The 72,089-nt window shown below is 38.6% G+C and overlaps 4 protein-coding genes across 4 annotated transcripts; 2 read left to right on the top strand and 2 right to left on the bottom strand.

The window, feature by feature from the left end:
- The first annotated feature begins 29,656 nt into the window (after positions 1–29,656).
- On the top strand, positions 29,657–35,524 carry LOC104210077 (glutathione hydrolase 3). Its single transcript, XM_009758880.2, has 7 exons — positions 29,657–29,798; positions 31,562–31,896; positions 32,683–33,201; positions 33,349–33,575; positions 33,928–34,192; positions 34,328–34,465; positions 34,946–35,524. The coding sequence occupies exons 1-7, from the start codon at positions 29,684–29,686 to the stop codon at positions 35,219–35,221; spliced, it is 1,875 nt and encodes a 624-aa protein (XP_009757182.1). The 5' UTR covers positions 29,657–29,683; the 3' UTR covers positions 35,222–35,524.
- A 1,547-nt stretch (positions 35,525–37,071) lies between these two features.
- LOC104210076 (mitochondrial-processing peptidase subunit alpha) lies at positions 37,072–46,295 on the top strand. The gene is made up of 13 exons (XM_009758879.2): positions 37,072–37,256; positions 38,576–38,812; positions 38,915–39,211; positions 39,294–39,461; positions 39,570–39,737; positions 39,906–39,986; positions 41,044–41,110; positions 43,384–43,481; positions 44,453–44,525; positions 44,730–44,800; positions 44,901–44,950; positions 45,644–45,756; positions 46,040–46,295. Exons 1-13 carry the CDS (start codon positions 37,218–37,220, stop codon positions 46,090–46,092), a joined length of 1,515 nt encoding a protein of 504 aa, XP_009757181.1. The 5' UTR covers positions 37,072–37,217; the 3' UTR covers positions 46,093–46,295.
- A 1,604-nt stretch (positions 46,296–47,899) lies between these two features.
- Positions 47,900–51,737, bottom strand: LOC104210075 (phosphatidylglycerophosphate phosphatase PTPMT2). Its single transcript, XM_009758878.2, has 6 exons — positions 51,316–51,737; positions 50,111–50,233; positions 49,249–49,342; positions 49,094–49,176; positions 48,659–48,748; positions 47,900–48,571 (listed from the first exon to the last, which is right to left on the bottom strand). Exons 1-6 carry the CDS (start codon positions 51,520–51,522, stop codon positions 48,317–48,319), a joined length of 852 nt encoding a protein of 283 aa, XP_009757180.1. The 5' UTR covers positions 51,523–51,737; the 3' UTR covers positions 47,900–48,316.
- Positions 51,738–53,705: 1,968 nt separating this feature from the next.
- On the bottom strand, positions 53,706–57,767 carry LOC104210073 (uncharacterized). The gene is made up of 2 exons (XM_009758877.2): positions 57,074–57,767; positions 53,706–55,039 (listed from the first exon to the last, which is right to left on the bottom strand). The coding sequence occupies exons 1-2, from the start codon at positions 57,670–57,672 to the stop codon at positions 54,379–54,381; spliced, it is 1,260 nt and encodes a 419-aa protein (XP_009757179.1). The 5' UTR covers positions 57,673–57,767; the 3' UTR covers positions 53,706–54,378.
- Between the last annotated feature and the right edge of the window lie 14,322 nt (positions 57,768–72,089).

The following is a 72,089-nucleotide window of genomic DNA, read 5'->3' as shown; positions in this document are numbered from 1 at the left end:
TCGTGAGCCAATAATAACCTGCTCGGAGAATCTTCTTTGCTAGGACATACCCACTTATATGCGGTCCACAAACTCCGGAATCCACCTCAGTCATGATAGTTGTGGCCTTCCGTGCATCTATACATCTCAACAACCCGAGATCTGGCGTTCTTTTGTACAGTACCCCTCCACTAAGGAAAAACCCACTTGCCAACCGTCGAATTGTTCTTTTCTGATCACCGGTGGCCTGCGTTAGATATATTCCCGCTTTGATGTACTCTTTGATGTCATGGAACCACGGCTCTCCATCGATTTCCTCTTCTATCACATTACAGTAAGCATGCTGATCGCGGACCTGAATCTGCAACGGGTCGACGTAAGCCTTATCTGGATGGTGCAACATTGATGCCAAAGTAGCCAAAGCGTCAGCAACCTCATTATGAATCCTTGGGATATGCCTGTATTCTATGGCCTAAAAACGCTGGCAAAGCTCATGCAGACACTGCCGATACAGTATAAGCTTCAAGTCCCGTGTTTCCCACTCCCCTTGAATCTGGTGTACTAGTAGGTCCGAGTCGCCCATGACCAAGACTTCCCGTACACCCATATCCACCGCTAACCTCAATCCCAATATACACGCCTCATACTCTGCCATGTTGTTTGTACAGTAGAAACGGAGCCGAGTTGTAACGGGGTAATGCTGACCTGTTTCCGAAATAAGTACTGCTCCTATTCCCACGCCCTTCATATTTGCAGCCCCATCAAAGAAAAGTTTCCATCCCGACTTCTCAGCTTGTTCCAATTCATCAATGTGCATCACCTCTTCATCAGGGAAATAGGTTTTCAAAGGCTCATAATCTTCATCGAAGTGGTTCTCAGCCAAATGATCGGCTAATGCCTGTGCTTTCATGGCAGTCCGTGTTACATATACAATGTCGAATTCTGTAAGTAAGATCTTCCACTTAGCAAGCCTTCCTGTAGGCATGGGTTTTTGAAAAATATACTTCAGCGGGTCCAGGCGAGATATAAGGTAAGTGGTGTAGGATGACAAGTAATGTTTCAATTTCTGTGCTATCCAAGTTATGGCACAACATGTCCTTTCCAGATGAGTATACTTGACCTCGTAAGATGTGAACTTCTTACTGAGGTAGTAGATAGCCTGCTCCTTTCTGCATGTAACATCATGCTGCCCCAGTACGCAGCCGAATGAACTGTCCACAACTGTCAGATATAAAATCAAAGGTCTCCCTGGTTCTGGCGGAACCAACACAGGTGGGTTTGACAAATACCCCTTTATCTTATCAAAAGCCTCCTGACATTCATCAGTCCATTTGACCGCGACATCTTTCTTTAACAATTTGAAAATTGGTTCACACGTTGCCATGAGCTGAGCAATGAACCTGCTGATATAGTTCAGTCTTCCCAACAAACTCATCACCTCAGTTTTGTTTCTTGGAGGTGGCAACTTCTGAATAGCTTTGATCTTTGACGGGTCTAGTTCAATACCCCTCCGGCTGACTATAAATCCCAACAACTTCCCAGATGGCACCCCGAAAGCACATTTCGCAGGATTGAGCTTAAGATTGTACCTGCGAAGCCTTTAAAAGAATTTTCTCAAGTCTTTGACATGGTCGGATTGCTGTCTAGACTTCACGATCACATCATCCACGTATACCTTGATTTCTTTATGTATCATATCATGGAAGATAGTTGTCATGGCCCTCATATAAGTTGCCCCAACATTTTTCAAACCAAACGGCATGACCCGATAACAATACGTTCCCCACGGCGTAATGAATGCCGTTTTTTCTGCATCTTCCTTGTCCATTAGAATCTGATGATAACCCGCATAACAATCCACAAAAGAGCCAATATCATGTTTGGCACAATTGTCGATTAGTATATGGATGTTGGGCAATGGGAAATTATCTTTTGGACTGGCCTTGTTAAGGTCTCGATAATCAACGCACACCCTGGTCTTTCCATCTTTCTTTGGCACAAGCACGACATTAGCTAACCAAGTGGGGTACCGTGTCACCTGAATGACATTTGCCTCAAACTGCTTGGTAATTTCTTCTTTGATTTTCACACTTATGTCTGTTTTGAACTTTCTCAACTTCTGCTTGACAAGGAGGAGTGCTGGATCAGTGGGCAATTTATGAACCATCAAATCGGTGCTTAGACCCGGCATATCATCATAAGACCATGCAAAAACGTCTTTGTACTCCTGCAATACTTCAATTATCTCTTCCTTGAGTTGTGGCTCCAAATGAACACTTACTTTAGTTTCCCGTACATTGTCTTGGTCCCCTAGATTAACCGCTTCTGTGTCATTTAGGTTAGGTTTGGGTTTTTCTTCAAAATGACTTAATTCTTTACTAATTTCCTCATAAGCTTCATCATTGTTACAATCCACCCCATCATCACACTCAATCTCTTGTATTATTACTTCTGAACTAGATTGGCTTTTAAAACTGGGCCGAAGATTCTTCATGCATGTCATGTCATTGATATCAACATAAAAAGAACTGTACAAAGAAAAGAAAAGAAAATGGAAAGAGAATTAGGGACGAAGAAAATTGCATTTCATTAAACGTAAAGACAACAAGGTTTTAACTCATCCAGACGGACGGAACATAGCAACTGGATTACAAACCCTGGAATAATCCAGGTGACAAAAAGGAAAACAAAACCCACTACCACGACTCCCTCCGAACTTGAAGAGGATTAGCTTCCCAATTGTTGATGTTAGCCCGTGGTCCGATGTACTGTATGTCTGCTCTGCTTGACCCTTCCCCGGCCTCAACCACGTTTACTTCAGCAAAGACTTTCTCAAACACCTTATCCAAATTCCCCTCCGCCTCAATTAACGAGCCCGATATCTTTGCCAATGACTGTTTCTTGATACTCGGCCTGACGAAGGACCTGGATAATCGAGGAATTGGTTTAGGGAGCACCCAAGCTTTCTTCTTCAACTTACGAGCCTTTCTGACATCTGCTGCTATTGGTTTGAACCCTAACCCGAAGGTGTCCGGATTTTTGGGCAAAGACATAGGTTGAGTAATGCCCTGCAATTCAACCCTCAAACCCTTCCCGGGCACGAACCCGTTATTCAGCATTTCTGACACTACCATGACGGTCGCAACTGACACCCTGGGACATGGCATGCTTTTACCCTCAGGCACCCTGCTCACCGGAACCGTGTAGAGGATCTGATACACCCATGGACCCTTATCATCTTCAGTTTCTATAAAGGGTACAATGGCATCATTCATGGCGCACGAGGGATCTTCCCCATGTAACACAATTTCTTGTCGGTCCCACTCAAATTTGACCACTTGGTGCAGCGTGGAGGGCACGGCTTTTGCTGCATGAATCCATGGTCGACCCAACAACAGATTATATGATACTGCAGCATCCAGCACCTGAAATTCCATCATGAATTCGACTGGGCCAATAGTCAATTCGAGTACAATATCCCCTACCGTGTTTGTTCCTCCTACGTCGAACCCCCGAACACAAATGCTATTTTTGCGGATTCTATCCTCATCAATCTTTAACTTGTTCAATGTGGATAACGTGCAAATATTAGCACTCGACCCGTTATCGATTAGTACCCGAGTAACCATTGAACCTTCACATTTGACCGTCAAATACAGAGCCTTGTTATGTTCTGTGCCTTCCATAGGCAATTCATCATCAGAAAATGCTACCCTGTTCACTTCAAAGATCTTGTTGGCAATTGTCTCTAAATGGTTCACTGAAATTTTGTCAGGCATATGAGCCTCATTCAATATCTTCATTAACGCTCGGCAGTGCTCCTCAGAGTGAATTAGTAACGACAACAACGAGATTTGGGCTGGTGTTTTTCTCAGTTGTTTAAAAATGGAATAATCTTGTACCTTCATCCTTTTCAGAAACTCTTCTGCCTCTTCTTCCGTTACAGCTTTTTTAACTGGCACTGGATTGTCTTTCGCGCCCTTAGCCTTTCTCAACTCCTCGGGAGCGAAACAACGTCCCGACCGGGTTAGTCCTTGTGCTTCACAACTCTCTCCCTCAATTTTCTTTCCTTTGTATGTCACCACTACCTTGTCATACTTCCATGGTACGGCTTTGCTATCAACCACGGGTAACTGGACTACCGGTTTTATGACAACCGGTTCTACATAAGCTCCCTTCACAACCACCAAGGGCGTCGATACTGACCCTGGTACCACTATCTTGACTGGCTCCTGCTTTTTATCAGATACAAACGGTCCCTTCCCCATTACTAACATTGGCTTGTCTATTATTGCTTTTAACTGAACCCCTGGCCTTGCACTCAACGTCTTTTCTTTGGTTTCCGTAGAACGAATCATCATAACCACCTGCGAAGGTTTCTTAGGCTCTGCCCCTTTATGTATCAGTTCAATCATGTTGGCCTCATAATGTGTTGGTAACGGATTTTGATTGATGTTTGGGGCCTCTGGAGCCTGTACCTCGATACGGTGATTATCAATGAGCTCTTGGATTGCGTTTTTCAATTTCCAACACTTTTCAGTATTGTGCCCCGACATCCCTGAGCAATACTCGCAACTAACAGAGTGGTCCAGGTTTCTGGGAGGAGGGTTTGGTGCTTTGGATTCAACTGGGGTCAGCATCCCCAACTGCTTCAATCTGTGGAAGAGAGAAGTGTAAGATTCTCCCAGCGGAGTAAATGTTTTCCTGTTTGGGGCCTTCTCATTTCTAAAAGCTTGGTTTGGGCGGAAGTTGGTTCCTGGTCTATTAGCCCTGGGAGGTGGATAGGTGTTTTGTGGGGGTGGATGTGTGTTTTGGGGGTTCGGTGCATGCCATTGCGAGTGCACTGGGGGCTGAGTGTAGGTCTGGGCGTGGTGAATAGAAAAGTGTGGTTCTGGTGGTGGATAATAGTGTTGCGGTGGGCCATATGGGGTATATTGATAGTTTGGGTGGTGGGGTCTGGGTTGGTTGTAATAGGGTGGGTGGTTATTGTGCCTGGACCAAACATTTGCTTCAACTGCAACAACTTCCTCTTTCTTCTTTTTCCCTAGCACACCACCAGTGCCGCTTTGGATGGCCTGGGTGGTTGCTTTCAACGCCGAGTAGCTCAAAATTTTGTTAGATTTCAACCCTTCTTCAATCATGGCTCCCATCTTTACCACTTCATTAAACGACTTTCCGACAGATGTCACTAGATGACCAAAATAGGTAGGTTCCAATGTTTGCAAGAAATAATCTACCATCTCACTTTCTCTCATGGGGGGGTCAACCCTTACAGCTTGTTCCCTCCAGCGGAAACCAAACTCTCTAAAACTTTCCCCAGGCTTCTTTTCCAGTTTTAACAATGACAGACGATCGGGTACTATCTCGAGGTTATATTGAAAATGGCCAATGAATGCCTGGGCCAAATCATCCCATGTATACCATCGGCTGGTGTCTTGCCTCGTGTACCATTCTAGTGTTGACCCGCTCAGGCTTTGACCGAAATATGCTATCAACAACTCATCCTTTCCCCCGACACCTCTCATTTTGCTGCAGAAACCACGAAGATGGGCTATTGGGTCACCGTGCCCCTCATACAAGTCAAACTTTGGCATTTTAAATCCCGCAGGCAACTGTACATCAGGAAAAGGGCACAAATCTTTGTATGCGACGCTAACTTGGTTTCCTAAGCCGTGCATGTTCCTGAAGGATTGCTCTAGGCTTTTGACTTTACGAATCACCTCCTCTTGCTCTGCATTCTTAACCGATTTCTCAACTTTTCCTGGGATTTCAAAATGGGGAGAGTAGGTATATGGTTCAGGTGCTTTAAAAGTGGGTTCGGGAGGGTAATATTGGGTGTCATGAGCTTGGAATAGCGGCTCACTGGATGATCTATGTAGTGGAGCTGGGGAGGTGCCACAAAGACGGGAACCATGGGTGGTGGAAGATTCTTTTTAGAGGATGGAGATGGGGGAGCGTATGATGTAGTACCATAACCCTGGGCCTGATAAGGGAAAGCTGAAGATGCGTGGGGAGTGGTAGGCTCCTGAGCTTGAGCCAGGGGTGGGATGTAAGATGGGTTAGCAGGATATAGTGGTGTCGGATGTCCTTGAGACCATGCCCGATGCATTTCAGCCATTTGTGCCTTTAATTTCCTCATCTCTTCTTTCATAACACCCACATCTGTTACCTCAACCTCATTTGAAGGGTCTACGATGCTGATTTCCGAATCTTGTCCTGTCATTTTTACTTGATCTTTCGACCGGGTGTTGTATGGATGAGTTGCCAGAATTGCCAATCAACTAACCACCTGCCTGAGAATCACACATTTAGACAACCACTTTGTTAGCGATTAGGTATTAACAGATTTAATAACCACACGTTGGCATGAATGCACTTATACAGTTAATCCTTTCTATTATGCGTTTGCTTGATTGCATGCATCATCCCGGTCATTTTATTTCTTGTTTCGTTTTTCTTCTCTTCGCCTTATCCCTCTCTTGTGCTTTTTCTTTTCTCTTTCTTGTTTTTCCGCTCTTTCCTTTCTTCCCCTTTTGTTTTTCCGCTCTTTCCTTTCCTCCTCTTTTGTTTTTCCACTCTTTCTTTCTTTCTCTCTTTTTCGGTTTTCCTTCTATTTTCCTTTCATTCTTTTGTTTTCCTTTTGGTTATGGTCGAATCCTATGGAGATTGCCTACGTATCGTGACCCCGCACAAATCAGACCAAACGTAGTTCGTGAAGATAAATGTAAAAACAAGTGTGGAAATAAAAATGCTCAACTTTCATTAATAAACAGCCTCTTACAAACTTGACATCTTTTGTTTTGGAAAGAAACTAACAAACGCAATCTGTCATCAAACTAAAAACTCTGATCCTGCAAACATACTCAACTCAGAGAGGTAACGGACGTACAAAAGACTGACTCGAAATGGTAAACACTTACAGACACGGACTATGCATATTCTAGTGCTTCAAACTTAGGTATCCGCGGGGCGTCGTTCGGCCTCACCGCGGGTCTAGGATCCAAATCCCTTTCAAGCTGCTCTAACTCATTCATGGTTCGCTTCACATAGATCATCACTGCTGAGATAAAAGTGGTACGGGTCATGTCTTCACAAACCCGGCATCTCCTGACAATAGCATGAGCAATGGCTCTAATCCTGTCTTTTGTTTGCTTCTTTTCTATGAGCAAGCGTCTTATTTGATCGCTGCATATCTTTAAAGCTCGGGAGTCTTGTAAGTGCTGGTCTTGCAGCTGTTGCACTTCTGCCTCCATTTGGGCTAACAAGTTGTAACAATGTCCGCTTTCAGTTTCGAAGTCTCTAGCCTGCCTAACCGCTTTACCCTCAAGGGCAACCACTTTTCTCTTTAAATTGGCAACAATTTTCTCATGGTCCCTTTTCAACTGATTCAAGTATTGGCGGCGCTCCTCGGTTCTTGTCGCCCATTGGGCCTTAAGTTCTGCCATGGCCTTTTCAGATTTCCCTAACTCATCTCGCCGTTCTCTGACTTCGCTTTCCAATCTTTTTACCAATTGTTCATCGGACCGGCTCCTGGGTTGCTTATCAATGGTTATCTTCAACTGTCGGATCTGGGCCCTAAGCGCTTCACTTTCTTTGGCTAGTCTATTCTTTTCCGCTTGATCAGCGGCGACCTGTACACTGTTCTCCTATTTCAGACTCTCGACTTGTTGCTTTAATTTACCAATCTCAACTCGATAGCTTTCTTCCTTTGCTAACCAATCTCACTGCTCTTGGGATGACTTGGCGAAATCTTCGAGATGAGGTCTTTTAGTCGGTCTCCCATATGCCACGTCACCTCTGAACCATTTGTGATACCCTGGAGCAATTTCCCCTTTGACCCTATCAGACACACAAGTGTTTGCCATCAGATACTGACACTCACTCCAAATTTGACGAACCTCTTCCTCGGGGAATCGACCGTCAGGACTAATTTCGACCACTTGGGTACTCAAATCTTCATCTCTCGGTATTACTTGATATCTACCGAGTTGCCTCAAAACCCGATATGGTGCATAAGGTTGTATGCTTTTGAGTCCCATTAACAAAAAATGCGGTCGGGCTGCTGGCATATATATGACTTCCTCGACAGACAACCATCCAAGCACCCAATGTATCTGGCTAGCCTTGAGGTTCCGAAATAATGATGCCCAAGCCGTGACTCCTTCCGGTAGACTAGTCCCTTTGATTCTCGTACAAAATTCCCGTATACAAGTTTTCTCAGCCGAACCATGACTCAATAACTGAGAGCGCGGACACAAATGCTCAATCATCCACATCTGTAACAATAAGTTACAGCCCTAAAAAAAATTGCCCCCAGCTTTGCACGCAGTGAGGGCTCTGAAGATGTCAGCCACAATCATAGGTGCTAAAGTGCTTTTCCCCATGGTTTGCAAGGTACTGACGATGCCTGCTATTCTCAAATCAATATTGCCATCTTTCCTTGGGAATATTACGAGACCCAAAAAAGCTATCATAAATGCCACTCGTCTGTGGTCCTCCCATTTTTGTCGACTATTTCTGCTGCACAGCTTAAAGTCCGGATCATTGAACCCGCCCACATGGCCATATCTATCATACATGAAGCGGAAGCTGCAGAAACCCTTTGCAAAATCTAGATGATGAACTGTTCGGGGTATTTTCAAGGAATCCAGGAATCGGTGTATGGTAATGGCCCTAGGAGCAATCAAGTATTTGAACCTCAATGGAGCTTGGTCACTTCCAATGTACCCCACTATTTCTTCCAACGTTGGGGTGAGTTCGAAGTCCGAAAAATGAAACACATTATGTGCCGCATCCCGATGGGCGACCAGTGCCCTGATGATATCCCCCCGAGGCTGAATGTTTAATAAATCCGGAAGGTCTTTTAAATATTTTCTCACTTCGTCTTGCCCTTCGTTACCCAAATCATTCCACCACAATTGCAGCTCGAAAGAGATTTTGTTCATTATTGAAAAAGGCTCATTTATCATCGTGCTCATCCTGCACATTTATTAAAGCGTTTAAGCAAAAGAAAACTTTTATTTAACTCAAAAAAGAAGAAAGCTATCTATATTATTGACTCAAAATTACCCCTCATATTTCCAAATGAAGAACTCAATTCTCAATTCTAAAAATTTTAAGATAAAAGACCCGATATTGCGACACGGCCTTCCTGCGCCTCCGGGGTGAAGATTTTAAGGCTGTGAGGGTCAAAAATCGAAATACGACCAAAGGTGGTTGTTTATGCAAAGTCAGCCTTTCGACGCCCCGTTTGGCTATTGTTGACAAAAACGGCATCACCTGGTTTATTTATGACAAAATTAAAATTTTGATATTTTTGGTTATTTTTGCAAAGGGGAGGTTGGACCCGATGAGGGTTGCCTACGTATCTCACGCCCTGTGAGAATCAAACCATGCGTAGTTTGGGCAAATTAACCAAACTATTTTAAAACAATACTCTTTTTTATTTTCATTTTTTCTTTTTCAACAAACAATAAACATCTTATTTTTCCAAACTAAGAATAAAAGATTTTTTTTTTCTATTTCAACAAACACTTTCCAAAAATAAAAGACTCTTTTTTTTCTATTTTTCTTTTGCTTTTAGTAAAACAAACTATTAGAAATAAAGCATTTTCCTTTTTCATTTTCTCAAAATTTCGGCAGAGTTTCGACAGTGTTTGGGCATTGGGTTTTTCTAGGATAATCAATTAACTCCCTAACTGTTATTTTTTTTTCTTCTTTTTTTCCTCAAATTTCCAACATTTTCGAGATTCAGAAACCGGTCAACATGCAAGTTCGGAACAAATAAATGCACAGCACAAAAGAATGCATCAGGATGGTCTTTTCATTTCAGGTTGCTAGTCCTAGACGGACCCAACCCCTGTGTTGAGTCCCCTAAGTCAAATGCAACGTGATGCAAATAAGCGTTCCTATTAGGGATCCGGCATGAAGTCACGTTATTCTATGTTCAAAACCTGGGTCGGTGTTCTAGACTGTGTACCCGAGCGGACAACTCGAGTCGAGGAGGGGGCAACTTACCGGGAACCAAAAGGCCATCCGGCTTCGTAACTTGTCCGACCTCTTTCTTATTTCAAGGTATGACACTAACAGAATAGGGATTCTCAACCAGTAAGCACATCCCCGGAGGTGAAGAGAGAAAGGTGTCGACACAATTTATATACAGTTCAGATAATATCGAAGCGGTAACATTCAGCACATTCAGCATAAATCATGTAGGAAAATCAGATACAATTAAATACAACAATTTATCTAAGCTCGAATTCTGAACCCTGAACCAGAGATTCTGGGTTCGATCCCCAGCAGAGTCGCCAGAGCTGTCACACCTCCTTTTTCACTTACCTCCCCCGGAAGGGCGTAAAGGAGTTTTTCCATTTAAAGGACAATCGGAACGGGATTTAATTATTAATTATTCAGAGTCGCCACTTGGGAGATTAATGGTGTCCCAAGTCACCAGTTGGATCCCGAACCAAGGAAATTTAAGACTCTGTTAACAGTCCGCGAACCAGAAATCCGAGTAAGGAATTCTGTTAACCCAGGAGAAGGTGTTAGGCATTCCCGAGCTCTATGGTTCTAGCACGGTCGCTTAACTGTTGTATTTGATTTTATCTGATTTTAATACATGTTAACTTATGTGCTTTTTATTTATTACCACTTTTATTATAATTATTTTTAAAGAATTACGACGTCATGAAAACGCGTTTCGAACTACGTCGCAATCAATGCATCCGTAGTTATCAACACATTTTGATTTCGTCGAGATTTGGATTTGAGTCGCATCAATGCGCACCCGATTTTTAAGAAAATTACTTAATTAAATCGTGCCTAAAGATACTGACGTAGTGTTATTTTGGGGGAAAACCCGTGAAGTTCGCTAAACGGCCATCCCAATTCTAATTATGTCAATACTTACTTGCTAAGGGCCCCACATTTATTATTTTTTGGTATGGTGAGGCTCGTCTTAATTTGTAAAGCTCTTTTCTATCATTAATTATTTTTTATAAGAATTACGATGTCGCGAAAACATGTTTCGAACCACGTCGCAATCAATGCACCCACGGTTGTCGACACATCTTGGCTTCATCGGATTTGGATTTGGGTCGCATCAATGCGCACCCGAGTTTAAGAAGGTAACTTTATTAAGAGCGTGCTTAAAGATTCTAACGTATTGTTATTTTGGGAAATGCGATGAAATTCGCTAAACACCATTTCCTAGCCTACGCAATAGAATAATTGTGTCATTAACTACTTGAGGATTCTAATTGATTACGCCTACAATTTGTTGAATTTGAAGTTGAAAATCTGGACAAAAATACCAAACGAATGGGCCTGAGCTCACAAAGCCCCACCAGGCCAAGGCTGCGGACACAGCCCCTTAGAGCGCCTAGGCGTCAGGCACAAAGCAGGCCCAAAACTGGGCTTGCATTCGTACAGCCCAGGGATTGAATCCTTGGGCCCTGTTTCAATCTCTTGTCTACCCACAATCTGGGCTGACTGCGAATTCGCCAGGCCCAAAACTGGCCCAGCATGAAGCTGTGCCCAATTCATCTTAGACCCAAAGTTAAGGCAACCAAGCGTGCTGAACTCTAAATTAATTGCAACTTTTGCAGATTTGGTTTCAGCATGCCATGAAACTTAAGCAAACAGAAAATGGTAATGGTATAAACATGAAATGTTTAATTAAAATAACCCCCACCTGAACTATATACATGAACTGAATACCCAAATGTCCACTTGTTAATTAAAACAATCAAAATCATGCGGGACAATTCATTAGTCTAAATTATACAGATCAGTTACTGGCTCGAATCCACACTAACTAAGTCAATTAGTAATAGCGAGACAATTTAAACAAACTACATTATGAAATGGTAATCAGCAAACAATGTTTCCTAAGGCCATGGAATTCAGTAGCATTCTTCACTGTTCTCCACTTCAAACTTGAACTTACATGGACGAGAATCAAAGAAATGTACCTGAGATTTGTAATGAAAATAGAGGAAAAGGAGAGGAATCAGCTACTTTCAACAGCAACAAACAGCAAACCCAGCAATGAGACACCACAGAACACAGGCAGATTGCTTTGAAACCAAAATACAAACAAATTCCCAAAGACCAGCTTAACAGACTTTTAACACTTCCCTGGACCTCACAGCTGAAATCCAGAATTAGTGATAAACTGTGAAGCTGTTTCAGATTTCCACATTTGGGTGTTTTTATTTTTGAATACTCTCAGAATTGAAATGCTCACCAAAGAAATGAAAGCTTCAGTTGAAACTTTTAAGGCTCAAAGCAGAGTATCTGAGAGCAGCCCCCTTTTCCAAGGCATCTAATGCCCTTTTATAGGCAAAACCCCAAAGAATAAACTAAGTTCTAATTTCTCTAATTAGTCCCTCTCTATTTTCACTTTGGTCCCTCTATTCTTATCTTGCTAAACAAGCAACTGCAGTGTACTTATTAAAATTTACACTTGAAACCCATTCTAGAAGGTCCTAAAGCATTCCTCTACCCATACAATACCCATACTGCCCTTCTTTATACCTTGATATTACTATTCCTATCAGAACTACCCTTTTCCCTACCCAGATTACCCCTGAAAGCCTCTCAGAATCACTAACCCTACCCTTATCCTTAACAACTAAACCCAACACCCTAACCCAGTCTGAAACTAACTAAATCAATTAACTAACAATCAGAAACCGGCTAAGATTAATCAACTAACAAACAGAAACCAAACTAAACAGACTGATTGCCCCAATCTCGTTCAATTAACCAACTCAATCAAACTAAACTAAAACAAACTGTGCTTATGCTACATTAAAAGAACTTAAACTAATTACGAAATTATAAACCAGAAATTATAGTCATTCAACCAACTATCGAACTCAACATCAACAATAATTAACAGAACCTAAACTAACACAGTTAAACCAAAAATTAACAGGACAATAATGAAACAACGACTGCAAGTAATATTTTAATCATGCGAGTAAAAGAAGCAGTAAAAGAAAGAACAGAAAAACTCACAAAGGCAAAAAGAGCTTCGGCCAGTCAAGAACATACGAACCCTTTCAGATTTTTGACGCGTAACATCCCTAACCATGTGTTCTTACACGAGAACACATGGTTAAGGGTGCTACGGTTCGAAATCAGAAGGGTTTGATTTTAGGGTTTGGGCCGTGATTCTTAGATCTAATATTTGGGACGTTTCAGGGTGATTCGAAAGGAAACAACCACAGATTGGGGTTGAGGAAGGGCTGGGGGTTGTAGGGTGTGAATTTGGGCCGAGTTGGACAAACTATCAACTGGCCGGAAAACTTCAAATCAAGATTCGAAGGGTTTCGGCCCTATTCGAGGCAAACCACCGAGTGTAGTATCAAGAGGAAGGTGAGGGGAACCCATGATGTTATTTTCAGGGTGAACGGTGTAGTTCACGTTCACCGCCGGCAAGGGTTTTTAGGGCGGCGCGAATTAGGGTTAGGGGAGAAGGGGTAGGGTGAAGAAGACGATGGAAATGGGGGTGGGGGGTCTGGTTTGGACACTTAAATACTCGAAACCTCGTTAGTTCCGGACCGTTGGATTGATGAGATCCAACGGTCCTGATCCAAGGTTTCTGAAACAACATCGTTTCATTTTAAAAGGGACGGACCGGGTATGGACTTGGGCTGGACTTACTTCTCAAAGAAAATGCGTTTGGGCCGGGAGGATTTTGTGTATTTGGCCCACATTTCCGGATTTCACACAAGTTCAACTCCATTATGTATTTTTATTTCCTTTTTGTTTTCTTTTTCCCATTTTTTACAATTTTTCTAATTTTCTAATTTTTATAAAGATGTAAAACTAACATGAAATACTAATTATTTCAAAACAAAGATTAATAAATTCCTAAAAATTGTTTTAAATAAATAAAAAAACTATTTCATGACAACTGAGAAAGTGAACTAATTTTGTGATTTTCATGTTTTGTTCTAAACAACTTAAACCCTAATGGATACTAAAAATATAACACTAAAGCCTAAATGCCCAAAATGCGTATTTTTGTATTTTATAAAAATTAACATGCGCAAATAAAATGCAACAATTATCAGAAAATGACACCAAAATGCACAAAAATTGTAAAAATAAAGAAAATTATTTTTGTTTGGGGATTTTGGAAATTATTCATATACAGGGCAAAAATCACGTGCTCACAACGGTTCAAGTGCCAATATTTGTCCATTATCTACACTGAACCAGTTGAAGATTGACCATGATAGAATCCACAAGAACAACATTTACGTCCGAGGGTTTGACGGAAGTGGAACAGACACAGTGGGGGATATTATACCCGAGTTGACCATCGGCCCGGTCGAGTTTACTATGGAGTTCCAAGTATTGGATACCGCGGTATCTTATAACCTTTTGTTGGGACGACCGTGGATCCACGCGGCCAAAGCAGTTCCATCCACATTGCATCAAATGGTCAAGTTTGAATGGGACAGACAAGATGTCGTGCTGCATGGGGAAGACACTGCGTGCACCATGGGAGGTGCCATTGTGCCATTCATAGAAACCAACGATGACAAAGGTCCCTGGGTTTATCAGATTTTTGATGCAGTGTCAACAAACAAGATTCCTGAGGGTAAAAGCATTCCACACCCCAGGATAGCTTCCGCAACCGTTATGATAGTTTCGGAGATGCTAAGTAATGGGTTCGTGCCAGGAAAGGTCTGGGGGCTGAGCTCCAGGGAATTGTTCGACCTGTCTCTTTGACCAAGAATTTAGAGACTTTCAGATTGGGATTCAAACTAACTGCAGCAGATATAAAGCGAGCTTGGAAAATGAAGAAGAAAGTTTGAGTTCTTCCCAAGCCAGTTCCGCGTCTCTCTAGATCTTTTGTTAGAGCAGGTGTCACAAGGTCGTCAGTCCCGAAAATTCGTCGACCGTTGATTGGGCCAGGTGGAGATTTGGATGAGGGCTTAGAAAGAATGTTCGCAGATGTCAACACAATAGAAGCTGGAGAGGGTTCCAGTAAGGCAAACATACAGTTTGTGGGGCCTAGGGCCAATGTCAACAATTGGACAACTACTCTTCTTCCTACTCGGAGGGAGTCCTGGTAGTTGGATCTGATTTTCCTTTTTTGTTTCTGGATTATTCCAGGGTTGTAATCCAGATTCCTTTTTATTTTTATTACTGCTCAACAAAGTGTGAAACCTTGTTATCCCATAATTCAATAAAACGAAAAATTTCTTCTTTATTCCTTATTTTATATGTTATTTTTAATTTTGTTTCCTTCGTTTCTTTTTCTGAACAGTTCTTTTCATACTGGTTCTAATGACATGGCATGCACAACGGATCTTCAACCTAGCCTAAAAGATCAATCTGATTCCGAACTAACTATACAAGAGGTCGATTATGATAATGAATCGGAATATGATGAGGATGAAGCCTTCGAGGAGATAAACAGGGAGTTAAGTCAGTTTGAAGAAAAAGCCAAGTCCAACTTAAATGACACAGAAGCCATCAATTTAGGGGATGCCGACGATATCAGAGAAACTAAAATAAGCATCCACATTGCATCAAATATCAGGGAGGAATTGATCAAAACACTTATTGAGTTCAAAGATGTTTTTGCCTGGTCATATGATGACATGCCGGAGTTAAGCACAGATTTAGTGGTTCATAAATTGCCCACTGACCCGGCATGCCCTCCCGTCAAACAGAAATTGAGGAAGTTCAAAACGGATATGAGTGTGAAGATTAAAGAAGAAGTAACCAAGCAGCTGCAAGCAAAGGTTATTCGTGTCACCCGATATCCTGATTGGTTGGCTAATGTGGTGCCGGTGCCAAAGAAAGATGGGAAGATCAGGGTGTGTCGATTACCGCAATCTGAACAGGGCAAGCCCAAAGGACAACTTTCCTTTACCCAACATTCATATCTTGATTGACAATTGTGCCGGACGTGAGATTGGATCTTTTGTAGATTGCTATACTGGGTATCATCAGATTTTGATGGATGAGGAAGATGCGGAAAAGACAGCCTTCATTACGCCGTGGGGAACTTATTGCTACCGGGTAATGCCATTTGGTTTGAAGAATGCTGGGGCAACGTACATGAGAGTAATGACTACCGTGTTTCATGACATGATCCATAAAGAAATCGAGGTGTACGTGGACGATGTGATCATAAAGTCTAAGCATCAGGAATACCATGTAGCAGACCTAAGGAAGTTCTTTCAAAGACTTAGAAGGTATGATATTAAGCTTAACCCGGCTAAATGTGCCTTTGGTGTTCCATCTGGAAAGATGTTGGGATTCATCGTCAGTCGGCGAGGTATTGAACTGGACCCATCAAAGATCAAATCTATCCAAGATTTGCCACCACCGAAGAACAAGATAGAAGTGATGAGTCTGTTGGGAAGGTTGAACTACATTAGCAGATTTATTGCTCAACTCACAGCAACCTGTGAACCCATCTTTCGATTGCTGAGGAAAGATGCCGCGATAGAATGGACGGCAGAATGTCAGGAGGCATTTGACCAGATCAAAGGTTATTTATCCAATCCACCTGTATTGGTTCCACCTGAGTCGGGGAGGCCATTAATCCTTTATCTAACGGTCCTGGATCATTCGTTTGGTTGCGTGTTGGGTCAACACGACATCACAGGAAGAAAAGAGCAAGCCATCTATTATCTCAGCAAGAAGTTTACAGTCTATGAGAATAAGTACACTCAACTTGAGAAGACATGTTGTGCTCTAACTTGGGTAGCACAGAAGTTTAAGCATTATCTGTCGTCACATACTACTTACCTTATTTCACGTCTGGATCCATTAAAGTATATTTTCCAGAAGCCTATGCCCACAGGAAGATTGGCAAAATGGCAGATATTACTCACAGAGTTCGACATTGTCTATGTGACGAGGACGGCCATGAAAGCCCAAGCATTGGCCGATCACTTGGCTGAGAATCCTATTGATGAAGAATACGAGCCTTTGAGGACGTATTTTCCAGATGAAGAAGTGATGCATATAGAGGAGTTAGAACTGACTGAGGAATCAGGGTGGAAGCTTTTCTTCGATGGGGCTGCGAATGCAAAAGGAGTTGGAATAAAAGCGGTACTTATTTCGGAAACAGGACATCACTATCCTGTTACAGCTCAGCTACGTTTCTATTGTACCAATAACATGGCTGAATATGAGGCATGCATTTTGGGCTTACGTTTAGCTGCAGACATGGATGTCCAGGACGTCTTGGTCTTGGGAGACTCGGACCTTCTGGTACATCAGATCCAGGGTGAATGGGAAACTCGGGATTTAAAGCTTATACCATATCGACAATGTTTGCACGATCTGAGCAAGCGATTTCGATTAGTGGAGTTCAGACACATCCCGAGACTTCACAATGAGGTTGCCGATGCCTTGGCCACTTTAGCATCGATGTTGCACCATCTAGACAAGATCCATGTTGACCCGTTGCATATTCAGGTTCGTGATCAACATGCTTATTGCAACATGATAGAGGAAGAAGTGGATGGCGAGCCATGGTTTTATGACGTCAACGAATACCTCAGGATAGGGATATACCCGGAGCAGGCCACTGGAGATCAAAAAAAAGCCATTCGGTGATTGTCAAATGGATTCTTCCTCAGTGGAGGAGTGCTGTACAAAAGAACCCCAGATTTGGGATTGCTGAGATGTATAGATGCTAGTCAAGCCACGACAGTGATGACAGAGGTACATGCTGGAGTCTATGGGCCCCATATGAGCGGGTATGTATTGGCAAAGAAGATTCTGCGTGCGGGATATTATTGGCTCACCATGGAGCATGATTGTATCAGTTTCGTGCGAAAATGTCATCAGTGTCAGATACACTGAGATCTGATTCATTCTCCGCCGACAGAATTACATACAATGTCAGCGCCATGGCCATTTGTGGCGTAGGGCATGGATGTCATTGGACCCATTGAGCCGGTAGCTTCAAACGGTCACAGGTTCATTCTGGTAACCATCGATTATTTCACCAAATGGGTGGAGGCCAAGATTTTCAAGTCAGTGACCAAAAAGGCGGTGGTGGATTTTGTCCATTCCCATATCATCTGTAGATTTGGGATCCCGAAGGTGATCATTACAGACAACGGTGCTAATCTTAACAGCAATTTGATGAAAGAAGTATGTCAACAGTTCAAGATTACACATCGTAATTCCATCCCGTATCGTCCCAAGGCGAATGGTGCAGTTGAGGCAGCCAAATAAAATATAAAAAAGATTTTGAGGAAGATGGTATAAGGGTCCAGACAGTGGCATGAAAAGTTACCGTTTGCATTGTTGGGTTATCGCACTACTATTCGTACATCAGTAGGTGCAACTCCTTATTCGTTGGTATACGGAACTGAAGCAGTGATACCAGCAGAAGTTGAGATTCCATCCCTTCGGATTGTCGTTGAGGCCGGGATTGATGATGATGAATGGGTCAAATCCCGACTGGAGCAGTTGAGTTTAATTGATGAAAAAAGATTGGCAGCAGTATGCCATGGCCAGTTATATCAGAAGAGAATGGCAAGAGCATACAATAAGAAGGTGTGCCCTAGGAAATTTGAAGAAGGGCAGCAAGTATTGAAACGGATCCTCCCACATCAGATCAAGGCAAAAGGCAAGTTTGCCCCGAATTGGCAAGGGCCGTATATTGTGACCAGAGTATTATCCAATGGCGCTTTATGTCTGACAGATGTCGAAGGAAGGTGCATCGACATGGCTATCAATTCTGATGTAGTCAAGATATATTATGTGTCATTTCTTTTGTTGGTTATTTATTTGTTTGTACTTGGTGCTTATCGGATAATGAAATGATGGAGGCAATTCTCTCTTCTATCCAAACATTTTTAACCTTTGCTTTACCCCTTTGAGCCTTACTTATCCTTTTATACCCCTCTCTTGGAATCATTAGTGAAAAAGAAAAAAATGAAAAGGAGAAAATAATAATAATAATAATAATAAAAAAAAAAGGAAGGTCACAAGAAAAACAAAGGAATCAAGTGAACTACGTTCGACCTGATTCCTCAAAGAGGATACGTAGGCGCCTCACGGCTCGGTCATAATGCAACAAAAAATAAAAAATAAAATCCCCAAACAAGAAAACTGGGGCAGAGGTTATGTTTTTAAATTTTGAAAAAGAAAAAAGAGTTTGATTCCAAGAGTTGTAATGTTTTATTCATAAAAGTTATTTTGAATTTTATATCCTTTTATTCTAAAACCCATATTGATGTCCAAAAAAAAATCTCCCGATCAGTATCCGAGGGGTGCCAAGACAGGCAAATAAAAGCCGAGAATAACACGCCGGTCCCCGACTGAATGAGGATCATGAGCTGAAAGAATTGATAGCCATAAGAATTCCCAGCAGAGAAGATCTTACCGGCAACACTCCAATCCCCAGCTGAGAGAAGCAAAATAAGAGAGTCTTATCGGTGAAAACCTTCACAGGCACCATAAGGCGACGTAAGCTGAGAGAAGCAAAATGAGAGAGTCTTATCGGTGAAAACCTTCACAGGCACCATAAGGCGACGTAAGCTGAGAGAAGCAAAATGAGAGAGTCTTATCGGTGAAAACCTTCACAGGCACCATAAGGCGACGGGAGCTGAGAGAAGCAAAATGAGAGAGTCTTATCGGTGAAAACCTTCACAGGCACCATAAGGCGATGAGAGCTGAGAGAAATAAGAGAGTCTTGTTAGTGAAAACTCCGCAAAGGGCACTATGAGGCGACAAGATAGATTGGCAAAAAGGATCCGCATTTTTGCGAAGAGGTGGGCACCTATTTATCCCCAGCAAGTGAAGACATCAGAAAGATTGATCGACACAAATAGACTGGTTGATTAATCCGGAATGCACAATATGATCGTTGGAATCGGTTATACCACCCAGATAAGTTCATTTCTTTTCTTTCCCCCATCATTTGTTCAGAAAGATTTTCTCTTTTTCTATCTTTTCATTTCTTTGTTTAAAAGACTTTTTCCAGAAATTTATTTTTGAGAAGGGTCTTTCAGAGCTTACTACCAGTTGCCAAAATGGTACAACGTAAAATGTGAAGAAGGCAGGCCAGAGATAAGGCAATAAGACAAAAGATGTTGGTTGTCAGGCCGAATAATATTGGTCTAAAATGGCAAGGAAAGTACGGGGAAGAACCAAAAAAAACATGTTGAGGAAATTGTGGGCCAAGTTCCAAGAGGATCCCCAGCAGGACTCCGACCGAATATCGACCAAGTTTCGAGGTGGTCGAACAACAACGAGTGGGAAAGGAAGAAAGGAAAATCCATCTTCAGTAAAATAACCCCCAACAAGTTTTGAGACACAGAACGGGGAAGGGATAAATGGAAAAACCATCCCCAGCAGAATGTTATCCCCAGCAAATAACGTCATCCCCAACAAGTTTTGGGAACGCCAAACAGGAATAAGGGGAGGGAACAATCATCCCCCATCAGGAGTGACATGACCACTCGCCATATTTTAAAAAACTAACTAAATTTTCTTTGATTTGAACAGGAAAATAAAGTGTTGATGATGGCCGAAAGACACGCCATAAGAAAGATCGCCAGAACTGGGGCAGAAAATTTTCTGCCACAAGTGAAAATTTTCTCGGAGAATCGAGGAAACAAATTCAAGTTATTCTTTACCATTAGGCGCCCACCTATATAACAAGGGAATACATTTCATGTTTTTACCAATTAGGCGCCCACCTGTATAACAAGGGAATACATTTCATGTTTTTACCAATTAGGCGCCCACTTGTATAACAAGGGAATACATTTAATGTTTTTACCAATTAGGCGCCCACCTGTATAACAAGGGAATATATTTCATGTCTTTACCAATTAGGCGCCCACATGTATAACAAGGGAATACATGTCATGTCTTTACCAATTAGGCGCCCACCTGTATAACAAGGGAATACATTTATGTCTTTACCATTAGGCGCCCACCTGTATAACAAGAGAATATATTTCATGTCTTTACCATTAGGCGCCCACCTGTATAACAAGGGAATACATTTTATGTCTTTACCATTAGGCGCCCACCTGTATAACAAGGGAATACATTTCATGTCTTTACCATTAGGCGCCCACCTGTATAACAAGGGAATACATTTCATGTCTTTACCATTAGGCGCCCACCTGTATAACAAGGGAATACATTTCATGTCTTTACCATTAGGCGCCCACCTGTATAACAAGGGAATACATTTCATGTCTTTACCATTAGGCGCCCACCTGTATAACAAGGGAATACATTTCATGTCTTTACCATTAGGCGCCCACCTGTATAACAAGGGAATACATTTCATGTCTTTACCATTAGGCGCCCACCTGTATAACAAGGGAATACATTTCATGTCTTTACCATTAGGCGCCCACCTGTATAACAAGGGAATACATTTCATGTCTTTACCATTAGGCGCCCACCTGTATAACAAGGGAATACATTTCATGTCTTTACCATTAGGCGCCCACCTGTATAACAAGGGAATACATTTCATGTCTTTACCATTAGGCGCCCACCTGTATAACAAGGGAATACATTTCATGTCTTTACCATTAGGCGCCCACCTGTATAACAAGGGAATACATTTCATGTCTTTACCATTAGGCGCCCACCTGTATAACAAGGGAATACATTTCATGTCTTTACCATTAGGCGCCCACCTGTATAACAAGGGAATACATTTCATGTCTTTACCATTAGGCGCCCACCTGTATAACAAGGGAATACATTTCATGTCTTTACCATTAGGCAGCCATATCCCCAGCGGATCGAAAAAAATGATGAAAACTGGTATTCAGAAAAGCAAAAGGCCAGTGTCATCCCCAAGTTCTCGGAAGAAAAAGCACCGGAAGAAACACAAGCCGACAAGAAAGCAAGGCAACAAGAACAAGTTGAAGATAGATGAGATCTTATGATCCGCAGTCTATCCTAGCTTCTTGTTTTCTTTTAAGCACGGTGTAACAAGAAGATCGGTAAGCAATGATAATAGCATGCAACAACAGTAACATTGCAGTCCCATGGTAGTCCCAACTACCAAAACTTCCCGAACTACATTGACCTGATTCCTGTTTAGCCCAGGATATGTAGGAAACCTCTGAAGCAAAGGTTCGGTCAAATCTTTCAAAAAATGCTTCACATGGAGTACTCGAACGGGCAAAAACCGCTCGTATCCGCTCACTTTATCTTTGCAAGAAAAGCCTTCGTGTTTTTGGACAAAGAGGGGCAGCTGTGAGCACGTGATTTTCGCCCTATATGAGAATCACTCCCAAAAATTCAAAATAAAACAATTTTCCTTTGTGTGCAATGTTTGTATTTTTGTGGTTTTCGTATAATTATTTGTATTTTTGTCTGTACATGTTTATTTGTTTAAATTAATAAAAATATAAAATATATCGCATTTTCATTTAGTATTTATTTAAGTTTGTTTTACAAAAATGAGAAAATCATAAAAAAATAATGTACGTTGCATTTTTAGCATTTAACGTCTAAATTGTGCGATTTTATCGTTAATTGCTATTTAAATGTGCGATAATAGTTATTTGGAATTAATTAGTATTTTTTATAAGTTAATTTAGTTTATAAGTTAATTTAGAAATTTAGTTTTATTAATTAGGAAGTAAAAGAAAAGAGAGCAAGAATATAAAGAAAATCGGAATTAGACTTCTTCTTCAATTTTGAACCACAGGCCCAAATATACCCAACCTTCCTCTACGATCCGGTCTATTTCAAACCGGGTCGACCCAGTCCATAACCCAAAACCTCACCCTACCCTTTCTATTTTCATTCTTGAACAAAAACAAAATTGCAAAAACCCTAAAAAACAAGACCTAACCATCCGCCCCCCCTCTCTTTTCCTTCTTCCTCCCCAAGCTTCACCAAAGCCTATCCCATGGCTGTCTTTGCCCTTCCGTCTCCTTCCCCTTCACCCCGTCACACTCACACACACACACACATCAACACATACACACACATACACAGTGCAAAACCAGCTCCACCATGAACAACCAACGTTCATGGCTGCCGCTTCCTCCTTCGTTCTTCGTCTAAACAGACCCTGCTGCTCCTCCTTCATTCTTCGTCCAAACAAGACCCCGCTGCCACTGATTCATCTTCTTCGTCAAGCTCGAGCTTGAGCTCGACACTCATGGCTGCTGCTGCGTCTTCTTCTCCACCCCATTGCACGCTGCTGCTTCTCCTCCTTCACAGTTGCGTTGATGCTTCTTCTTCTTCGTCATTGTCGTTGCTGCTCCTGCTACATCCAGCCATGGACGAGATCCTCACTTCCATGGCTGTGTATTCAAGCTCGAGATCTCGTCGCACTATGGTTGCTGCTCCGCTCCTGCTAGGCTCGTCGCTACTGTTGCTCCGTCACTGCTGCTGCTCGATGCTTCTTCTTCTCCAGCTTCGCGCAGCCATGGCTGCTTTGTTGCTGCTGCTCGATGCTTCTTCTTCTCCAGCTTCGCGCGGCCATGGCTGCTTTGTTGCTGCTGCTTCAGTTCTCGTCGTCGCCAAACACCCCTCCATCGAGCTTCGTCTATTGTTTAAGTTTCCGGGCAGATTCGAGTGATTTTGGTGCAATAATTGTCTCCAGACAGATTTGCTTTCATTCAAGTTCTTCATCATTTCGATCCGGTTAGTGGGTTTGAGTTTCATTTTGTCCGTATTTTGTTTTGATATTCTCGGATCTAAAATCGGTGAATGTTTGATTCTTGTTTTGTTCGTGTTCATCGTTTAATTAATTAGTTTTTCAGTTTGTTCATGTGTTTTTATTAAAAGAAATCGTTAGTTTAATTTTAATGTTATTAGATTCAAATTGAAATTTAATTAATTAGTTTTTCAGTTTGTTCATGTGTTTTATTTATTAAAGAAATTGTTAGTTTAATTTTAATGTTATTAGATTCAAATTCAAATTTAATTAATTAGTTTTTCAGTTTGTTCATGTGTTTTATTTATTAAAAGAAATTGTTAGTTTAATTTTAATGTTATTAGATTCAAATTGAAATTTAATTAATTATTTCTTCAGTTTGTTTCATGTATTTTTATGTATTTTTTTTTAGAAATTTTTAATGTTGTTAGATTCAAGTTGAAATTAATTATTTCTTCTTCGGTTGTTTTTATTCGTTTAAAAGAATTTAGTTGTAATATAGAAATATGTCAGTTTAATCGCTTGAATCATCCATGTTTGTTGTTTAATATAGATTTAATTCATGTTCATTTTTTGTTTGAAGTTCGTTTTTAATCTAGTGATTTAATGTGAGTTTATGTTTTGTTTTTTTAGTTTTTTGATTTAGTTTGAATCATGTATCTTTGTTATAATTTTGTTGGATTTAATTTGAAGATCAATTTATTATTTGAGTTTAGTGATTTGAATCTGTTTATTTATTTTGTTTAAGTTTAATTTGAATTTGAGCTCATGCTTTGAATATATTTGTTTGTTATTGTTGATGAATCTGAAAATAGGTTTGTTATTTAAAAAACATTGTTCAGTCAAAATAATTAAAGTTGTTTCTTTGTTGTTCATCATTTAGTTTGAATTTGTTCATAAAATTTGATTAGAAATTGGTTATAGCTGCTATATTTTGGTTAGAATTGATTAGTTGAATTGTTTATAGCTGACGGGGTAGATTGGTAAATTGCAGTACGTTCAGGGGTAAAGTGGTAATTTCAGTAAGGGCGGAGGGGTATTTTTGGAATTAAAAATCTGAACAATTATTTATTTTTGAGTGCTCTGTCCATTAAGATTAAATATTCTTTTTATAATATTAAAATAGTATATGGTGGGGGACAAGACATAATGGTGGGGAATAATGCAATTGTTTAATATAGGCATGGGGAACAAGATATAATGGGGGGAGGATAATGTATTTGTTTAATATAATGGAGGACAAAACATTAGGTAGTGGGATTAAAAGGGGATGAGTGGAAGATAGTGGGTTTTAATTTTTTTAAAAATGCTGAAAGATGGTAATAAATAGGGGGACTTGGACAGATTTAAGAAATATGAGAAGATAGAGAAAAACAGAGCTGAATATTGAATAGAGAGAAAAATTCCGAAAATATTAAAACTTCCAAAAAATACTAATAAAAACATTCTGGAAATTAAAAGAGTGCGTAATATACACCTGATATACAATCTAAATATTCTGATATACGGATTCAGAAATTAAGGGTTAAGCATTAACTAGTCTTTCAAATCTGAAAAAATTCCCTTTGCTTCGGTTCGTTGATTGTTGTTGGCGTTTCTGGATTTTTATCTTGAGTTTTAAAATCCGTCACTGGTTTCTCATTGCTGGTTGTTGCTGGTTACTGGGTGTCGCTGTTGTTGTATGCTACTAAATTTCTGCTGATCTCCCTTTTCTTTTGCTTCCAATATCAGGTACACAACTGACACGCTGGTTATTGTAAACTGAAACATGAAGCATGAATACGAAAAATGAAGAGTTGAAGTTTTGAATTTATTTTAATTATATTCTGAATTTTATTTGTATATATAAATTATTTAGCTTACTCTAATCAGAATCATGTAGCTGTTTAAAATATATAGTGGAACATATGACGATAGCTTAACGGACGAACTATCTATATATTGCCTAAAAATAAATAAATGGTGTAGTAACTCCGTCTAGTTAATTCGTTATTGTTTGATGATTACCATGTCTCAAAAATCATGTTAGTTCATCAAACGAATAAACCATTTAGGAACTTGTAGTAATGTGGTTTAGTTAAATACTATTGGTTAATTTCAGCATGTAAATGGTTTAGAAATAAAATTAGATTGCTATATTTTTTTTTAATTGACAAACTGTGAACATGCCTAGTATAATGTAACTAGGTAGTAACATGTGAATAAGATGGCCCAGGTCTAGTTTATGCCATACACGTTGAGCCTGGGCCCGCATTGGCAACGGACTGCCCTGCTTGCATCATTTTCAGAATTTATGAATCATATTCGAAACCCAATTATAACAACTCAGGCATGTAAATAAATTAAGACCTTTTCTCTTTCATTTTGTAGACACAATTTCAATAGAAAAAATGTAGGCACTTTAGGATTATCCTTTTAAAATAAATGAGATGAGTCTCGCCCAATAAAACCCACAAATTGCGGGGCCCTCGATAAATGTTTAATTAAAATTACTTAGACTTCGGGATGAGCCGTTTAGCAAAATTCCACGGCCTTACCCAGAAATAATAATACGCTAATCGCTTTAGGCGCGCATTTTAATAATCTTACCTTCTTAAACTCGGGTGTGCATTTCATGCGACCCAAATCCAAATCCCAAAACATTGAATAAAAATACGTTCCGGATCGCGAGTGCATTTCATGTGACGCAATCCAAAGACATGTTTTTAAACGATGTTCACATTATTTTAAAAATATAATAATAAAAGCGGTAAAGAGTTAAAAAATTGTACATTAGCTCATAATTGTATAAAATCAGATAAACAAACTAAATATGACAGTTGAGCGACTGTGCTAGAACCACGGAACTCGGGAATGCCTAATAGCTTCTCCCGGGTTAACAGAATTCCTTATCCGGATTTCTGGTTCGCAAACTGTAATACAGAGTCATTCTTTTTCTCGATACGGGATTAAATTGGTGACTTGGGACACCTTAAATCTCCCAAGTGGCGACTCTGAATAAATAAATAAATCCCGTTTCGATTGTCCTTTAATTGAAAAAACTCCTTCACCCCTTGCGGGGACGGAAAAAGGAGGTATGACAACAATGACGAAACCGACGGCGTAATCAATACTTTTGGGGAAACAGACCGATGGTTCAATCAACACTTTTGAGAAAATGGACCGGCGGTATATTCAATTCTTCTAGGGAGACGAACTGATGAGATACTTCGATCTTTGCAAATGCCTATGTCACAAGCATGATGTCATCGGTAGGGGCTTGGGAAAATCAAGGCTCGAATCATTTCATATCATTTCACTCTAAGAAATATGGGGACTATCTGTATACAGTCAAAATCGAGGAGTATGATTTTGGAGTCTTAAATCGGGGTATATGCTTAAGTCCGGGAGACTCGAGGCATGGGGGAGATCCGTGTAAGGGACACCTACCCCGAGGAAGCTGATCAAAGGCCTAACACGGCCTATGTAAAGGACAATATAATCTCGAAGTCAATCAAGGTAGAGCGGGAATTTCTCAAGGACACGAGGATCTAGACATTAATTATAGGATAAGGGTTGTACAAAATAGTGCTGGTCCGTACTAGACCGTCATACACCTGTACCAATATGATTCTTTATCTTTATGAGTAAGGTATTATATTGGGGTTTTCCCCTCCTATAGAAAGGGGACCCCAATCATTTTGTAAGCATCAGATCATTCATTTAAATAGAATATTCTTATTATTCTTGTTCAACGTGCTCTTTAACTGTTCTTCAGCTTTATTTCCTTTACTTTATTATTCATACTTTATTACTCTTAACTGACCTCGAGGTCCCTGGACAAGTCAAGCTCGAGTCCCCCTATTGTTTCGGCAACATTGATTTGGTTCATTATTTCTTCTCACTTAAGCTCAATATTACTTGTTTAATCACTAGTATTAAAATATATCACGTATCTTTAAAATCACAAAAATATCTTTAATTGTTACTCACATTTTTTGGAGTAAATACACAAATTATCAAATAATAGTAAATAGTTGAATTGAAATAAGATGGAATGATCAAACTAAAGTGATGCAGTAATTAAGCCTTGCGTTTAACTTATATACCAACAATCGGTCTTGATCGAACTTTCGAGATAGAGCTCCGACCCGAATAAACGAGTAAATAACTAAAGAATGCTTAAAACGCTTGCTGAGAGCTAAAGTAAATTATTGCCTTGTTATGCGTGAAAAAAGTAAGTCCAAATTTCCTTTAAAAATTTGAATATTCTAATTATAAGGTGTAAAATTTCCTTTATTTAAAATAAATAGGGTACTAAGTTTTTCTATAAGGTGTAAAATTTCCTTTAAGAATTAGCCAATACTTTCTGAATTTCAGTTTTTCAATTCAAATTTTCGGGACAAAAATATCCTGAATTATTCTGAAGTTAAAATTTTTGGTTTAAAATTTTAAGATAAAATAATACTGACTAATCTCTAAATACCATCCCTGAAAATGGCTATTTATGCATAGTTAATGAAAAAAGGAAACATCTCAAATAAAAATACAGTTTTCTTATTACAGCATAAAGTTTTTAAATACAGCCTGTTTGGATAATTGGATCACCTAAAGTAATTTTGATTATATTAATGAGCAATTATTGAAGGATTAATTTAACTCATACACACCCCGATCACCTTCATCGGACTAGTTAAAGAAAAACAATTTCTTTTATTATAATAAGTAGGTATGATATTAAATAATCTTATTTTTTTTCTGTAATTAAAATAATATTATTAACCTTTCAGAGTGGAAGTCTACCTCTCCATTTAGTATGAGGTAAAATATTAAAATCACATAAAGACAATCGTAGAGAGAGGTAAATGAAATAAGATAATGGAGAATGGCGCAATTCCATATTTCTATTCTGAGCTTATTTTATTTGGAGATATTTTTGGAAAAGGTTAAAAGCTGGCTTGTCCTATCGATACAATTTTGTGTAATAAAACAAAATTATCGAATATTTCTTTAATCTCTATTAATATATAACTCTTGAATTTTAAGAATTTTCACCTATTTCATTGACGATCATATTATATCCCTCGATATTCTAGAATTGAATATTCTTTAACAAATTTATTTTAATAAGCGAGTTAGCTCTCAACCCGTTCATTCAAGATAATTGTTAAATATTTGACCTAGCTAATTTTTTTTTATACCTAAATTAGCATTACAACAACAACAACCACCACCATCCAGTATAATCTCACAAGTGAGGTTTAGGGAGATAGAATATACGCAACCTTACCCTTACCCCTACCCTGAAAGAACAAAGAGACTGTTTCCGATAGACCCTCGGCTAAACTAGCATTAGTAAAGAGAATAAAGGGACACTGCCGCAGCTCTTTATTAAATTCCTAGCGAATGTATCCTATATAAAGCTTTTTTACGATAAAAACAAGAATTTGATAGGCTCTTAACTTTTATTGAATTTATTCACCTTGTGAATTTAAATTAGTGGCCCAATAGAATTTAGACGACGCATGGTTAAAGGGAAAAAAGAGAGGAGGAGAATAGTTTTTTCTTAATTATCCAGTATTAAATTCTCTCTATTGTGGATTTCGTGTCGAATAATCCCACAATGACTCACGAAAATTTAAAACTAAGGGCAAAAATCCCAACTATCTAACCATTATCCTTTTTTTGATTTCTTAGTGGTACCTGATATTAGTGGCGGAGCCAGAATTTCCATCAAAAAGTGTCAAAATACAAAAAAATAAACATACAAAAAAATTAAAAGGAGCCAATATATAATAATATATCTATATAAAATAAAAATTACGGAATCACACAATGTAATTTTTCATACAAAGGAATATCACAAAGTGGCTCCGCCACCATATGATATATCTAATTTGGATTCGTATGTTTAAAGCTCATTAAAAGTATGAACCCGTAACGTCAACTGAAGTCATCATCAACCAACAAAAGCGCACTCAACCAAACGTATAAGCAATTATATAAACACACGACCTTTGAGTTTTCTCTCACCTACTCCCCCCCCCCCCCGGGCATTCTGTTAGTCATAGAGAGATGAGTAAACAGAATTTAGAAGCTCCATTGTTGGACCCTTCTCCTGCTACTTTCAATAGAAGGAAGAAATGGAGTTTTGCTCTTTGCTTTTTATTTGCACTCACTGCCATTTCATGTGAGTTTTTCACCTTTGACTTTTTGTCTTCTTCTTTGTTTTCTTAGTATTTGCAATTCTGTTAACAGAATATTCAGTTGAATTCTGTAGGAATTTCGTTAATTGGGCTTTAAAAAGCTATGAAAAATGAAGTTAATTAACACCATGATTATGGAATTGTTACGTGTTTGTCTAGATTTTTTTACTATAATTGATTTTCCTATTTCACGGAGGAAAGAACAACATATTTACCATAATTCAGTTTTTCTTTTCCTAGAAGGAAAATATAATGCTTCCATAGTTGGCTAGTCCCTTTTCTGGTAGAAAAATGTTTGAACTTCTATAAATTGAGATCTTTCTTTCCCATTCAGTAGCATTATGAGAGATGATGTTGAGAGAATTCGATGATTTTCTATTGAGTACATAGTTGAATATATATACAACAGTCTACAACACACTATAGAAGACTAGGGAGATAAGGTAACTAATAGAACAATCATATATCCTAAAATATAGCTAACAGAACATAGCTATCCTAACTAATAGAGATTTCTATCCTAACTTATAGAGATTGAACTTTATCTCTAACATCCACAATGTAGCCATATGAGGTTTGAGAGTCGTGTTTAGGGGGAGAATTTTACGGGACAAATGTTAGTGTATCACTTGTGTTTGCCTCTTCGTGAGGTTGTTATCTCGATATTTTGAACTCTCTTTTATATATAGTGGATTGCTCATCTCCGCCGTGGACGTATGTCAGTTGACCGAACCACGTTAAATGTTTGTGTCTCTTTTGGTATATTTCTCTTTTGTTGTTTGATTTATCGTCGTTCAAGATTTGTGTTACTAGCTTCCGCATGACACGTGACTTTTTGATCCTAACAGGAATTTCTCTCTTTAGCTTTACTTAAGAGAAGTGAAGTGTTATGTTATAAATCTTGAAATTGTGAAAGAATTTGTTGAGTAATTACCGTAGAGCGTAAAATTTTGCTGACCCTTTATCGTAAGGACATATTTTAAAAAAAAATCAAATTCTGGGTTTTTGCCTAAAAATTGTCAAATTTGCAGGCTTTCTTGAATTGGATAATATTTGACCTGGCAAATTGGCATGTACAAGCTTGTGGGGTTTTGGTCTAGTGGTAAAAGCACAACTTGTGATGTGTGAGTGCGCATTTCACAGGTTCAAACCTTGTCATACACAAAAATCCTAGTATTTAAGTGAGAATTTAGAGGAGCGGACCCATTATCCGTTGAGTTTCGAACAATACGCTAATGACCCTGGGATTTGTCGGTTACCAAAAAAGGCAACTCAGTGCACTAAGCTCCCGCTATGCAACGGGTCCAGGAAAGGGCCAGACCACAAGGGCCTTTTTGCGGACCCCGCGCATAGCGGAAGCTTAGTGCACCGGGCTGCACTTTTCTGATAATCGCTTGTCGGTTATCAAAATATAAAATTTGGCATGTACATTCCTACTTTTTTAAACCAAAATTAGCAGTGGAACATTGTCATAGACAAAAATCCTACTTTAAGTGAGAATTAGAGGAGCGGGCCCACTATCCATTGAGTTTCGAACAATGCGCCATTAGCTCTCGGGCATATTTCCATTATAAAAAATATAAAGAATTGGCATGTATATTCCTACCTTTAACATCGATTGTCTAATTATCTTCTGAAATAAGAATCAAGAAGTTGCTCGAGCTTACACAATTATTTTAGCACCTGCAATTTGCACTTCTTTGTCATTTGATTTTTAAGTTCCTTTTTTTCCTCCATCTTAATTTAGTTATAGGCCTTAGACACCATGGACACGTTGGTATTTGGCTAATCGGAGATGTTGAGAGATATAATGGAAAACTGCAGCAAAATGCTGACGTTGTTGAATCGGAGCAAGCAGTTGTTGCTGCTGATGATGGTCGATGCTCGGAAATTGGTATATCCATGCTTAAAATTGGTGGACATGCTGTTGATGCTGCAGTTGCCACAGCACTTTGCCTTGGAGTTGTCAATCCAATGGCCAGCGGACTTGGCGGTGGAGGTTTTATGGTTGTTAGATCTTCATCAACATCAGAAGTTCAAGCTATTGATATGAGGGAAACTGCTCCTTTAGCTGCTTCACAGGTTCGTAATTCACTCGTTTAGCATTGCTTTTTCTCATTCAAGTTTCAACTCATCCAAACATCATCAAATAACTATTTAATTTGGAGAAATGAATTTTTACAGTATCAGGTCACCTAACCGAAAATTACATGCAATCGTCCATAAATAGTGGGAATACTAATGTGGAAAATAAGACACGCTGCCTATTACACCAAGTTAAATACACCGATATTGTATAAAAGAATTATATTATCAGTGTATATAAGTTAAAATTCTTTAACTTGTACCTACATGAGTAAATTGTGGCTTAAATGGAGCGACATGAACATTGAGGATTCATATTGCGGATCTCAACTTGCTCTGGATTGAAGTACTGATATTGTAAAAAGACAATTAGGTTGTTAGTGTATTACGTTTATATTCTTTAATTTGTATCGACATAAGTAAACTTTGGCTCAAATGGAGAGACATGAACACTAAGGATTCGTATAATCGATCCCAACTTGCTTTGGATTGAAGTACTGATATTGTAAAATACAATTAGGTTATTAGTGTATAGAAGTTAAATTCTTTAATTTGTATCGGCATAAGTAAACTGTGGCTTAATGAAGCGAAATGGACAGTGAGGATTCATGTAGCTGATCCAACTTGCTTGGAATTGAGGCATAGTAGTAATAGCTGTTGTAGCTGTCTACATGAGAAAACTGCAGTTCTGCTCTTATTGGGAATTGGAATTAGTATTTAGTATATAAACATAGACAACACGAAGTTGCAGGTTCTGAATTTGTTTTGTTTGTCCTCAAGCAGAACATGTATGATAATAATGGAAAATCCAAGTTAGAGGGAGCATTGTCCATGGGAGTTCCCGGTGAGTTAGCTGGTCTTCACGCCGCTTGGTCAAAACATGGCAGGTTGCCGTGGAAGACCCTATTTCAACCAGCGATTAAACTTGCTAGAGATGGATTCGTGGTTGCTCCATATCTTGCACATCATATTGCGTCAAAAGCAAAGTTGATACTTAAAGATCCTGGTTTACGACAAGTAATTGCACCAGAGGGGAAATTGTTACGGGCAGGTGATATTTGCCATAATGTAAAACTTAGCCACAGCTTAGAGCTTATTGCTGAACAAGGGCCTGAAGCATTCTATAATGGAGAGGTTGGTGAAAAGCTTGTCGAAGATGTGAAAAAAGCGGGTGGAATTTTGACAATGGACGATTTGAGGAATTACAAAGTGGAAACTCCAGAAGCAGTTACCGTTAATGCTATGGGCTACACCATCGTTGGAATGCCACCTCCGTCCAGTGGAACACTGGGGATTTCTCTGGTATGTATATAAACCAACTTAGCTTGTACTGCTATTTTCCTTCTAATAACACAGACGTAGACGTATTGGTTCCAATCTTCCTCAATTATGTCTAAACTTAATACAACGCAATTGTCTGACTAAACCATTGCGATTGGGGAAATGCAGATTCTTAAAATCCTTGAAAGCTATAATGCTGCAGAAGGTTCTTTAGGTCTGCATCGACTAATTGAGGCGATGAAACACATGTTTGCATTTCGGATGGACCTCGGTGATCCCGACTTTGTAAATATCAGCAAAACTGTATCAGACATGCTTTCCCCATCTTTTGCCAAAGCAATTCGACAGAAGATTTTCGACAATACCACCTTTCCTCCTGAATACTATATGCCCAGGTTAGATAAATTCTACTTCCTCCGTCCCAATTATGTGGCGGTTTGTGAATTTCGAGAGTCAAATAAGTTAACTTTGACCATGAATTTGGACATAGAATCTTTTAGTCTTGAAATAAAATTTAAATCTTTGGAAACTACGCAAAAAGTACTATAAGTCACAATAATAATTAAATCAAAATATTTAAAAGGCTTATGAAAAAATCGCAGTCAAAGAAAAACTTTTTTGATTCTCGAAATCCAACACCGCCACGTAAATTGGGACAGAAGGAGTATTTCAGACTGAGCCCAGAACTAACAAGCCTATTGATTGCACACCAATGGCTCTAAAGCGGTTTTGGTCCTTGATTTGTAGGTGGAGTCAGCTAAGAGATCACGGAACAAGTCACTTTTGTATTGTAGATTCTGATCGAAATGCTGTATCAGTAACTACCACAGTAAACTATCCATTTGGAGCCGGTGTGCTCTCTCCATCAACTGGTATTGTACTCAACGACGAAATGGGAGATTTCTCAACACCTAGTGAGATATACCCTGATGAACTCCCTCCTGCCCCGGCTAATTTTATTCAACCAAAAAAGAGACCGTTGTCGTCCATGGCTCCAATCATTGTTCTCAAGGTATCCAATCCAGGAAACGATCCTTTGAGCAATGCGTCATCTTTCTTAACTGCTTAGTATATGGACAATCCGAACTTCCTCAGTAGTTGTTGTTTAGTATATCTTTTATTGATTCTTTCTTCTTCTTGTTAACAGGATAATCAGTTGGCTGGTGTAATTGGTGGTAGTGGTGGCATGAAAATAATCCCCGCGGTGGTCCAGGTTTTCATCAACCATTTCATCTTGGGAATGGATCCTTTAGCAGCAGTGCAGAGTCCAAGAGTCTACCACGAGGTCGGTCCCTTTGCCTGATCAGCAATGTATATTACTCCTTCTGTTCCACTTTATGTGAATCTATTACTATTTAGGGAGTCAGACAAAGTTTTCTTATTTTGAATTGTTAACTATTAGTATGACTTATAGTACTTTTTATGTAGTAATTTTTGAAAATTCTATGTCTCAATCCACAAGGAAAATTGGTCAATTTGAACCTCGTGCTCCGAAAAGGCTCACATAAAGTGGAACAGAGGGAGTATTTTTAAGGATCACCTATCTCTAAAGTGGCTTATGCACGGAACTTGTTACCACTAAACGACGAAGCCAGGAGCGGAGGGACTTGAACCCTCAACCTCAGCCTTGGAAAGGCTATGCTCTACCATTAAGCTATTTCCGCCAGCTAGCGTAGTGGCGAAGCACTACTGAGCAATTCACGTATTTCTTGATACGGACGAATTCTGAAACCCCGAGTATTGATTCGTGTTCCTCTTTTTGCAGCTAATTCCGAATGTAGTTCTGTATGAGAACTGGACATGCATCGATGGCGATCACATTGAGCTATCGGATGAGAAAAAGCATTTCTTGGAAGAGAGGGGTCATCAACTCGAAGCACATAACGGAGGAGCCATCTGTCAGCTAATTGTTCAAAACCTTCCAAATTCTCATTTAAAGTTGGGAAGAAGGAGCGGGAAAGAATATAAAAACGGGGTTTTTCATGGGATGCTTGTGGCGGTAAGTGATCCTAGGAAAGATGGAAGACCTGCAGCCATATGATGGACTCATCCTACGCGATTTTATGAGTATGAATCAGTCTATTGTTTGTATATAAGGTTCAAAAAATGGCTAAAAGCCACAGTTTCTGGACATAATATAGAAAGGGATATTCAAGATTTGCCTGAATCGGGCAAGTACTGTCTTCTGTGTGAAACATGATCAAGAAACTATCCTCTCTAGTAAATTCATGTTGATATAAAAGTTTAGTCTTTAGTCATAAGTTGACATGAAACATACTGTTTCTCTCCTTTGCTAGGAAGTAAATATTGGGGCAAAGTGAATTAACTTATGATGTTTTGCTCATGAGTTGAATTGGAGTCAAAATGTTTGTCTTGCTTGTGTCAACAATAGAACCATTCATTACCATCCTATAGCATGTAGTGTGCTTTCTCAATACTACAACAACATACGCTTTGTGATCCCACAAGTGGAGTTTGAGGAGGGTTGAGTGTACACAGACCTTACCTCTACGTTATGTGAGGTAGAGAGGCTATTTCCGATAGACTCTCGGCTCAAGAGTGTGTTATCTCAAGATGAAACATGATATTGAGCTTGCACTAGTAAATCAGACAAAAAAATCACAAAGAAAGAATATGTAAAATATTTACAAATGACTGAAGGAAGTTATGACAATATATCAACTTGATATTGATCTTACCACATTACCAAAATGAGGATCCATAATTTAAACTAAAAGGTGGATGGTTTACAAAAGTGAAAAGGGTTAAATTTGCTCATGTACTTACTATTTGAAGGTAGCAACTTTGTCATACATCAAATATTTTCTAATTATGTTCTCGTCGTTAAGAAAAAAGTTTCATTTTTTGCTCTCGATCCCTAATGTAACTCCAACCCTTAATTTTAAAGGCCGAATAAGTTGACACGATTTTTCATTTAGACACCTAAACTCAAGGGTGTTCCTATTGAGCACTTATACTATCCGAAATTTATTTCAATTGAGCACTTTTTCGACAATCAGCCAAACTTACAAAGTTTGTGCAATGCACTCGCTGCTGACGTGGTGAATGACGAATTAAAAAAAGGACATATATTATTTTGAGTAAAAGAAAAGGAAAAAACCTAAAAACACTACTTAACTTAGCAGCTTCACTATATGTGGACCTACTTTCTTTTATGTTTTTTTTTTGAAATTGAAAAAAATTTCTTAAAACAGCGTCCTACTTTCTTTGATGCTCACTCATGAGGATAGTGGAAATAAGAAGAAGAGAAAAATTGTCGGAATTTTGCCAACACTGGCTATAATTTAAATACTTCGGAAAAACTGGATAGAACGTAAATAGCATAGAAATGGCGAGAGATAGCCACTTTTTAACATGGTATTTAGTTTTTATCCAGTATTTTTAATGCAGAGCAAAAATAGCCACTACTCTATTAAAATTAATATGAAAAGATATTTTTACCCTTTCTTTATGAGTGCTGTGTAAATATTAAGGACATGGTGTCCTTAATATTTACACTACACATGAAGTTAAGGACGCCATATCCTTAATATTTACAATACACATATGAAATTAAGGACATGATGTCCTAAAGTTTAACAACGAAAGGTGCAAATACAGGTCACTTTGTCCTTAATGTTTACACAACATTAATGAAGTTAAGGTCACCATGTCCTTAATATTTATACAACACCCATGTCTAGCACATGGGTATTTTTGTCCGAGCGGGTAAAAATTTAATAAATACTGGCTAAAGATAAATATATTTTAAAAGAGTAAAGATATCTCTAATTAGTGGCTAACTGTGCACTTCCGCGAAATAGCACATGTAAAATAGGCTATCGGGTGCAATACCTCATTTAATAGTGAAGAGCCCATTGGGTTACATTCGCAAACGTTGTCCAATTCCACTGCCCAAGAAACAAATTTAGCTCTTCTTCTCCGCAGCTTTCATCAACTGAAACTATAATTGAAAATTCTACAGAAACCGCATTTTTTCTCATCTTTTGGGAGTTCTCAGATCATCACAGTCAATCATGTACAGAATCGCATCTTCTCGCCTCAGCTCTCTTAAGGTCACCCCTACCCCCCCCCCCCCAAATATAAAATTATTATATAAAAATTTGTTCATAAAAACTGTATGTCAATGAAAAGGTAAATCTTTTTAGGGTAATAGTTTTCTTGTGCAATTTTTAAGGTAAAAAATTACTGAATAGGTTCTGCGTATATTGTACTCGTTCTTTTTAATAAAAATAAATGTTTTTTTTTAGATTGTTGGATCTCTGGATCTGATATTAGGTCAGTTTTTATCTGCGTTCTGTTGCTTGATTAATCTATTTGTATGGATTTGTTATTGTATTGACTTTTTATTCATGTATGTTAGGTTGGATTTCATTTCTCTGTTTTGCTTCTTTGGATTACAGCTGGGAATTTACTGTACTGCTCTGGGATATACAAAAAGATATCATTTTATGGGTGAAATTGGAATTTTGAAAAGAATTTGGGGGGCGTTTATGAATTAATAGTCTAATAGAGGGAAATTGATAAAAAAAGATCAAGTTTTTATGCTCTCTAAATAGCTCAAATTAGACTATGGTATAGTCTTAGAAGTTATAACGTGGTGCTGGTTTTAGCTTTGTCTTTTGGATAACTAGAGTATATAAGGGAGGGGCGCTCCCATCTGCCTAAGTCTTGGTGGACAGTATTACCCGGTATCCGTATTGGTGGGAGGTAACACGTCCTCGATGGAATAGTCGAGGTGGACGTACCTCGCCTAGACACCACTGTCATTAAAGAAGAAGAATTAATTAATAAGGGAGAGGCACTCCCATTTGCCTAAGTCTTGGTGGGCAGTATTACTTGGTATTCATACTGGTGGGAGAAAACAAGTACCTGATGGAATAGTCGAGGTGCACGCAGCTGGCCTAGACACCACCGTCATTTAGACATAATAAGGGAGGGGTGCTCCAGTGGAAAGTGTTGGGGTTGGAGGGTAACACACTTCGTGTGAGCCCCTCATCCTTCCCCATGTGGTGAGGGATCAAATCCCACCAATGTAATATTCCCCTCCCCGTCCCCCTAAATAGTAATGATTTTTTTTACTAAAACAGAGAGCGCCTTCCAGCCCCCACCTCCAACCTTTGGGTCGGGGGTTCGAGTCACCAACCAAGGGAGTAAAAGTGGGGAAGGATCACTGTTGACTCTTGGGTATATGGGTTGGGTGTAGTATAGATGATGGTTACCATATTCATTAGTAATTAAAAAAGAAAAGAAAGTTGGAGTTGGATTCATACTTTCTCTTTGATTGCTTTTTGATGTAAGGTTTTGCTATCAGCTTCATGAAAATATAACCAATAGTTTGCACATGTTCTGAATGTTTAAAAGCATTTTGTAGGCACGTCAAGTCAACAGGGTCTTGACAAGATTTTCAAGTTCAGCTGCTGTTGCAACCAAGCCATCTGGGGGGCTTTTTAGTTGGCTAACTGGTGAAAAGTCAAGTCAACAGCCTCCTTTGGACTTCCCCCTCAATGATGTTAAACTCTCAACACCATTACCTGATTATGTTGAACCTGGAAAGACCCAGATAACAACTCTCGCCAATGGTCTCAAAGTGGCCTCTGAAACATCAGTGGTATGAGCTACTCTATATTCTTTTTTTTTATATGTATAATCGAATGAATGTTGGATTATCTTTCCTGCAATTTCTAATAATGGTTCTGATTTATTGATCCAGAACCCTGCTGCCTCAATCGGCCTATATGTTGACTGTGGCTCTATTTACGAGACACCAGCTTCATATGGAGCCACACACCTTTTGGAACGCATGGCCTTCAAAAGCACATTGAACAGGAGCCACTTGCGTATTGTACGAGAAATTGAAGCAATTGGTGGTAATGTAACAGCTTCAGCCTCACGAGAGCATATGATCTACACTTACGATGCTTTGAAAACTTATGTACCACAAATGGTGGAGATGCTTGTTGACTGTGTTAGAAATCCTGCATTCCTGGATTGGGAAGTTACCGAACAGGTCTTTCTCTTCTCTGTCATCTTGGTGTTTCCTTGAAACGGCTATCAAACTATTTTTGTGAGAATAATATTCTCCTTTGCAGCTTGAGAAGGTTAAAGCTGAGATTAGTGAGTACTCCAAAAATCCTCAACACTTGCTTTTGGAGGCAGTTCACTCTGCCGGTTACGCTGGTCCATACGGGAATTCTCTGATGGCCACAGAAGCTACAATAAACAGGTTGAATAGCACAGTGCTGGAGGAGTTTGTAGCTGTGAGTGTTAAAACCCAGATCTCCTTCCGCTGAACATCCTGTATCCACTTTTTATCGAGTACTTTTGCGGAGAATGTTTCTTTTTTAAACTGGTTTTCCTTCTTACAGGAGAATTATACTGCTCCTCGGATGGTTCTTGCTGCATCTGGTGTTGAACATGGAGAATTGTTAAAAATTGCAGAACCTCTTCTGTCTGATTTACCTAAGGTGGCTACTTCTGAGGTGCCGAAACCTGTGTATGTCGGAGGAGATTACCGCCGTCAAGGTGATGCAGAGGTGTGTCTCTGATATGTCTCTTTTATTCCCTCTCTCTCTCTCTCCCTCCCCCTCTCTCTCTCTCGCCCTCCCTTCCTCCCTCCCTCCCTCTCTCTTTCTCTCCCCTCCCTCTTTACATACGTGTTGAGTTATGTGTCTAACATTTTCCTATGCCCCCTCTGACCCCAGATGACCCATTTTGCCCTTGCTTTTGAAGTTCCTGGTGGCTGGATGTCTGAAAAGGAGTCAATGACTTTAACAGTTCTTCAGGTACTTAAGTTTCAATTAAACTGTTGACTCTTTACTGTTTGGATTGCAAGATTTTCGTTTAGTTTGTTTGTGGAGTCTTGTCATATTTTGGTAATATTCAGTTTGTTTAGAGGTGTCAGTCAAAGTGGTATTGTTTTTTAACAGTTGGTTTATTGACCCTTTAAGGAGTAGGATTGGTCATTAGAGCTTATAAATAACATTCTAATGCTAACAAGATAATATCTGATTCAACATTTTTTTGCTTCTTAAGATTGAGTAATGCAATTCCAGCCGTAAACCAAGAAGAGATTCCTTTTTTTTTCTCCCCTTCCTTTAATTTCCATTGAGTTTCTAGTATCTTCTAAGCTTAAATCTTATCAAGTCATACCCATTTGTAAAATCCCCCTTAGCACAACAACCACCTCTCATTTCGTGCTATTTTACTTTCAGCCCTATAAAATGCGGCTTATCTTTTCCTTATCGATTACTGGCGGAAAACTTCACGTATATTTGAAATCTATTAATATACTCTCATAAATTTCGACAAACTTGTAGGGAATGTATTCATGAATGTCTCCATTCATCAATCTGAAAAAGAGAATTTATGCTCATATGTTAGTCTGTGCTTGGAAGAAGATTACTTGGTATTACACATTTAATCAGGAACTAAGGAATTTAATTAGTTACATGTATAATGAATTAGAAGATTAGAAAAACTTGCTTTTTTTATGCTTTGATAGTTTAGAACATTGACAAGAGGGGTTGCTCTGATGGTAAGCAACCTCCACTTCCAACCAAGAGGTTGTGAGTTCGAGTCTCCCCAAGAGCAAGGTGGGAAGTTCTTGGAGGGAAGGATGCCGAGGGTCTATTGGAAACAACCTCTCTATCCAGGGTAAGGGTAAGGTCTGCGTACACACTACCCTCCCCAGACCCCACTAAGTGGGATTATATTGGGTTGTTGTTATTATTGTTGTTGATAGTTTAGAACATTCCTCTGATTTTGCTGTCTGATTTTCCTTGTTTGTCTGTGGTGGGATGTGGTTTTGGAGTGGAAATATTAATTTTGAGGATTTAACAGATGCTTATGGGAGGAGGTGGATCTTTCTCAGCTGGAGGTCCTGGAAAAGGGATGTACTCAAGATTATGTAAGCTTTTATCATATATTTTACTTTTCTTGTATAATTTCAATATTTCATAAATGATAGCTCCAATAAGGGTCTATCGGAAACAACCACTCTTCCTTCATATGGTAGAGGTAATGTCTGCGTAGATACTACCCTCCCTAGACCCCAATAAGGCTCTTCAAAACTTGAAATACATATCATACAGCTTCAAGCTATCCAAAAGTTCTGCCCAAATGAAAGAGCTCTTTCAAGCTCCAGATTGACTTCTCGATGCTCTCAAAAGCCCCCCAATTTTTGTGTTCCTATCGACTGAAAACACAGAGTAGATTCACTTAGATAGCGTTTGGACCTAGATTTGATTGAAACTTGAAAACAGAGTTTTTTGAAGTTGCGTTGACAAATAATTTTTGAAAGTTGAAGTTATGTTTGGACATGCATTTTATTTGAAGAAAAGTTGAAGTTTTGTGAGTGGAAAAAAAATTAACGTAAAAACTGGTTTGAAATTTTTTGATTTTTTTTCTTTCTAAAACATGATCATATTTCATAAACAAACAATGATTTCAATTTTTATTTTTGAAAAAATGAAGCCAAAATCTATGGCCAAACGGGAGCTTAATCACTTCCAAGTTTTCTTTCTACTTCGTCCAAATACAACCAGATCGAAGTTAACATGCTGCTGTATGCAATTTGTGGCTTCTATGGAACTAAAAAATGTACACTTTGTCCAAAGACAACCCTGTAATCTTCGTCAATCATAATGTTCACCTTATATTGGCAGACGATTGACGACTTGGATTTTGGCACTGCTGATTTCACCAAAACTTCTTTTTTGGGATCATTGAGAGCCTTTCAGTTCGACGGCCATCTTCAGCTCTATATTCAACTTTTTGAAGACACCAACATTCCTGGCTACTTCTCCGTAGTCCCATCATGATTTAGAGAAGATCTCATTCTCTGAGTTCCATCCCTTTTTTGCCTTTTCAATTCAGTTTTCTGGCCTTTCTTTGGTGCTACTGTTGTCGTCTTCCCCTTGTTGTCCTTCCATTCTTTAGTTTTTTTCTCTCAAAAGAGATGTCAAGTAATTTCCCGAACATAACCCAGACCGAGTGATGAATCTCTGCATCAATTGCAAGCGAGTCTCAATTCACAAGTCTCCCTTTGATTGCAAGTTGTTCACAGTTCACTCTAAATGTCGCTGTCAACTGAGCAACAATGTCCTCTTGAATACTTATAAGAAAAATATAAAATAAAATACTGTCCTCATAAGCACACCTGCATTAGGTAGGGGTAAGGTCTGCGTACAAACTACCCTCCCTAGACCCCACCTGTTGGGATCAAATTGGGTTTGTTGTTGTTGTTACTGTCCTCATAAGCACTATCGTGTAGGCCAGGTGACATTGCTGCAACTCCTTTTTGTCCTCTAGCGGCAGAATTGTTGGCCTTTCTTTGGTGCTACTGTTATCGTCTTCCCCCTATTGTCCTTCCCATCCCTTCGTTTTTTTCCTCATAAACTTCAAAAGAGATGTCAAGAAATTCCCGAACATTTTCTGAACCCAGTCCGAGTGATGAATCTCTGCATCAATTGCAAGTTAGTCTCAATTCACAAGTCTCCCTTCTATTGCAAGTGGTCCGTAGTTCATACTAAATGTTGCTGTCAACTGAGCAACAATGTACTTATAAAAAATTATCAAATAAAATACTGTCCTCATGAACACTATCCTGTAGGCCAGGTGACCTCCTGCTGCAACTCCTTTCTGTCCCAAGGGTTTGTATTCTCCTCCCCCCCCCCCCCACCCACCCCCAAAAAAAAAAAAAAACAACCCACATCCTCCATCAATTCATTGTCATTGTGTTTATTTTGGCTGGTTCCTTCTGTCAAGATACCACTGCAACATGGTTCCTCAAAAGTTTCTGAGACCGACACCTCAAAGGTGGCATCGTCTCCCTTGTTTACACTATTGTGTTTGTCCATCTTTAAAATTGTCAGAAAGATGGATTGGGACTCCATTGTGTCTTCTTCTTATGGAGTCTTGTCGACATAGTCTGTGCTGTTTCCATAGACAAGCGTGTTTCCATTTGCTTAAACAAAGGATGCATATCCAATAGGCAATCACAAGTTGTTAAATTATACTCAATTGTTTGGCAATATTTTGATAATCAGATGGATATATACTGGTTTACTATTCTGCCCAAAAATTGAGAGTTGTATTTTTACTCGCCTAGTGATGGAAATGTGATTTTCTCCTAATTTTCATATTCACGTGCTTATTTGATTTTTCCACAATGATGAGCAGATCTTCGTGTCTTGAATCAGTACCCTCAGATTCAAGCATTCTCTGCATTCAGCAGCATTTATAATGACACCGGATTATTTGGAATTCAAGCAACTACGGTAAACACCTATGTAGATGCTCTCATTATTGCTTATCTATCCCGATCTTTGTTTCATGCAAAGATGCAATGCTGTCAATTCCTATGCATTCTTCATAGTAAATGTTTAATCTGGTAATTTAAGGTTGTTTCTCTCTCTTAGACATCAATTTCATTCAGATCCTTTTCCTTCTTTTCCCCTCCTAGCTTTCAGGATAGGGTAGTATTTTCATTTGAATTATGTCGTCATTATGTGTGACTTGATATTTCCAGGTCTTAATGTGACTAACTACATTCTATGCCCAATACATATCTGTGTTGCTAGGTTCTGTCTCTTTAATTTGACCAACTACATCCAGTGTCTAGTACATGTTGACGGGCGAAAAGAGGTTTTTTCTTTCGAAAGTTCATTTTTCTTGTCAAGAGTCTCTTTTTGGTTTATTTACCAAACAATACTTTTTATTTAAGTTCCAGTTTTCTCTACCAAAAGCGACATGAACCACTTGAGACTGTTCTGCGAGAAATGTTTCTTCACGATTAATAAGAAACCGTCAACTGAAAATGTAGGTTAGGGGTCTAGATTGCTGAAAATCAGTCTTCGGAGTGAACATTGTGCCTCTGGTCTAAATTGTCTTTTAAGTGTGAGCTAACTAGAAGTGCGTTTGAGACACTGGATATAGAAGTGTCATGGTCTTACACCAGGAATGCGCAGGCATAGGGTTTTCCAAACTATGTTCATATTACCCAAAAGTGCAGATATTGACAGGGTTATCCTTCATAGCTGTTTTATTGCTATCAGGTAGCTGTTTCCTCCACGATTTAACTGGACCATACTGCACACATAAATTTTGTTTTGTGAAAATGAATTGAACCCTTGATTCTCTATTGTTTTGCTATGTGGGTGACTTGGTGATTCATGTTATGTTACTTCTGCATGAAATAGTGACTTCTAAACTGTAAATCTTTCTTTCTTTTGGGTGTTTGTGTTATCAGACCTCTGATTTTGGGCCACAAGCTGTTGATTTAGCAGTTAAGGAGCTTATCGCAATAGCAAACCCTGGAGAAGGTTTGAATTATAATTCTGAACTTTTACTTTGCTTTCCCTGAATCTCTGTTAAGTTTTCTACCTAATTTTCTTACCTCTGAGAGGAAGGATTGTACTTCTTTCAAGTTAAAGAACTCTACTGATGTATCAATGCATTTATTCCATCTCCATTTTCCTGTTACTGATTGTTATTTGGTGGCCTTTGCTTCTACTCGTTTCATGCAGTTGATCAGGTACAGCTAGACCGAGCTAAACAGTCAACAAAGTCTGCCATTCTGATGAATTTGGAATCTCGGGTATGTAACACTAGCACAGACTCCTAGATTGCTTTGGCTTGTATTTGCAGGACGTATTGTTGTAAAATATATGTGCTTACTGCTGATGTCTGACTTGTAGATGGTTGCATCAGAAGATATTGGCAGACAACTTTTGACATATGGAGAGAGGTAAACACTTGTTTCTAATGTTTACTTTGCTGACTTAATTATTTAAAGAAATTTGCTGTTTTGGATCGAGTTCTCTTGAAGTCTTTTTGCAGTTGTCAATGTTATGTTATGTTGAATCTGAGAAACTGATGCTGCCTAATAAATAGATTGGACGGTGTACCTTGATCCTTCCATTGAACAGGCTAAGCAAAAAATCTCCCATCCCATTATATCCCTTTCAAGAAAATCTGAGGGAACTTGTTTGTTTTCTATATATTGAAAAATTCAACATCCATACAGAGAGCCATTTTTCCTTGGGTTGGGAGGTTTTCAGATGGCCTGATTATTTATTATTATAATCAAAGATGAGTTGTGTTTGACTGTAAGAGACCAAAATGATTACTAGTTTTATTTAGTTTGTTACCAAGATAAGATTTAATGTATTCCTCCCCTCGTCCCAAAAATGATTTTTTTGAGAGATATAGACCAACTTTCTTTCTATGCGCATCCAATGAAGCGACTTCTGTAAAGTGAGACGTAGAAATTTCATGTATCATTTTGAGTAGGATGTGAAGTACTTAGGTTTTTTCACTTTCCGTTATATTTTTTCTCCCCGTGATCTATGATCATTGCACCTCTCACCCAATTGTTTAGTGGAAATCGACGAGAGTTAGTACTTAAGTTTTTCTATGCCTATTGCTTCTGGATCCTCAGGAAACCAGTGGAGCATTTCTTGAAAGCTATTGATGCAGTTTCAGCAAAGGATATTGCTTCCGTTGCACAGAAGCTAATTTCGTCGCCTCTGACCATGGCATCCTACGGAGATGGTAAATCCTTTTTCAGTTATTAGTTTTCTTTGAATCTTTGAAGGGAGCCTTGGCGTAACTGGTAAAGTTGCTGCCATGTGACTAGGAGGTCACGGGTTCGAGCCGTGGAAACAGCCTCTTGCAGAAATGCAGGGTAAGGCTGCGTAGGACCCCTGTGGTCCGGCCCTTCGCCGGACCCCGCGCATAGCGGGAGCTAGTGCACCGGGCTGCCCTTTAGTTTTCTTTGAATCTTTATTTGATCCTTTTTCTCCTTTGGTTTGCTCATTTTACTTCAAAATCGCAGTTCTTTCCCTCCCGAGTTACGATGCAGTCAGCAACAGGTTCCATTCCAAATAAAACATTTTCAACTACAAAGTACGATCAAGATTTTCGTGCTATTATTTTTTTAGCTATTTCTAAATTTTAGCGTGCGGCGGTAATTTGTGAAAAATAAAGGAGGTTACATACTATAGATAAATCAGCTCTGTCAAGCTTTGATAAGCAGCATTTTGGCACATGATTTTTGTGTATAAAGTAAGTAATTTATTCAGCTTTCTTCAGTGTTTGACTACATGATATTAGAGATATTACTGCTGCATGTTTTGAAATGCTAACAAGGATTCATAGTATCTCATTTTTGGATATAGAATTCTAGACAACAAAGGGTGTAGCATTATATGTTCGGACTAATTATATGGTTGCACTCATTTCACCTTTGAATTTATATAATATACTATATCATTTTTACATATAGAATTATAAATTACCAAATATAAGAATTCTATTAAAGCCATCTCTTTAAAGATTATTAAACTAATTTTCTTAAATAAGAAAAGTAAACCATCATGTCACGTTTAATATAAAAGACGACAAATAGTATGATCCATGTTTTGGTTTTACAAATTAATTTTTCTAGATGATTGGGAGAAAATCAGTTGAAAAAGATGGGGGGGGGGGGGGGGGGAATTGCATACGAGAACTACAATAATATACCACCTGTATAAAGATAACAACTTAGTATAACAACAAGAATGGTATAACGCGGCGCGAATTCGGATATAGTCGGGTTACAATGTGGACACCGGATGGGAAACCAAGAAAAAAGAAAGAAGAAACAAAAATCTGAGAAGGTTCAGAAAAGATGCAATGTTTCGTTTTGACCCACGCAGGATTATAAAATAAGATACTGTTCTTATACTAATTGATCGACTGGTCAAAATAATTTTGGTGTCGCAAAATAAAGAGAAAAAATTAGTTGACATAGCCACTTTTAACCCCGACTATTAGAGTTTAACCTTTATTTAAAAAAGCTATTAGCATTTAGCCATTCCTTTCACACGGAAAAATATTTGGATAAAAGTACCCCTACCTAAAGCATGGAACAAGCAATCGTTGCTGGATTTCAGTGCTTTGACAAGTAGAATTCCAACATATTATAGTGGAGTTCGAAAATACCCTATACGTGAAACCCCAATATCATATGCTAGAATTTAGAGGTTTTTTTATATTCTTTCTTTTAGATTTCACTTGTATTTTTTGTGTAAAAAGAAAAGAAAGTGTCAAATGGAATTTTTTGGTACCCTCTTGGTAACTTAATATTGAAATCACCTTATTACCCACCTTAGCTTTTAAGTATAGTGATAAAGATTTGGAACTGGACAGCAGAGTTCATTTACTAATATATAGATTATAATAAAAATATATTACTTAATAGTATTCATGTGAATGTTAGAAAAGAATTATACTCACGGATAAGAATACACGCACAACAAAGTAGTACTAACAAAGATAAAAAAATATCGAACAGCTATTTTATTTGAGTCTAGGACACAGTTTAAGGTGATGTGTTGAATGGATTGTGAACTAGGACACCAGATGGAACAATTTCATTATAAAATCTTCCTACTCCATACGACAACAATAACAACAACAATAATAATAATAAGTATTCCTTTTTTTTTTGGATTTATCTATGTGTCATACTATACTTTTTTCTTTTAGCTCCGGGAATACAACTTCTGAACTAAGCTTCCGCTATGCGCGGGGTCCGGGAAGGGACGGACCACAAGGGTCTATCATACGCAGCCTTACCCTGCATTTATGCAAGATGTTGTTTCCATGACTCGAACCTATGACCTCCTGATCACATGTCAACAACTTCTGAACATAAAGGTTAAACGTTATGCATTTACATGTCTGATAAACAACACGCCAATGAATGATGTCCACACATTTTCACAATTGGGCTTTGTTGCTGATCATCTGTTTCTCTTCCTAATTAGAAATGATACAACAAAGGTATTACTGTTTGCTAGTAGTGTGCTTAATCCTCTCTCAGAATAAGTCTGTATTCAAGCCCTTTCTTATGGGAAGAGTATAATTATGCAATATTTACAAATGAACACAGAAGTCATACTCTGTACATGTTTACACAATGTTGAAGGACTCTTCAACTGTTTTTTTCTATTCATAATCCCTTGATGTTCACTCTGAAGCACAGATTCAAAGATATAAGACTCTTTCTGACCTTATTTAAGCAGTGGTCTTCTGTACAAGGTAGCTGCTGCTGATGAGTTTGCGATTAGAAGGCACGTGCCTCGGTCAGTTGCCTGGTAACAGGTCCACAACCATCTGATGCTTTCAAGGATGCAAAGAGGCAGGATAATCTAGCTATCATCGGCTGTGTTCTTGCTATTCGAGGCACAAGGGCCAGTTCCTTACCGCGACTATCATCAGAAGAACTATGATAGCCTTCGAGATCTGCTTTAGTGATCAATACAGCATCACCAGAGAGCGCAGAAGATGCCACTCTTTGCTGCTTGAATTCTTGAACAGCCTGTTTAATGTAGATATATTAACGTGCAGATAAATATCCTATGTTGCACCAATGGAGCAGGTAATTAACTCAAAGATTCTTGTTTACCTTCCATTGAGAAGGAGCCAATAAAACTCGAGGTCTTCTGGAGCGGACGAATTCAAGGGCAGCACGAGGAGTCATGTGCTTATATTCCACCTAAATTAGTGAATGTATCAACCTTTTACACAATCCAAAGATCGCTAAAAGTTTTGGAAGTAAAATTACTCCCTCGGTCCCATTTTATGTGATGCTTTGACTAGACACGGGGTTTAAGAAAGAAGGAAAAACTCTAGAAACTTCTGGTCTAAAATAAGTCATAGATATTTGCGTGGCTATAAATCAGCTTATTAAGGGTAAAATGGGAAATTTAAAGTCAAGTTATTTCTTAATATAGAAAGGCATCGTTGATATATTAAGACAGAGGGAGTACTAAATTAGCTTGCCTGGAAAGCATTATCCACACAGAAAACAAATGGCTTTATATTAGGTAAAGGAACCTACCAAATAGCAAAGCACAACGGTTGTGCTCCTTCCCCTTCCGGCTTTGCAATGTACATACGTAGTCTGGCCAATGGACGCATTCCCTGCAACAGAGAAGCAAAGAAGTGAGGAAGGGCCACAGTATAACATAGAAGACATAAACGACAATCACTCACTGTGAATAAAATCTACTGCTCGATTTATATCCACGAAAGAGGGTGCAAAAAGATAATCTCTGGTAGGAATAACGAGATGGTCTATCCCATGGGCCTGAAATCACAGAGGTAAAGAGATGTAAATACACCTAAAGAAATAAAACTATGAATAATGACAACTCTTTTGACTTTTTCCCTCAACAAAGCAAGTCCTCTACATGCTTCAACTGGAAACACATTTATGCGACCCATTATCAACTATACCAAATTAAGTTGGAAAAGAAAGAATCAAACAAATTGCAAAGGTTATCATTGAATTTCTCGGAGATGTCGACCTCTACAGTGCAATGTAGGTTCAGGAATGGGAGGAAGGAAAGAAGCTGCTTCATCTCTTTGTGTAACACAACAAGAAGGTGGTGGAACCCTCGGTGGATACTGGGATATCAGAAGAGAGAAACACTTACTGATTGATACTGAACGAGATCAGAAAAGCCTCAAGGATAGAAATTCTTACTATCTACCAATAGAGGATGCATCTAAATGTCATTATGGATATTCAGAGCAACTCCCTGAAGATTGTATCGTGTCATTGGCAACAAAGAATGCTTCTTTTTTGGGGCAAATAACACAATACTAACTTCAGACTTCAGACTAAAAACAAAAAATGATAACTTGCAATATGCACACACAAACTATAACAAAAATGCTCCATAGCAATTCATAACTGAGCTATATAAGAAACGAACCCTAGCCTTAAAGCTTAAAGGACAATGTACCAGTTATATAAGGAGTATCGATAGCTATCCAATTAAAGATACTTGATTACAAATTACAATAATCAAATACAGAAAAATGGATGATATTCTATAGAGATATCACTCACATGGTACAATGATGATGGTACCAAAGTTTCATAAGGTTCATTCAGTGTTATTACACCACCAACGCCAAGCTGCTTCAACCGAGGGACATCCGAGGGAAATGGAACTGCTCCAAGGAGGAGAAACTGGATAAACCAAGAAACAAAGTCACAAATGCATACAACCTTAACATACTAAGCTTAGAATATTCTTTTTTGGGGGGTCGGGAGCAGGGGGAGGCAACGTCCTTACTTCTTCAGAGTTGCGAAGGGCAAACAACTAAAAACTAGGAAGAGACATTCAGCATGACTTGTCATATTACAAGCTTCAACAGTCTTATTACACATTAAACTTCTCGTTTAATTTTTAATGAGAAGCTTTTAAAGTCAAACAAATGTTACGTTTAAGACCACAAACTTCAGAAGTCTTACTACACATTAAACTTTTCATTTTATCCTAAATGAGAAGCTTTTATAGTCACACAAATATTATGTTTAAAGCCTTAATACACATTAAACTTCTCATTTTTATCCTTAATGAGAACTATTTTTAGACACCAATATTAAGTTTAAGACCTTCCATATTAAACTTTTCATTGTACTCTTAATGAGAAGTATTTATAGTTATACAAATATTATGTTTAAAACTGACCACAAGCTTCAAAAGCCTTACAGCCTCACAAATGTTAACGACATATCTAAAACCACAAGTTTATTTCAAAAAGTATTCCTTTTTTTCTTAAATCCTGTTTGCAAGAGTCAACCTATGTCATATAGATTATCTCACTCTGTTCCATTTTAAGTGATGGACTTTTTGTTTATCTGTACCAACTTGAATGATACTACATCTGTCTCAAATTATATGTCGTGTTTCTCTTTTACGCACCCTTTAAGAAACATTAATGAGGGGTTTTAGACTGTTTTATATATGGTCTTAAGCTATGATCTCTTATGATCTCTATTCGTCGTGCTATCTCCATTTTCAATAGCAGTTACTATTAAGGGTAAAATAGGAAAAATATAATTTATTTTATATTTAACTTCTAAAATGACAAATAATTTATGATTAACTATTTCTAGAAATCACAGACATATAGTTTGAGATGGGGAGTAACTCACAAGATAACATATTTAAAATCATAAATTTCAACTTTTTAGTTTTTTCTTAAACTCTGTGCAGAGCAAACTATGTCACATATATTGTAACGAAGCGCAGGAAGAAGTTAAACCTGATCAATTTGATCCCACCATCTGAACTCCGATTGAATTTTGTTGCGGAAAACATTGTATAAAAGGGTCGGGTAAAAAAGGATCCGAGCCCCGGCTCCGACCAACGCTCTTTTAGCATCAACACCAACAACAATCAACCGTTTCTCAGTATTTACACAATTGCCATCACTTTCCATTAACGACTCATCCAAATCCACTATCTTCATTTCCACTAATAAACTGATCAGAACAGCTAAAGATCAAACACTAAATTGATCAAATCGAAAACTTGTGGGGTAATTTGGTGATTATTGGAAATAGAGGAATCGAGAAGAGAGAGTTGTACGGATCATTGATCGTGTTTTTTGAGAAGAAAAAGGATCAAAGAGCAGGCGATAGTCAAAAGTGTGGAAAAGAAGAGACAGTGGAAAATTGATAATTTAGCCCTGGAATTAAGGATATTTACAGAAATAGACAGATTAGGAACTGTCACGTGACTTGCATGTGACTATGAGGAATTGACAGGTAGATAGATAAGAGAAGTAAAATTAATTTTTAAGAGAATTAAGAATAATATCCTTATTATCAGAGTAATTTTATTTTGTGTCTCACACAACTTACATTAGTTGTGTGAGGGCTCTTTGTGTAAGTTGTGTGAGGGCTCTTTTTATCTCACATATTTGTGGACTCATATCTTACACATCTGGGTCCACAAAATTCTGGGACCACACAGTTGTGAGACAAAAAAGAGGCCTCACACAACTATTGTCGGTTGTGTGAGACGCAAAATAAATTTTTTCTTATTATCATGAGAAACTTGCGGCCATTATTTGTGGCCAATGGGTCAAGTCAAAGTCTTGGAACACCTTGGTTTGTGTGTAGACCGAAATGGTCTAGCGAAGCCGGTCAACGGTAGCCTAAGATAAAGTCAAAATTATGAGAAGGGCGCGAGAAGTTTTGTGCAAGATGAGGTCGCTTTGCTTCGTAGACAAAGCTCGTTCCGTACTTTACTTACGATAGAGCTGCACAGGTAGTTCCGGTAAGAGAGAAAGTTTAATTGATAAGGGCATTCTTTGAATGGAGGAATTGCTTTGGCCAAATCTTCCAATCTTTTTACAATTACAGTTCACTACACCGGCTCCTTTAAAGGCCGGCGGTCTCGAGTTAACTTTTTGTTAATTTTTGGGATTTTAATAAAAATCAAAGTTTTATTAGTTGGAATTGATTTTTATAATTTTATTGACTTATTTATGAGTTGTTAATAGGGCAAGAAAAGAGATCAAATTCATCAGTATTTTTTCATTATAAGTAGTTAATAGGAGAATAGGAAAAATTAAATTCATTTGTATTGACCGCAAGATATGCATATCATGTTATTCTATTACACATGTTCTTTTAGTTATTTCTTTCAGATCACACGAATCAATTAGTATAAATTTTTAAAACTTAAATAAATATTATTATAATATGTGTGTGATGTATGAAATAAAATATAAATTTGAGTTCAAGTTGGAAAAGAAGAAGCTTTTGGGCCTAAATGGCCTAAACTGTTGTCAGATAAGCTCAATACATAGTACAAAAACGAAAGTAAAAATAACGTTGTATAATCGCTTTTAAAATAATAGTTGAAAAATATATTTTTTGTATATATTTATATTTTTGTATGTTATACACAAAAAATATATAAATTTTATACATTTTTTCAGCTACCAATAAGCCGTGGGCTAAAAGTGAGGTTTGCCAAATAAATTGTTAGCGGGTTACAACTTACATTGTCGGGCACAACAAACTTACAAACGGATCTTGACACTTGATGGAGCATTACATACATCTGAAGACAACGAGAACAAAAACAAAAATAATCATAATAATTGAAAACAATGAGTAGCTCAATTTTCAAATATAAATCAAAATATTAAAGCATGTACATAATTAATCTTAAGGGGGTCAGTAAAATATCATCCCATATATTTGGGTCAACCTAATATGCAGATATCAAAACTTTAGATAAATATCTCTACAAACAAAACAATGGAAAAGCGAAATCGGAAATAAAAGACTTTTTTTTGCCAAATGTACATAGGCTCTTCTTATTTGTTTATTATTTCAATTTCGCCTAAGAAGTTAGACGTATATCTTCGCTTGCTAGAAAGAGAACGAATTTATTTGTAGACCGGGACTTCAATCACTCACCAGCTCCCCTATAATTAGATCACCAACTTCCTTAATCTTTCGACATTGGACAATGTCAACCTAGATATATGAAATTTCTTGCTTCTAATAATATTATGAAAATTTCTAATGATAATAATTCATATTAGGTTGACAACCTCTGAAAAAAGAAATAATCAAAAATAAAAGGGGTGGAGTGGAGGAATACAGCATTAGGAGACAAGAGAGCACAACCAGCTTGAAAATTATGATGAATATATTAAAAGAATGAACAAATCTTAAGGAACAAATCAATAATTTGTTTATACATGTTTATATCTGTAATAAAAAAAAAATATACAAAATCAACATGGCCGAAAAGTGACCAAAAAAAAGAAAAGAGAAGAGTAACCCCAAACTATAACAGAAACCAGTCACCTTAAGAACCTGAGCCTGCAAAAGGAGAGTTGATTTCCAAAGAGGATTATAAAAAACAAAGAATGTTTTCTTTCTGAAAAAGAATAATAAATATATAGTATGTGTTGTAAATTATGTTGTTCGGATCCTCCAAACTGCTGTCAGGTATGTCCAAGATCCTCCAAAAGTAATGCCTCTTTTGAGGATTCGACATGCGTGTAGCGACATTTTGAAGGATCGAAGCAACATAGGTTAAAAATCAGCTATAGGGAGAAAAAGGGTATCTTTCATGCTCAAACCAGGGTATTTTTTTGGTCATCACTGCAAGTGAATAAAAGAATATATAGTAGGGTTGAGTCGAGGGTTTATCGGAAACAGTCTCTCTACCTTCACAAGATAGGGGTAAGGCTGCGTATACACTACCCTCCCCAAACCCCACTCGTGGGATTACAACGGGGTTGTTGTTGTTGTTGTTGTTGTTGTTGTATAGTAGGGAGAGCTTTGTTATCCAAGTTTTAGAAGTATGATTCTTGATCATCATGGCAAAGTTCCTTCCTAAGTTTTCGAGAGAAAAGCCTACAAGCATCCATACTAAGATCAATGGCAGCCGAAAGCGAGATAAATAAAGCAGCATCAGCCATAGATTTAACATGTTGCACCCCAACTTGAATCGTCGGAACACTAGTCTTGCCTTCACCTTCCACAGTTGACACCATCACAAATCCGCGAATTGGCGAATTTGAGCTCAGTACAGAGTCTTTTACTGTATTGTCAATGCAAAATTGTCCACCTTTTTTCATGCTCATTGTGCCTTCAGCTATTGGTATAGCAGCACTAGTAAGGCCAGTATCAGTAACAAGTTCAAATTTGTAACCAAGTCCATCAACTGGTCCTCTTTCTCTCCACGCCTCGAGTCGACCCCATGGCTTCCAGCTACTAACAGAGGCGCCATTAGGCCGCAGGATGAGCCATGCACCGGCGTTTGATCGCGAAACACGATCAGAACCCGGAGATGGTACAAATGGTGTGATCATTGATGCTGCTGCAACAGCAGATCCTGAAAGGTCATAGATTATTATCATCCACCCTTTTCTTTCCCTTCCTGTTCTGTCCTTTTCTCCAGAAAATGTCCTCATCCAACCTCTATTGTTTAAGTTAAAATCAGATGGGAGAGATCTGTACAGACACAAATGAGGGAAAACATCAGCTTAGGGGCCACTTATGAACAAAATAAATAACTAGAACAATAAATTTAAGAGTTTAATTTCTGCGCAACAACAGAGTGAAAAAAAGGGTAGCCCGGTGCGCGAAGCATCCCGCGTTAACGCATCAATAGATGATTCCATGGCTCACGCGGAAATAACTGAGTGGCAGTGAATAATTTCTTTATTCCATTAGATTAAGATGACAATATGACATGTAACAACAGGTAGGAGCGGAGCTACAACTGATGATGGCAGAGGCAAACTCAGGCTTTGAAGGTGGCGGGGCACATGAGTAGACTGCTCAACCAGTGCCCCATCAAACTTTTGATCATAAGGCTTCTAAGCAAAATATATGAGTGTTTTCAACATATAAATACATATATACCCATAATTTGGGCTGAGGTTAACAGGGTCAGGTGACCACTCTACTGCATAGACGAAGGATGTTCACTATTTCTGTATTCCATCAGATTAAGATGGCATTTAACAACAGACAGAGACAGAGCTACAGTCTATGAAAGATGGTCAGTTGAACAGTCAAATATTACTCTTTAGTTTTTACATATATATTAAATCTTTGATACCCTTTATGAAATTCTTGGCTTTGCAATTGATACAACAGGCGACTCGACAGTAAGGTAGGTAACTTGTTACTTATAACAGGTTAAAATACATTGATAGTAATTTTTTTTTATAAAAAATGTCAGTCTATATAATAAATCCATAAATTGATGCTAAAATAAATGGTGGATCCAAACTAAACAGATAGTCAAAGAAGAATATTAACCAGTTGATAAAGAATTTGGAACCAAATCTTTACACATGGGAAGGGAATCAGTGGTAGTTGCCAATAACAGTTGATGCAGGTTAACTTTTGTCTGTTGATTAAACTAAATCTGCTGACTGTGAATTATCTAATCTCTATTCCAAAACTTAATAAAAAGTTAATTGGTTGGACCGACAATGTGCTCTATAATATAAGGGAATAAAATCCTAAGATATCTTTAATCAACTTTATAATATTTCTACATGCCAAGGGTCAAGACAAAACCTAATAAAGAATTGTCCATTAATAATAACATAATTAAGCAAGTGATTAGTAAATGAGATGATTAATATAGCAAACAGTTGTACAAACGACAAGAGGAAGTCATGGTGTAGATCTAATTGGTATAAGCCTCACCAAAATAAAAAAATAAAAACTATACAGTACAATTTCAACAAACAGTTTAGGTGATTAACTTCTATACACTGCAACAAAAACAATAACATACACTATATAGTCGTACAAGTGGAGTCTGAGGAGAGTAGTGTGTATGCAGACTTTACCCCTACCTCATAAAAATGGAGAGACTATTTCGGATAGACTCTCAGCTCAAAATAAATATAATTTCTATACACTGACATTATAAAAAATGTTAAACTATAGATAAATGCAGGTAACTAACTATTTTAAGTAACTTCTCAAAATACTATCATCAAATTATAGGTATTAAGGTAAAATATGCACTGCATTTATTATTTTGGGACATGCAAAGTTTTTTGTGGACAAGTAAAAATAAATGGATGAAGTAATTTTTATACACATAATTTTTACTTTATAAATGACCTAATTATAAAATATTTTTACACTAGTAAGTAGAACTTAAACTCTAATACTACAAGTAAGAGAAAGTAAGGAGTTTAACTAGATTGAGTAAAAGACCTTTTCATTATCACATCAATTAAAGATAAACGGCATATAACTGTTCATAATATGTGAAATTAGTAACGTGAAAATGATTAACTTATAACTGGCAATAAGAACCGAAAAAAACTACACTAGTATACTTTAACGTATTATAACAAGTAATCTGCCTTATTTTCAGGTTAATTTTCACTTTCTAACAATTGTAATTATTTTTCAAGTATCTTAAGCCCCTAAAAAATAAATATAAAAATTCTTTAATACTATAAGTTAAGTTAAATCCAGCAAAAAGTGCGTAGTGTTGAAACGAAGACTTACCGTGAACGATTATTCCGATCAGCACTAAACTTGCAGCTAAAAACCGGCTGACTTCTATTCCCCTGAACCTGAAAAACCACCGGGCTACACTCCGGTTCACCACCAAACTGAAAGACAAACCGCGGGTCCGGTTCAGCTCGAACCACCAAATGCAACATTGCCCCCGGTTTTTCTCCCGCAGCTAACTTCATCCACCCGTTCTGGAACACACGCGCCTCCGAATTGGTCCCACTCAAATCAACACTCACCTGAACAGAACCAATCAACTTCCCCGAACTAACCCCGCACGTGTGACCCATACGTCCAGTAAAAACAGACACGTGTAAAGTAACTGGTTTGGCAGACAGACGGCGGAGAGCGACGGCGTCGAGGTGGAAACCGGCGTCGACGGCGGAGGAGTCTGGGGGAGTGGGGTCAGTGGATGCGGGGGAGAGGGGCAGAACGGTAATTTGGGAAGGGAAGCTTTTGAGCTTGAGTTTTGCGTAACTGGGAGTTGTGGATGGGTGGATTACGTGATGACCAGATGGTTTAGTTGCTGCTAATGGCAGTTTAAGAGCTAATGATTCGATTATTAAACGAACAAAAGGAGATGGATCCATTGTAATTAACTTGTTTTCTTGTTTAATTTTGTTTCTTTGGTTTGGTGAACAGAAGTTTGAGGAGAGGAATGGATGAAAATGGCAATAGTAGTATGGAGCTTGGGAAACATTTATAATTTCTGCAGTGGATGCATGTAAAGTTATATATTTGCTAACACCCCCCCCCCCACTCTCACCCCTGGCTTCTTGTTGTATCTAAATTTTTTCTTTAATTTTTAAGTTAAGTTGATTAAAATTATTTGTAATCGTATATATCGTCTACTATTAGCCACGATATATTTTCATATCACAACGTACTCTACTTGGGTCGTTTGGTATGATTGACAAACAAAAATAATTCTAGGATAAAAATTTATAATTGTTAATACTAAGAAATAATACTCGGATAATTAATCACAACATAAATTAACTCAGTATAATTAATTTTATTATAATTAATCTCAGTATGACATATTTTCAGACCAAACGACCCCTTACGGTACTATTAACAAGTCTCAAACTTTTGTTTTATTATACCCCCTCTGTTTAATTTGAATTATGCGAAACTTATTTAACTGAGTTTGAGTTTCAATATGTCAATAATATTTACGTGGTTATAAAATTTTAGAAATTTGGAGTATTAACTATAAAATGCAAAGTTTAAATATTATTTTCAAATTTAAAAAGAGATTATTCTTTTCTGAACATACAAAAATTCGGTCATATAAGTTGGAATTGATGAAGTTATATTTTTAATATTTTTAAAGTGATTGATTAGTATTTCTGTGGTAAATATTTACTTGCACCCAGTATTTACATCAAATATTATAAAGTGATAGAAGTTTATACTGCAAATGCCTTCATGTATTTAATTAGCCAAAGTTATAGAGCTTAATTGAACTTTCAGACTCCAAAAACAACATGTCTTGATTTCACTTTATTTATCTTTGCTTGTATTTAACCGGAATAATCTTGGAAAATATTGACCATTAATTTTAAATTTTGATTGCAGCAGCTTCTAGTTATAATATAAAGTACAAATTAGAAATCTGAGCACCAAACGAATCGGTGCATTATGAGGATCATGAATATTTTTCCTATAATACCAATAATTAAAAGTAAATTAATGTTTTCTCAACCAATATAAGCTTATTTAAGATACAATAATTAAAATTGAATGTGTTATTAGAGATTCTTCCAAATTTAATGATTATATAGCAACTGCGCAAGTATCTAGTGAATATATGGAATATTTCTTCATAGGCATTTGATTTTTGACTAAATAATTTATCCCCTCAAATTAATAATGGCTAATGATTAATTTTCTCTAAAGTCTCAACGATTCTCCACCTAAAAAAACAGTTGGTAAACATAGAATTAGGATATTGGGCATTATTTTAAAAATGCACAGCAGTTCAATCATTATTTTTGCACAAAAAACTTAATGACATTTGAATAACTCAGTGCACAAATTTTCCTTAGTCGTACAAGAACAATATATGAAGATGTTTGTACTCAAGTACTTACTAAGTACTTATCCTTAATTTCTTATACCTTAAGCTTAGGGGTCTAATTATATTATCTTAAACTTAAAGATCTAATTGGCATTTGAATAATTCATAGAGTGGCCATGAATACCATATGACCATAATTGTGGCGGCATTAAATAATATTACATTTGAAAAAAGAATTGCTGAAGTTTAAAAACAATATATATATCTCCACTTAAAATTTAATATTAACTTATTGTCACGACCTTGGTTCGCCCTCCGTGAACCATCGTGACGGCACCTAGTCTCTACGACTAGGTAAGCCTAAGATGCGGAAGATAAACCAAATTTGCGGAAGAAAATAATTTAAAACAAAAATAGAGTAATACAACAACGTTTAAAAGTGTCGCTCGACATATACAATACTAACTCTTAAAACCAATACACTTTTCCAAAACCCGGAAACTCATGAATCACAAACTACGAATATAATAAAAATGCTATAACTCCGGAATATCTACATCAACAGAAGAAAATAGAAGGACTATCACTATAAGATAGAATGGAAAGGGACTCCTCGGTCTGCGGACGCGACAGATATAGCTCGAAGTCTTTGGAACAGTCGCCTCGCCTCAAGGTGATAGGACTGAGTCAAAGTACCTGTATCTGCACATGAAAAACATGCGCAGAAAGGGCATGAGTACACCACAGCGGTACTCAGTAAGTGCCAAGCCTAACCTCGATCGGGTAGTAACGAGGAAGGTCAGGGCCATACAGAGGTTAAATAAAATATAAGGTATAACATTGTATAATAAGACAGTATAATTAAGTGCAACACTAAGAAATAACATAGAATAGAAAGAACAACAACAACTAGAACAGAGACAAAATAATCACGGAAAGGAAATACAACTCAACATAGAGATAACAACCGGGGTACCTTTCAGGATACCGTCCTGTAGTCCCAATTACATCTATCCAGTGGATCTCCCGGGATACCGTCCCGTAGTCCATCATATATATATATATATATCCAAAGGATCTCCGTATATATATATATATATATATATATCCGAAGGATCTCCCGAGGTCTCTTCTCGTAGTCTAACTATCAGTGCGCGGGGATCTACCGGAATCCCGATCCGTAGTCCCAAATATAAATATCCAGTATTGGGGGAATCTACCGGGTGCAGTCCCGTAGTTCCATATAACCGTGCAAGGGGATCTATCGGAATCCCACATTCGTAGTCCCAATTAGATAGACAAGGGGGATCTACCGGAATCCCACATCCGTAGTCCCAATGTAAATACACATCAACAACAGGAAAATATTCAGCAAATGTCAATTTCATATTAAGGCAAACAAGTAATTCTAGTCTAGCATGCTGCACAGAAATCAGGTAAAGCAGTTTGAGCAAATAAAGCAATTAAATCACTTAGACATGTTTTCCTACGCTAACAACAGGCTTAAAGTGCAAGTAATATAAACAGGGAAGGACATATACTAGTAATTACTTAATGAAAAAAGGATTTTCAACAATTAACACAAGTACGCACTCGTCACCTCACGTACAAGACATTTCAATTAACAATAATACCAAATCCTAAGGGGAAGGTCCCCCACACAAGGTTAGGCAAGCCACTTACCTCGAACCGGTTCAAAATCAACTCGAAACCACGTTCTTGCCACGAGTACTCAACTCCAAATGGACCAAATCTATTCAATTCAATTTCATAATGTAAATAACATTTTAAGTAACCTATTCTACAAAGAAATTCTAAGCTAATACGCGAAATTAGGTAAAATGGCAAAAATACCCCTCGGGCCCACGTCTCGGAATCAGGTAAAATTTACATTTCCAGAATCCTCACACTCTCACGAGTTCAGTCATACCAAATTACCAAAATCGGACCTCAAATGGTCTCTCATTTTATCATTCAAAGGTCTCTAATTAGTCAAACCCTAACCCCCAAATTTACCACTGATTTTCCTTAAATTTTCATGTTTATAATGATAAAATTCACCTCAATAATGAGTTTAGGTTCCAAGAATCTTACCTCCTCGAAGTTCCCTTGAATTCCCTCTCAAAAACCTCCCCAAAAGCTCACTTCCCGGATGAAAATGGTGAAAGAATAGCTCAAATTCGCGAAGGCAAATATTTATATGTTCTGCCCAGCAATCCCGCATCTGCGGTCCACCCATCGCATCTGCGATACCGCTTCTGCGGTTTGGGAACCACTTCTGCGGTTCTCACTTAAAGTTCCATCTCCGCACCTGCGACCCAGATGCTGCATCTGCGGTCCCGCAAGTGCGGTAATTCTATCGCTTCTGCGGTCCATGCTCAAATTCCTCTTAGCCGCTTCTTCGGCTCAACTCCGCATCTGCGGCCTACCAAACGCAGATGCGGTTATGACAGCAGCCCAAAGACTTCAGCTGCAATTTCCAACTTTCCAACTTCCCGTTAACAGCCCGAAATTATCCCGAGGCCCCCGGGACCTCAACCAAAAGCACAAACAAGTCAATACCCCTGTCCAAACTTATACCAATCCTTAAAACACCTAAAACAACATCGAAACGACGAATCAACTACGAATTCAAGCTTAAGAACTCCAAAACTCTATACGCTTTCGATCAAAAAGTTTATCAAACCTCGTCCGAATGACCTGAAATTTTGCACACACGTCATATTCAACACTACGGAGCTACTCCAACTTCCAAAATTCCATTCCGACCCTCGGATCAAAATCTCACTATCGAACCAGAAACTTCAAAATTCAACCTTTTCGTTATTTCAAGCCTAAATTAGTTACAGACCTCCAAAATACAATCCGAACACGCCCCTAAGTCCGAAATTACCCAACGGAGCTAATAGAACCATCTGAATTCCATTCCGAGGCCGTCTTCACACTATTCTGACTATGGTCAAATTTCCAACACTTAGCTCTCATTTAGGGCCTAAGTGTCCCAAAACTCTCCGAAACTCAAAATCGAACATCCCGGTAAATCAAAATAGTAGAAATAAATACGGAAAAAGCAGTTAATAGTGGATCAGGGTGTTAATTCTTAAGACGACCGGCCGGGTCATCACATCCTCCTACACTTAAACATTCGTTCGTCCTCGAAAGAGTCATAGAGACATACCTGAAATAGTGAAAAGATGAGGGTAATGCCTGCACATATCTTGCTCGGTCTCCTAGGTCGCCTCCTCGACCGGCTGACCCCGCCACTGAACCTTCACGGATGCAATGTTCTTTGACCTCAGCTTTCTAACCTGCCTGTCCAATATTGCCACTAGCTCCTCAACATAGGATAGATCCTTGTCCAACTGGACTGAACTGAAATCCAACACGTGCGACGGATCACCGGGATACCTCCGGAGCATCGAAACATGAAATACCGGATGGACTCCTGCCAAGCTGGGAGGTAAGGCAAGCTCATAAGCAACCTCCCCAACACGCCTCAACACCTCAAAAGGACCAATAAACCTCGGACTCAACTTCCCTTTCTTCCCAAATCTCATAACGCCCTTCATAGGCGAAACCCGAAGCAGAACCCGCTCTCCAACCATATAGGAAACATCACAAACCTTCTGGTCCGCATAGCTCTTCTGCCTGGACTGGGCTATACGGAGTCTATCTGAATCACCTTGACCTTCTCCAAACATCCTGAACCAAGTCTGTGCCCAATATTCTAGCCTCACCAGGCTCAAACCAACCCACTGGGGATCTACATCGCCTACCATATAAAGCCTCATACGGTGCCATCTGAATGCTGTCTTGATATCTGCTGTTGTAGGCAAACTCTGCCAATGGCAAGAACTGATCCCAAGACCCTCCAAACTCAATCACACACGCACTGAGCATATCCTCAATCTAATAGTGCGCTCGGACTGTCCGTCCGTTTGAGGGTAAAATGTTGTACTCAACTTTATCCGAGTACCCAACTCATGCTGAACTTCTCTCCAGAATCGTGATGTGAACTGGGTACCTCTATCTGAAATAATAGAAACTGGAATACCATGCAGACGAACAATCTCCCGGATATAAATCTCCGCTAGACGCTCCGAAGAATAGGTAGTGCACACAGGAATGAAGTGAGCGGACTTGGTCAGTCGATCCACGATCACCTAAATAGCATCAAACTTTGTCAAAGTCCATGGGGTCCCAACTACAAAGTCCATGGTGATCCGCTCGCACTTCCACTCCGAAATCTCTATCTGCTGAAGCAACTCACCCGGTCTCTGGTGCTCATACTTCACCTACTGATAGTTGAGGCACCGAGCTACAAATCCAATTATATCCTTCTTCATCCGCCTCCACCAATAGTGCTGTATCAAATCCTGATACATCTTCGTAGCACCTGGATGGATGGAATATCGCAAACTGTGGGCCTCCTCCATAATTAACTCCCAAAGCCCATTAATACTGGGTACACAAATTCGACCTTGCATCCTCAATACCCCGTCATCACCAATAGTCACATCTCTGGCATCACCGTGCTGAACCTTGTCCTTGAGGACAAGCAAATGAGGGTCATCATACTGACGCTCCCTAATACGATCAAATAAGAAAGACCGAGAAACCACACAATCTAGAACCCGACTGGGCTCCGAAAGATCCAATCTCACAAATCGGTTGGCTAAGGCCTAAACATCCATCGACATAGGTCTCTCCGATGCTGGTAAATAAGCCAAAACTTCCCAAACTCTCTGCTCGGCGACTCAAGGCATCGTCCACCATATTGGCCTTGACCGGGTGATACAAAATAGTGATATCATAGTCCTTCAGCAACTTCAACCACCTCATCTGGCGCAAATTAAGATCCTTCTGCTTAAACAGGTGCTGCAAGCTCCAATGATTAATATAAATTTCACAGAGGACACCGTACAAATAATGATGCCAGATATTCAAGGCGTGAACAATGACATCTAACTCTAGATCATGGACAGGGTAATTCTTCTCATGTACCTTCAACTATCCGGACGCGTAGCAATCACCCTACCATCCTGCATCAAAACCGCTCCAAGACCAATCCTCGAGGCATCACAATAGACAGTGTAAGACCCTGAACCTATAGGCAATATTAAAATTAGGGCTGTAGTCAAAGTTGCCTTGATTTTCTAAAAACTCGCCTCACACTCTTCCGTCCACTGGAACAGAGCACCCTTCTAAGTCAATCTAGTCATAGGGGCTGCAATCGATGAAACCCCCTCCACAAAACGAATAATCCTCCAAGCCAAGAAAATTGCGGATCTCTGTAGCTGAGGATGGTTTGGGCCAACTCTGCATGGCCTCTGCTTTCTTCGAATTCACTTGAATACCCTCACTCTACACCACGTGGCCTAAGAATGCCACGGAATCCAACCAAAACTCACATTTCGAGAATTTAGTATATAACTTCTTTTCTCTCAAGGCATGGAGCACTATTCTCAAGTGCTGCTCATGATCTCCCCAACTCCGGGAATATACCAAAATATCATCAATAAAGACAATAACGAACGAGCCAAGATATGGATGGAACACATTGTGCATCAAATGCATAAAGGCTGTTGGGGCATTGGTCAGCTCAAATGACATACGTATCGAACCATCATTGTTTCTTCACAAACAAGACAGGAGCACCCCAAGGTGATACACTGGGCCGAATAAAACCCTTATCAAGCAATTCCTGTAACTGATCCTTCAACTCCTTCAACTCAGGGGGAGCTATACGATACGGAGGAATAGAAATGGTCTAAGTGCCCGGTAACAGATCAATGCCAAAATCAATATCTCTATTAGGCGGCATGCCGGGAAGATCAGCTAGAAACACATCGGGAAAATCCTGTACTACTGGGACTGAATCAATTGAAAGGGGTATCAATACTGACATCCCTCACATAAGCCAAATACGTGTCACACCCCTTCTCAACCATATGCTGAGCTTTAAGAAAAGAAATAACTCTACTGGGAGTGTGATCTAAAACACCCCATCACTTAACACGCGGTACATCCGGCATAGCTAGCATCACGATTTTGGTGTGACAATCAAGAATAGCATAATGGGGCGATAACTAGTCCATGCCCAAGATAATATCAAAATCTACCATGCTGAGCAACAATAAATCTGATCTGGTCTCAAAACCACTAAGAGCAACCAAACACGACCGATAAATGTGGTCCACAACAAGAGAATCTCCCACAGGAGTAGAAACATAAATAGGGGAACTCAAAGAATCCCAAGGTACACCCAAATACGGAGCAAAATAAGAAGACACATAAGAGTAAGTGGAGCCTGGATCGAATAGAACCGATGCATCTCTGTGACAAACCAGTATAATACCTATGATGACAGAATAAGAGGCAACAACCTCGGTACGGGCAGGAAGGGCATAATATCTGGCCTGGACTTCCCCTCTAGCTGGATGAGCGGGTAGGGTAGCAACTGGTGCTGTGATCATAGCCTGAGAACTCTGCGGAGCGCGCTGTGGCTGAGAAGTCTGTGGAGGTGCACTCCTCCCAAGTATAGGGAAATCCCTCACCATATAGCGTGTGTCACCACACTCAAAACAAGCTCTGGGAGTACGTGGCAGTGGGAATTGTGCGGTACGTGTACTCCAAGACCCCTGAACACCTGAAACACTGTGTGAAATCTAAGATGCAAACTGAGCTGGCTAACCTACAAAACCTCTACCATGCAGTACTCTTCCTCCAAAATAAGGACCAGTGGGTCTCTCCAGTCTACGAGGTCTCCTCACTTCCCTATACTCTCTCTCCTGACCTCGTCTGTCCTCTCTCTCCTGGACCCACCTGTCCTCTACTCGACGAGAGGTCCTCACCACCCGTTGAACTGGGACCACAAGCTATGTCACTATGACACTTGGAACCCGACCGATGAGAACTCGCTGCTCTAGAGTGGGGGTGGCAGAAGTCTGGGTCCCTTCCCCGATCTGTGAAGTAGTTGGTACAATCTGAATCAACCCCGCCTGAACTCATGTACCAAACATGCTCAGGAACTGTACTAATATCTCCTGAAGTGCTGGAGCAGTAGTAGCAATAGGTGCATCCGGTGCCTGGGCTTTGGCTGGAACTGTTGGTGGCTCCTCGGTGGCAGCTCACGCGGGTGCTCTGGCTGCACCGCGTGCGCGTCCTCGGCCTCTACCCCGGCCCCGACCTCTGACGACTCTCACAAGGGGCACGAGTGTCTGATCATCTCGGGTAGCACGTATCCTCACCATCTGTGAGAGAATAGATGACAGAGGTTTAGGATTCGTGATGTCAAAAATCTCGCACGACAGGGAAATCAAATGAAGTGGAATTTTTCTAACGGTTACATAGCCTCTCGTAGATAAGTACAGACGTCTCCGTACCGATCAGCGAGACTCTAATAAACCGCCTTGTGATTCATGACTCCTATGAACCTAGAGCTCTAATACCAACTTGTCACGACCCCGGTTCGCTCTCCGTGAACCATCGTAACGACACCTAGTCTCTACGACTAGGTAAGCCTAAGATGCGGAAGATAAATCAAATTTGCGAAAGAAAACAATTTAAAACTGAAATATAGTAATACAACAACGTTTAAAAGTACCGCCCGACATACACAATATTAACTCTTAAAACCAATACACTTTCCAAAAACCTGGAAACCCATGAATCATAAGCTACGAATATAATAAAAATGCTCTAACTCTGGAATGTCTACATCAACAGAAGAAAATAGAAGGGCTATCACTACAAGATAGAATGGAAAGGGACTCCTCGGTCTGCGGACGCGGCATATATAGCTCGAAGTCTCTGGAACAGTCGCCTCGCCTCAATGGTGATAGGACTGAGTCAAAGTACCTGGATCTGCACATGAAAAATATGCGTAGAAAGGGCATGAGTACACCACAACGGTACTCAGTAAATGCCAAGCCTAACCTCGGTCGGGTAGTGACGAGGAAGATCAGGGCCCTACTGAGGTTAAATAAAATATAAGGTATAACAGTATAGAATAAGACAGTATAATTAAGTACAACACTAAGAAATAACATAGAATAGAAAGAACAACAACAACTAGAACAGAGACAAAATAATCAAGGAAAGGAAATAGAACTCAACACAGAGATAACAACCGTGGTACCTTCAAGATACCGTACTGTAGTCCCAATTACGTCTATCCAGTAGATCTCCCGGGATATCGTCCCGTAGTTCAACTATCAGTGCGCGGGGATCTACCAGAATCCCGATCCGTAAACCCAAATATAAATACCCAGTACTGGGAGAATCTAGTGGGTGCAGTCCCGTAGTTCCATATAACTGTGCATGGGGATCTGCCGGAATCCCACATTCGTAGTCCTAATTAAACAGACAAGGGGGGTCTACCGGAATCCCACATCCGTAGTCCCAATGTAAATACACATCAGCAATAGAAAAATATTCAGCAAATGCCAATTTCATATTAAGGCAAAGAAATAATTCTAATCTAGCATGCTGCACAGAATCAGGTAAAGCAGTTTGAGAAAATAAAGCAATTAAATCACTTAGACATGCTTCTCTACGCTAACAACATGCTTAAAGTGCAAGTAATATAAACAGGGAAGGAAACATACTAATAATTACTTAATGAAAATCGGATTTTCAACAATTAGCACAAGTACGCACTCGTCACCTCACGTAAAAAGTATTTTAATTAGCAATAATACCAAATCCTAAGGGGAAGGTCCCCCACACAAGGTTAGGCAAGCCACTTACCTCGAACCGGCTCAAAATCAACTCGAAATCACGTTCTTGCCACGAGTACTCGACTCCAAATGGCCCAAATCTATTTAACTCAATTTCATAATGTAAATATCACTTCAAGTAACTGATTCTACAAAGAATTTCTAAGCTAATACGCGAAATTAGGTAAAATGGCCAAAATGCCCCTCGAGCCCACGTCTCAGAATCAGGTAAAATTTACATTTCCAGAATTCTCACACTCTCACGAGTTCAGTCATACCAAAAGTACAAAAATCAGACCTCAAATGGTCCCTCAAATCATCACTCAAAAGTCTCTAATTAGTCAAACTCTAACCCCCAAATTTACCACTGATTTTTCTTAAATTTTTATGTTTATAATGATAAAAATTACCTCAATAATGAGTTTAGGTTCGAAGAATTTGACCTCCTCGAAGTTCCCTTGAATTCCCTCTCAAAAACCTCCCCAAAAGCTCACTTCCCGGATGAAAATGGTGAAAGAATAGCTCAAATTCGTGAAGACAAATATTTATATGTTCTGCCCAGTAGTCCCGCATCTGCGGTCCACCTATCGCATCTGCGATACCGCTTATGCGGTTCTCACTTAAAGTTCCATCTCCGCACCTGCGACCCAGATGCTGCATCTGCGGTCCCGCAAGTGTGGTAATTCTGTCACTTCTGCGATCCCTGTTCAAATTCCTCTTAGCCGTTGCTGCGGCTCAACTCCGCATCTGCGGCCTACCAACCGCAGATGCGGTTATGACAGCAGCCCAAAGACTTCAGCTGCAATTTCCAACTTTCCAACTTCCCGTTAACTACCCGAAATCATCCCGAAGCCCCCGGGACCTCAGCCAAAAGCACAAACAAGTCCAATACCCATGTCCAAACTTATACCAATCCTTAAAATACCTAAAACAACGTTGAAACGACGAATCAACCACGGATTCAAGCCTAAGAACTCCAAAACTCTAAAAATACGCTTTCGATCAAAAAGTCTATCAAACCTCGTCCGGATGACTTGAAATTTTGCACACACGTCACATTCAATACTACGGAGCTACTCCAACTTCCGGAATTCCATTCCGACCCTCGGATCAAAATCTCATTATCGAATCGAGAACTTCAAAATTCGACCTTTTCGGCATTTCAAACCAAAATTAGCTACGGACCTCCAAAACACAATCCGAACACGCCCCTAAGCCCGAAATCACCCAGCGAAGCTAACGGAACCATCAGAATTCCATTCCAAGGCCGTCTTCACACTATTCCGACTACGGTCAAATTTCCAACACTTAGCTCTCATTTAAGGACTAAGTGTCCCAAAACTCTCTGAAACTCAAAATCGAACATCCCGGTAAATCAAAATAGCAGAAATAAATACGGAAAAAGCAGTTAATAGAGGATCGGGGTATTATTCTTAAGATGACCGGCCGGGTCGTCACACTTATACAACATTTGATTGCTAATTTTGTTTTCCTCATAATACATCAATACTTACATAAGTTATACAAAAATTTACTAATATATTAATTAATAAGAATATGGATAGTAATAATACATGGATTAAATCTAATAGCTGACGAATCAAACCCTCATGATAGCAAACGTATCAAACTGAATATTCAACAAAATAATTCATATATTATAATATTATTATTACTAATCCTTGCATTACAATCGTAAACTATAAATAGAGTAAAATTTATTTTACTCCTTTAACCTTTAAGAGTTGGGAAACAATACCCGTCTCACATATGGGAAAGGAAACCCCCTTATGTAATATTTTTTTCTTGTGAGAGTTTCCTTTTTAAAATAAAGATTTTGTTTTTATCTAGCTATCCTTTTAAAGATGTAGTATAATATTTTTCTTCTAAACCAATACTTGAATTTCTCTTTCTTGTTTGTAAAATTTAAAATATTTTTCTATTATATTGAGGCCGTTGCTAAAATTTCTTCAATAAAAAAAATATTGCATACAAAATTCAAGAAATATGATGAACACACATTCACCATGGATGCTTTAGCATTTCAATTTGAAGAGAAAAAATACACTGAATTTGTTAATTCTCTAACATATATATTAGATGAAAGAATTGCTGCTATGAGTATTAATTTATTTGTTTATTTTCTTTGTATATTAAAATTATTATACTAAAGCAATTATTAAACCTTACTTATTTTGAAAATACCTTTATTGAATAATAATTATAGTTGATAATGTCATATTTGAAAATTTATTATGAATGCATTTTTGCATTATATCATATCTGAAACTATGCAAGAAGAAGGCTAAAGAGAAACTCCGTAATTATATAGACCATAATCGTTTGTCATATCTTAAGCTTTTGGCTATAATGAAAGAACTTGATTATTTCTAATAATTATCTATTAAAAAAAGATTTTATTAAAAAAATTATTCACCGGAAAACTATTGCACAAGGGGGTTCCCTTTCCCATTCAATTTTCTGCATCACCCACCCCCCTCTAACCGGTAATTTTTTATTTATTATATATATATATTCAGTTCTGGTTTTTTCATTTTTCAGTTTACAGATTCGAAATTTTACGAGTTCTAAAGTTATGAGTTCAGAGGTTTATGTGTTTAGAAGTTTGCGGGTTCGAAAGTTTAGCGGTTCCGAAGTTTATGAAATTTGTGGGTTCGGAAGGTTGTTGGTTCGAAAAATTATGGCTTCATGTTTATTGTATCCTAATTATTTATGAATCCTCTTGAGAAGTTATTTTCCTTAATTTGCGTACCAAACACCGGAAAATGAGTAAGATTACTACTTGTTTTTCAATTTTTTTTTTCTTAGAAAACATTTTCCGTTATACTAAACACACCCATAATCTTTTTTTTTTTTCAGAAATTGTTTTTAAGATATTTGCTCTTGTTTTGTATATATTGACGAGTTCTGAAATTGACGATAATTTGCAGAGGAAAAGGACATGAATTTGAAGTCTCCTCTTGTCTTTAGTTATAGGTCCCATAACAGCTTGGCAAAGGTTGTCACCAACCTTTTTTCTTAATTTGTCTTAGAACTGAAATCATTTTTTTTTCTTCTTCTTTCAGTTTGGTCGTTAGAGATTTAACGGAAAAGCTTATGACGTGTCATTTGTGTCCAAGCTCAGATTATCCGAATTTTTTGACGGCTGTTTAGCGGTGCCTCTATCAATAATTCTAAATCAATTATATGAAGAAAATAAAATGATATATCGGTGCACTAAGATTATGCTATTAATGGATTTTTGGAAATAGCTGGAACATATAAAGTCTTATGTATACAATCTTATTTTCTTATTTTTTTTATTGTTTCTGCGACTTGAACTTGTTACTTCGTGGTCACACGTCAATAACTTTTATCCGTGGCGCTAAAACTCCTCTTCTATTATATGACCGAAATAATTAGTGATTTTCTTTTTTGATTAATGAATGAGTGCCTTGGAGCAAAAATAAAGTTGTCTTCATGTGACTTATAGGTCATGAGTTCGAGCCGTAATAATAGCTACTAATGTTTGCATTAGGTTAGACTGTCAACATCATACCCTTTTGAGTACGGCCCTTATCCGGATTTTATGTGAACGCGAAGTGCCTTGTACACCCTACTGTTTTTTTTTTAAAAAAAATTATTTTTTGGCTAATATTAGGAAATCGTGACATCAGCACTTTAGTCTATGTCTAGTGATTTAGGCACAGCTATTTTGCAACAAGATTTGCCTTGTCATAATAGAACCATTAAGACTTTATTTCTTTTATTGTTAAATCCCTTACCAGATCTTGCTAATAATAATCCTTCATCACCAACCATATATACTAGCTTTATGCTATCAATCCACATTTGTTATTTACCCTTTTTTCTATTCACAACTGTTATTTGATAACGACACTATCACTTTGCTACCATACTATATTTTTTTAATGCATCTTTTTTTTTTTTAAAGAATTAACTTAAATAGTCATCTATATAATATATGTATAATATGTGTATATCATGTATAATTTATGTAATTTGGTTAAAAAAAATAAACAGTAAATTCAGCCAGTTATTTGGTAAAGATCCCATATTTTTTTACAGTGCAGATGTTAGATTAGTTTGTACGTATTTTGACTATTCTATCAAGTAACTAATATCTTCCAATAACATAAGCATTGAGTAAGTTTGTTCCTTTAAACTTAGATATATAAAAAGAAATTACCTAATATTTTTTCTATTGAAATTTGAATTTGAGCATAATTTTCGGTCATTTCAA

Source organism: Nicotiana sylvestris, chromosome 6 (genome assembly GCF_000393655.2).
Source record: "Nicotiana sylvestris chromosome 6, ASM39365v2, whole genome shotgun sequence".
Lineage (NCBI taxonomy): Eukaryota > Viridiplantae > Streptophyta > Magnoliopsida > Solanales > Solanaceae > Nicotiana > Nicotiana sylvestris.
This window is presented reverse-complemented; position numbering and strand designations above follow the sequence as displayed.

Coding starts and splice junctions, on each gene's coding strand:
- LOC104210077 (XM_009758880.2), top strand. CDS start 29,684: ATGAGTAAACAGAATTTAGAAGCTCCATTGTTGGACCCTTCTCCTGCT. Junction 33,202..33,348: donor GAACACTGGGGATTTCTCTG/GTATGTATATAA, acceptor GGGGAAATGCAG/ATTCTTAAAATCCTTGAAAG. Junction 33,576..33,927: donor CCTGAATACTATATGCCCAG/GTTAGATAAATT, acceptor CTTGATTTGTAG/GTGGAGTCAGCTAAGAGATC.
- LOC104210076 (XM_009758879.2), top strand. CDS start 37,218: ATGTACAGAATCGCATCTTCTCGCCTCAGCTCTCTTAAG. Junction 37,257..38,575: donor CTCGCCTCAGCTCTCTTAAG/GTCACCCCTACC, acceptor AGCATTTTGTAG/GCACGTCAAGTCAACAGGGT. Junction 39,462..39,569: donor TGCTGGAGGAGTTTGTAGCT/GTGAGTGTTAAA, acceptor TCCTTCTTACAG/GAGAATTATACTGCTCCTCG.
- LOC104210075 (XM_009758878.2), bottom strand. CDS start 51,522: ATGAAGATAGTGGATTTGGATGAGTCGTTAATGGAAAGTGATGGCAAT. Junction 49,343..50,110: donor TACCATCATCATTGTACCAT/GTGAGTGATATC, acceptor CTGTGATTTCAG/GCCCATGGGATAGACCATCT. Junction 49,177..49,248: donor AGCAGTAGATTTTATTCACA/GTGAGTGATTGT, acceptor TCTCTGTTGCAG/GGAATGCGTCCATTGGCCAG.
- LOC104210073 (XM_009758877.2), bottom strand. CDS start 57,672: ATGGATCCATCTCCTTTTGTTCGTTTAATAATCGAATCATTAGCTCTT. Junction 55,040..57,073: donor GATCGGAATAATCGTTCACG/GTAAGTCTTCGT, acceptor GTGTCTGTACAG/ATCTCTCCCATCTGATTTTA.